At 38.1% G+C, this 72,089-nt stretch overlaps 1 protein-coding gene across 1 annotated transcript; it reads left to right on the top strand.

The window, feature by feature from the left end:
* Positions 1–15,680: 15,680 nt before the first annotated feature.
* Positions 15,681–71,047, top strand: RFTN2 (raftlin family member 2). Its single transcript, XM_063080342.1, has 9 exons — positions 15,681–15,819; positions 34,052–34,235; positions 35,427–35,541; positions 39,422–39,701; positions 42,277–42,480; positions 49,552–49,673; positions 51,103–51,206; positions 62,460–62,538; positions 70,775–71,047. Exons 1-9 carry the CDS (start codon positions 15,681–15,683, stop codon positions 71,045–71,047), a joined length of 1,500 nt encoding a protein of 499 aa, XP_062936412.1.
* The last annotated feature ends 1,042 nt before the right edge of the window (positions 71,048–72,089 follow it).

Raw genomic sequence — 72,089 nt, 5'->3', positions numbered from 1 at the left:
CGGAGTAGCTGAGGTGGAAAAGGTGGCCACTGGGCCTCAGGCAGCCGGGAAACTTGTGGACCTTCCTCTCGCCATCTCTTAAGGGAGGACTGCTGCTGCTGACTGGTCGTGGGGGGTGACCGCCACTTTGCCCCCGGCAGGAGAGGCTGCCTCATTTACAGGCAACAGCTTTGAAGTGTGGAGCAGGAAAAGAACTGTTTCTTAGCTGCAAAAGCGAGTCTCGAAACAGGGAACACGGTGCCAGGGCTGCTGTGGATGCAGCCAGGATCCCGGAGGCCGGGGCCGCGCTGAAGGCGGCCAGCTGCCCTATTCAGGATTCGAGGTTTCAGGCCGGCATTAAAGAAGAATCCTGGGAGCGCCCGAGCCGCGGCGTGACTGAACAGCCCGAGGCGGCAGGGGCCGAGAACTGGGAAAGGTGGCAAACCAGAGACAGAGAGCGAGCACCCGACCTGGCACAGCACTGTGAGTGATCCCTGGCACAGCTCTGTTCGGGAGGTGGATGCCCACAGGGCTCCCGCCTGCACCACCAGGCCACTCACCGCCCGGTGCTGCCTCCATTTTCCCAGGTGCGGGCAGCTCCGCCCTGCTCGGCCATCACTGAGCCCTCCCACTTGCTTGGCCTGGCGCCGGGCTTTCCGGAGCCTGCGGACCGGCCTCCACTCCAACTCCCTCCGCAGTTCTCTGGCGGGGCTGGTGGCGGGGGGTATCCCGGGCCAGTGTCGGAAGGGCAAGGAAGTATGGGCGGGCCGACTGTCACTCCACCATACCCTGGACTCCGGCCCCAGGTAAACTCCCTGTTACTGGGAGGCAGATACCATCTCTGCGGCCACCAGTTTGGAAAAAAGCCTAATGAATTTCTGGTTGGGAATAGTGTGGTAGGAGAGTTCCCAGGTCCGCTTGAACCGGCCGGAGACCAGGCTGCAGGTGGGCACTAGACTCGGTTTATACTGGGGGGATACAAAGGTGAACAAGACCCGAGAAAGATCTACATAGTGCTACAAAGGCACCCAGAGAGACCGGTCGTCTGTGCCCAGCAGAAACCTGGTAGACTTCCTGGGCGAGGCGGTGCCGAGCAGGGTCTTGAAGGCCCAGCTGATAGACGAGGGGTGCAGAAGACACGCCCCAGCCCAGCACAGTGCGCACAGAGGGGGGAGACGTGCGGCCAGGGAGGCGGAGACTCGACAGAAACCACACACCCGGTGGGGTCGCCACTGCACGATCTAACAGCCTGGGCCAGAGCACACGGAACAGGGAGAAGTCCTGCACGGGAAGTGAAAGCTCAACAGAGATCACACACCCTGTGGTACGTGATCCACCAGCCCAGCAGAGTCCAAGCTGACCAGAAAGGTGGCTCCCCGGAGAAGCCCAAGACCCGAGGCAACCACACACACAAGGCACTAGAGGCCAACTGAGCAGTCACGGAAGGAGCCATACGAAATTGGCAACCACAGCAACATCCTAGTTAGTCATTAGTCTCAAACTGGTGAACTGTGAAACCCCCTGCCACAATGAATAAACACCAAAAAAAAGATACCAGAAATACAAAAAATCAAGAAAGTACACCACCAAAAGTTAATAAATCTCAAACTCTAATTCCTATAGAACAAGAAGCCCTTGAAATGACTGACAAGGAATTTCGAGTAATAATTCTAAGGAAACTGAATGAGATACAAGAAAACTCAGCTAGACATCATGATGAAATGAGAAAAAGTATATAGGATCTGAAAGAGGAAATGTACAAGGAAATCAATGTCCTGAAAAAAAATGTAGCAGAACTTGCTGAACTGAAGAAGTTATTCAGCGAAATAAAAAACACAACGGAGAGTTTAACCAGCAGGCTTGTCGAAGTTGAAGAGAGAACCTCTGAACTTGAAGATGGGCTGTTTGAAATAACACAAGCAGACAAAAAGAAAGAAAAAAGAATCAAGGACATGGAAGAAAATCTGAGAGAGATATCAGACAACCTCAAGCGCTCAAATATCCGAGTCATGGGTATTCCAGAAGGGGAGGAAAATGGAGATTCCATTGAAAACATATTCAACAAAATAGTGGCAGAAAACTTCCCAGGTATAGGAAAAATCACAGATCTTCAGATCCAGGAAGCTCAACGATCTCCAAATGTATTCAACCCAAAAAGACCTTCTCCAAGACATGTCATAGTCAAATTGGCAAAACTCAGAGATAAAGAGAGAATCTTAAAAGCTGCAAGAGAGAAGCGTCAAATCACCTATAAGGGAGCCCCAATCAGGTTAACATCAGACTTTTCATCACAAACCCTAAAAGCTAGAAAGGAATGGGATGATATTTTCAAAATACTAAAAGACAAAGATTGCCAGCCAAGAATACTCTACCCTGCAAGGCTATCCTTCCGAAATGAGGGGCAAATAGTATATTTCTCAGACAAACAAAAACTGCAGGAGTTCACTACCACAAGACCACCCTTACAAGAAATCCTCAAGGGAGTACTGGGTTTGGTTCCTGAAAAATAACTACCACTGCCATGAAAACCCAAGAAAAATCTAATCCTGCTAGTATAATAAAAATGGCATTCATGAAGAGAAAACAAGCTAACAAAAACACTATCTACAACCTAAGGAACGAACAAACACAGAAAACAAACAGTAAATCAGAAAGCAAGGAACAAAAGACACCTAAGACAACCAAACAACCAATAAAATGCTAGGAATAAATCAACACCTTTCAATAACAACTCTTAATGTAAAAGGCTTAAATTCCCCAATTAAAAGACACAGACTGGCTGACTGGATCAAAAAGCAGGACCCAACTATATGCTGCCTACAAGAGACCCACCTCACCCATAAAGATTCACACAGACTAAGAGTGAAAGGATGGAAAAAGATTTACCATGCAAACAGAAAAGAAAAACGAGCTGGAGTAGCTATTCTTATATCTGACAAAATAGACTTTAAACTAAAAACCATAAAAAGAGACAATGAGGGACACTACTTAATGATAAAAGGACTGATCCATCAAGAAGACATAACAATCATAAATATGTATGCACCCAATATTGGAGCAGCCAGATTTATAAAACAAACTCTATTAGACCTAAAGAAGGAAATAGACACTAATACCATAATAGCAGGGAACCTGAACACCCCACTGTCAATATTAGACAGATCATCTAGGCAAAGAATCAGTAGAGAAACACAGATCTAAACAAGACTCTAGACCAATTGGAATTGGCAGATATCTACAGAACATTCCACCCAACAACCTCAGAATATTCATTCTTCTCAGCAGCACATGGATCATTCTCCAGGATAGATCACATATTAGGTCACAAATCAAGTCTCAATAAATTCAAAAAAATTGGAATTATCCCATGTATCTTCTCAGACCACAATGGATTAAAACTAGAAATTAATAACAAACAAAACTCTGGAAACTATACAAACACATGGAAATTAAACAGCATTCTACTTAATGACATATGGGTCCAAGAAGAAATCAAGCAGGAAATCAAAAAATTTATTGAAACTAATGAAAACAATGATACATCATACCAAAACCTGTGGGATACTGCAAAAGCAGTATTGAGGGGAAAATTTATTGCATTAAACGCTCACTTCAGAAGAATAGAAAGATGGCAAGTGAACAACCTAACACTTCACCTTAAAGAACTAGAAAAACAAGAACAATCCAAACCTAAAGTTAGCAGACGGAAAGAAATCATTAAGATCAGAGCAGAACTGAATGAAATTGAAAACCAAAAAACAATTCAAAAGATCAACGAATCAAAAAGTTGGTTTTTTGAAAAGATAAATAAAATTGACAAACCATTAGTATGGCTAACAAAAAAAAGAAGAGAGAAGACTCAAATAACAAAAATTAGAAATGAAAAAGGCGATATTACAACTGATTCATCTGAAATACAAGGAATCATTCGAGACTACTATAAACAACTATACGCCAACAAATTTGAAAATCTGGAGGAAATGGATAAATTTCTGGACACACACAAACTCCCAAAACTGAACCATGAAGACGTAGAAAATTTGAACAGACCAATAACAATAAAGGAGATTGAAGCTGTTATCAGAAGGCTCCCAACAAAGAAAAGCCCAGGACCAGATGGATTCACAGCAGAATTTTACCAAACATTCAAAGAGGAATTGACACCGATTCATTACAAACTATTCCAAAAGATTGAAACGGACGCAAATCTCCCAAACTCATTCTATGAAGCAAACATCATCCTGATACCAAAACCAGGTAAAGATATAACCAAAAAAGAAAACTACAGGCCAATATCCTTGATGAATATAGATGCAAAAATCCTCACTAAATTACTAGCAAACAGAATACAGCAACACATACGTAAAATTATTCATCACGATCAAGTGGGATTCATCCCAAGGATGCAAGGTTGGTTCAACATACGCAAATCAATAAATGTGATACACCATATTAATAAAGTCAAACACAAGGACCATATGATCATCTCTATAGATGCTGAAAAAGCATTTGATAAAGTTCAGCACTCATTCATGACAAAGACCCTCTATAAGTTAGGTATAGAGGGAAAGTATCTCAACATAATTAAAGCCATATATGCCAAACCCACAGCCAATATCATCCTGAATGGGGAAAAGCTGAAAGCTTTTCCTTTAAGAACAGGAACTAGACAAGGATGCCCACTCTCACCACTCTTATTCAACATAGTGTTGGAAGTACTAGCCAGAGCAATCAGAGAAGAGAAGGAAATAAAGGGCATCCAGATTGGAAAAGATGAAGTCAAACTGTCCCTGTTTGCAGATGACATGATCCTATATATCGAACAGCCTAAAACCTCTACAAAAAAACTGCTGGAATTGATAAATGATTTCAGCACAGTAGCAGGATACAAAATCAACACACAAAAATCAGTAGCATTTCTTTTCTCCAATAGTGAACATGCAGAAAGAGAAGTCAAGAAAGCCTGCCCATTTACAATAGCCACCCAAAAAATAAAATACTTAGGAATTGAGTTAACCAAGGAGGTGAAAAATCTCTATAATGAGAACTACAAACCACTGCTGAGAGAAATTAGAGAGGATACAAGAAGATGGAAAGATATCCCATGCTCTTGGATTGGAAGAATCAACATAGTGAAAATGTCCATACTACCCAAAGTGATATACAAATTCAATGCAATCCCCATCAAAATTCCAAAGACATTTTTCTCAGAAATGGAAAAAACTATTCAGACATTTATATGGAACAATAAAAGACCACGAATAGCCAAAGCAATGCTCAGCAAAAAAAATAAAGCTGGAGGCATAACACTACCTGACTTTAAGCTATACTACAAAGCTATAATAACCAAAACAGTATGGTACTGGCATAAAAACAGACACACTGACCAATGGAATAGAATAGAGAATCCAGAAATCAACCCACACACTTACTGCCATCTGATCTTTGACAAAGGCACCAAGCCTATTCACTGGGGAAGGGACTGCCTCTTCAGCAAGTGGTGCTGGGATAACTGGATATCGATATGCAGGAGAATGAAACTAGATCCATACCTCTCACCGTATACTAAAATCAACTCAAAATGGATTAAGGATTTAAATATACACCCTGAGACAATAAAACTTCTTAAAGAAAACATAGGGGAAACACTTCAGGAAATAGGACTGGGCACAGACTTCATGAATACGACCCCAAAAGCACGGGCAACCAAAGGAAAAATAAACAAATGGGATTATATCAAACTAAAAAGCTTCTGCACAGCAAAAGAAACAATTAAAAGAGTTAAAAGACAACCAACAGAGTGGGAGAAAATATTTGCAAAATATACATCTGACAAAGGATTAATATCCAGAATATATAAGGAACTCAAACAACTTTACAAGAAGAAAACAAGCAACCCAATTAAAAAATGGGCAAAAGAGCTAAGTAGGCATTTCTCTAAGGAAGATATCCAAATGGCCAACAGACATATGAAAAAATGCTCAACATCACTCAGCATCCGGGAAATGCAAATCAAAACCACATTGAGATACCATCTAACCCCAGTTAGGATGGCTAAAATCCAAAAGACTATGAACGATAAATGCTGGCGAGGCTGCGGAGAAAAAGGAACTCTCATACATTGTTGGTGGGACTGCAAAATGGTGCAGCCTCTGTGGAAAATGGTATGGAGGTTCCTTAAACAATTGCAGATAGATCTACCATACGACCCAGCCATCCCACTGTTGGGAATATACCCAGAGGAATGGAAATCATCAAGTCGAAGGTATACCTGTTCCCCAATGTTCATCGCAGCACTCTTTACAATAGCCAAGAGTTGGAACCAGCCCAAATGCCCATCATCAGATGAGTGGATACGGAAAATGTGGTACATCTACACAATGGAATACTACTCAGCTATAAAAACGAATGAAATACTGCCATTTGCAACAACATGGATGGACCTCGAGAGAATTATATTAAGTGAAACAAGTCAGGCACAGAAAGAGAAATACCACATGTTCTCACTTATTGGTGGGAGCTAAAAATTAATATATAAATTCACACACACACATACACACATACACACACAAACCGGGGGGGGGGGAAGAAGATATAACAACCACAATTATTTGAAGTTGATACAACAAACAAACAGAAAGGACATGGTTGGGGGGGAGGGGGGGAGGGAGAAGCGAGGGAGGTTTTGGTGATGGGGAACATTAATCAGCTACAATGTATATCGACAAAATAAAATTTAAAAAAAAAAAAAAAAGAGAGGATACAAGAAGATGGAAAGATATCCCATGCTCTTGGATTGGAAGAATCACCATAGTGAAAATGTCCATACTACCCAAAGTGATATACAAATTCAATGCAATCCCCATCAAAATTCCAAAGACATTTTTCTCAGAAATGGAAAAAACTATCCAGACATTTATATGGAACAATAAAAGACCACGCATAGCCAAAGCAATGCTGAGCAAAAAAAATAAAGCTGGAGGCATAACACTACCCGACTTTAAGCTATACTACAAAGCTATAATAACCAAAACAGTATGATACTGGCATAAAAACAGACATACTGACCAATGGAATAGAATAGAGAATCCAGAAATCAACCCACACACTTACTGTCAGCTGATCTTTGACAAAGGCACCAAGCCTATTCAGTGGCGAAGGGACTGCCTCTTCAGCAAATGGTGCTGGGATAACTGGATATCCATATGCAGGAGAATGAAACTAGATCCATACCTCTCGCCGTATACTAAAATCAACTCAAAATGGATTAAGGATTTAAATATACACCCTGAAACAATAAAACTTCTTAAAGAAAACAATGGAGAAACACTTCAGGAAATAGGACTGGGCACAGACTTCATGAATACGACCTCAAAAGCACAGGCAACCAAAGGAAAAATAAACAAATGGGATTATATCAAACTAAAAAGCTTCTGCACAACAAAAGAAACAATTAAAAGAGTTAAAAGACAACCAACAGAGTGGGAGAAAATATTTGCAAAATATATATCTGACCAAGGATTAATATCCAGAATATATAAGGAACTCAAACAACTTTACAAGAAGAAAACAAGCAACCCAATTAAAAAATGGGCAAAAGAGCTAAATAGGCATTTCTCTAAGGAAGATATACAAATGGCCAACAGACATATGAAAAAATGCTCAACATCACTCAGCATCCGGGAAATGCAAATCAAAACCACATTGAGATACCATCTAACCCCAGTTAGGATGGCTAAAATCCAAAAGACTATGAACGATAAATGCTGGCGAGGCTGCGGAGAAAAAGAAACTCTCATACATTGTTGGTGGGACTGCAAAATGGTGCAGCCTCTATGGAAAATGATATGGAGGTTCCTCAAACAATTGCAGATAGATCTACCATACGACCCAGCTATCCCACTGTTGGGTATATACCCAGAGGAATGGAAATCATCAAGTCGAAGCTATACCTGTTTCCCAATGTTTATCGCAGCCCTCTTTACAATAGCCAAGAGTTGGAACCAGCCCAAATGCCCATCATCGGATGAGTGGATACGGAAAATGTGGTACATCTACACAATGGAATACTACTCAGCTATAAAAACGAATGAAATACTGCCATTTGCAACAACATGGATGGACCTTGAGAGAATTATATTAAGTGAAACAAGTCAGGCACAGAAAGAGAAATACCACATGTTCTCACTTATTGGTGGGAGCTAAAAATTAATATATAAATTCACACACACACACACACACACACACACACACACACACACACACACACACACACAAACCGGGGGGGGGAAGAAGATATAACAACCACAATTCTTTGAAGTTGATACGACAAGCAAACAGAAAGGACATTGTTGGTGGGAGGGGGGGAGGGAGAAGGGAGGGAGGTTTTGGTGATGGGGAGCAATAATCAGCCACAATGTATATCGACAAAATAAAATTTAAAAAAAAAAAAAAAAAGACAGCCCATGTTCATGGATTGGAAGAATTAATGTGAAAATGTCCATGCCACCCAAAGCAACCTACAGATTCAATGCAATCCCCATCAAAATACCAATGACATTCTTCACAGAAATAGAAAAAAAAAAATCTAACATTCATATGGAACAATAAAAAAGCCCAAATAGCCACCGAAATCCTGAACAAAAATAAATAAGTAAATAAATAAAGCTGGAGGCATTACATTACCTGACTTCAAACTATACTACAAAGCTATTGTAACCAAAACAGCATGGTACTGGCATTAAAATAGACACATGGACCAATGTAACAGAATAGAGAACCCAGAAATCAATCCACATGCTTACAGCCAATTGATCTTCAACAAAGGCACCGAGCACATGCATTGGGGAAAGGACAGCCTCTTCAACAAATGGTGCTGGAAAAACTGGATATCCATGTGCAGAAGAATGAAACTAGAACTGTACCTCTTGCCATATACCAAGATCAACTCAAACTGGATTAAAGATTTAAATGTAAGTCTTTAGCTGTGAGTTTTTAAACTATAAAACTCCTAGAAGAAAATATAGGGTAAACACTTCAGGATATAGGACTGGGCAAAGACTTTATGAATAAGACCTCAAAAGCACAGACAACAAAAGAAAAAAAATAAACAAATGGGATTATATAAAACTAAAAAGCTTCTTGACAGCAAACAATCCATAGAGTAAAAAGACAACCTACAGAATAGGAGAAAATATTTGCAAATATGCATCTAACAAGGGATTAATATGCAGAGTATACAAGGAACTCAACTTAATAGTAAAAAAAGAAAAAGAAAAATCTGATTAAGAAATGAGCAAAGTTGCTGAACAGATGTTTCTCAAAAGAAGACATACAAATGGCCAACAGGTATATGAAAAAATCCTCAGCATCGCTAACCATCAGGGAAATGCAAATCAAAACCACATTGAGATATCATCTGAACCCAGTTAGACAGGCTCTTATCAAAAAGACAGAGAATAACAAATGCTGGCAAGGATGCCGGGAAAGGGGAGCCCTTATATACCATTGGTGGAGCTGTGTATTAGTACAGCCATATGGAAAACAGCATGGAGGTTTCTCAAACAATTACAGATATGATCCAGCAATCCCACTACTGGGTATATAATCAAAGGAATGGAGATAATCATGTCAAAGGGATACCTGCACTCCCATGTTTATTGCAGCTTTATTTACAATAGTCAAAATGGAACTAGCCTAAATGTCCATCAACATGACTGGATAAGTGAAATGTGGTATATATATATATATATACACACACACATACACAATGAAATATTATTTAGCCATAAAAAAGAATGAAATTCTACCATTCATAGCAGCATGGATGAGCTTGGAGACAATTATGTTAAGTGAGATAAACCAGGCACATAAAGAGAAATACCACATGTCCTCACTCATGGTGGGAGCTAAAAAATAAATAAATAAGAAAGAAAAAAAGAACAATCACAATAATATGTTGAGTTTTCAGAAGGAGAAAAAAGAACTCTGGTTACTAGAAGTGGGGTAAGGGTAGGGGGGTGGTTAGCAAGAGATTGGTTAATGGACACAAAGAATGATTACATTTTGTAATGATGAATATGCTAATTATCCTGATTTTATCATCACACACTATAGACACATATCGATATTCAACTCTGTACCACACAGATATTTATAATCAATTACATTTCAATAAAAAATAAGATGAAATTTTTTTAAAGTGCCAAACTATAGAATAAAACAAAAAGTCAAAATACAAATCTTAGTCTATCTAGCTATTAAGTATGTGATAAATACAGTATTTCAAATCATTACAGAAAGAATGGCTTTTTCAATATGTAGTGCTTTCAATAAGTCATTAACTTCTTAGGAAATTTGACTGCATTATGAAGCTGATAGTACCTTAGGTAGTTAAAATTCAACATTGGTCTGCTAGCTTGTGAATTCTGGAGAGCATTAAATGTGGCTTTTTAATCTTTGTGTTCATGTAGTGCCTTATATATGTAGTAGGCACTGCACAAATAACTGAATTATTGTGGAATTTACTTTGAACAGGGCCACATAAAACAGATTGGATTTAATAGTTATTACATGAAAACTTTTCTTTGTAGGAGGTGAGTTGGATGGTACATAATTATCTCTTAGAAGCTTTAAGATTTTGATGAACTCAGGTGATCCGAACTAGCCTAGTAACTATCAGAATACTATGCTGCCAATTATGGAGAACATTTTCATAAAGTTCTTTAACTCATTGAAGGACTAAGTGAGCACACTCTAGGGCATAGACAAGAATTGATAATACATTCTCATCATATCTAGCCACATACACACCTGCACTTGAGGAAACCCCATTTACAATACAAACCGCAAAGCTGGCCCTGAAGTCTGCCATTAGCAAAAACAAATATAATTCAATACAAAAAAAGTGACCAATGTTAGAAGACATTTATTCCAAAAATGTATCCTAATTACTGCAAGTACTCCATATATGACAAGCCTGGGAAAACACCACTGGTAAAAGATCCTCTATGGAAACAAATGTGGATTCACAGTTGGATATCAGGGTGGAAGAGAACTGACTTAGATTCGTATCTTACCCTTCATATTACAATTTCCAGATGGATCAGAGTCAGACAAGAAGTAGGAGAGGGATGAGTAGGTGGAACACAGAGAATTTTTAGGGCTGTGAAACTACTTTGTATAACACTATATGGCATTTACATTTCATTATACATTTGTCAAAACCCACAGAATGTACACCAACAGTGAACTATGGACTTTGGATGATAATAAAGTGTCAACATAGGTTCATCAATTGTAACAAATATACCTCTCCAGTGAAGGATGTTGATAGTGGGGGAGGCTATGCATGTGTAGAGGGCAAGAGATATATAGGAACTCTCTGTACTTTCTGCTCAATTTTGCTGTGAACTTAATACTGCTCTAAAAAAATAATAAAGTTTATTAATTTTTTTAAAACTAGAATGTTTGCTCCAAAAGGAGAAATATACTATTGAAGAAATGTAAATTATTCCTAAGGACAAAATGGAGAGGCGGAAAAATTTTTGAATGAAAGTGTTTGGATAAAAATGTACAGGCATTGGAGAAGCATGAGGCAAAATATGTGGTAACTTAATCAACAAAATCAATAGCGTTGTTATGCACCAGCAACAAACTAGCAAAAAAAAAAAAAAAAAACAGAAATCAAGAAAGCAAGCCCATTTGCAATAACTACCTAAAAAGTAAAATACCTAGAATTCAGTTTAACCAAGGAGGTGGAAGATCTCTACAATGAGAACTACAAAACACTAATGAAAGAAATTAAAGAGGACACCAAAAGATGGAAAGACAGCCCATGTTCATGGATTGGAAATATATAATGTTAACACTTTAAACAGCTTTATGGCTAACCACATATTTATATAGTTAATATAAATGGATTATTTAGTCATTAGCAAACATTTTCTCTGTTTATTACTTTTTTTTTTTTTTGGTGGCTACTCAGTACAGGGATCAAACCCTGGACCTTGGTGTTATGAACACCATGCTCTAACAACTGAGCTAATCCACCAGCTCCTCTGCTTATTACTTTCTAGCTGATTTCCTTGCATATAACCTATTTGACCATTTATTAAGTCAAATCTAAGTATTTAGGAAATAATCTGAAGTGGGGAGAAAAAGTAATCTTTACAAAAATCTTCACAGTGAAAATTTGAAAATAACCAAAATGTTACTTGTTAAACATTATATTAATACAGTGAAATCCCATATAATTGTTAAAATAGCAGGAATGTGTGCCATATTGATAAATGAAAATGTGTTTTTGAAATATTAAGGATCAAATAAAACTCTTATTTCATTGGGATTTTGGAGAGAGAATGGCCTAAGTGATTGCTTAATTGTAAACTTAAGGAACTGTGGTTCTAGCTGGTTGGTTAGCTCAGTTGGTTAGGCCACAGCCTTGTGATACTAAGGTCATGGGGTCAGATCCTCAAGCCAGACAGCCACCAAAAAAAAAAAGAAAAGGAACTGTAGTTCCTTTTAGTAAAAGTAAAGTGTGTAGCCACAGCTGATGTCTGGAATCCTGTCGACATAGCCAATTGCAAAGCTAGGCAACCACGCTAGTTCTCGAGCTCTTTTACCTGCCAGTAATCCCATAACAACTGGGCCAATTGCCAAGCTAGGGCTGGGTCTGGAGCTCACAGACCCCTCAAGCCCGTTCACAGACTGGGTCACAAACCCTTCACATACCAGCCTGGGTCACCAGACCCCTTCACGCAGGTCTATAAGCTAGGTAACCAGCCAAAAGGTCCTTGGAGCCATAGGTTGGAAAGCATGGCTACACAGGGTGGATGCCCGAGGCGGATGCCCACCCACCTGCTTCACTAAAACTCCTCTCTCTCTCTCTCTCTCGCTCTCTCTCTCTCTGAAGAACACAAGAATAGCAACAACACTAAAAAGATACATTGGCACACATGCAGGCTAACTCCTCACACGCATGCACACATGCACACACACACACACAATTTGCTTACAAAGTATGTGCTAAAACTACACCCACTGGACCCGAGCTGAGGGCCCTGACCAAACTATTCTATTTTCCCAACATCAAGGAAATTCTTTAAGGACCTACCAATGCACAACATTCATTCATTTGTTCAGTTATCAGGTCTCAAATGGTCTGTTGCATTACCCTCCTGACTGGTCTCCCTCCATCCTTGCTCCAATTAAAACCATCTTCCTCAAAGCAGCCACAGTGATCAATTTAAAATGCAAACTGATGTTACTTATCTGCTTCAAACTCCCCATTTGACTATTCTGTTTGATTATTTGACTCTCCTTTGTTACCTACAAAATAAAGTCAAAACATCCTTTGTATGGCATACAAAGCCCATTACAGCTTAGCCCTTGCCTCCCTTACAGCTTAGTCTTTTTCACATTTTGTGTTCTAGTAATTCTTAACTACTTCATGTTCCTTAGAACATGCCAGATGGCTTCACTATGCCATGACTTTGCTCATGCTTTTCTCTCCTTCTGGCATATGCTCCCTGCCTCTCTTTATCCATCTTACACATATTCATCCTTGAAGACAACTCAGATATCATCTTACAAGCTGAATTAGAGGCCTGGGTGTCTATAGCATCCTACACATAGGGTGGGTGTCTATCACATCCTATGTGTACTTCTATCTTTCAAGTTATATTGAAATTATCTGTTTATAAGTTTGTCTTTCCCACTAAACCATAAGTTTCGTTAGAGCGGAAGTCATATTTAATCATTCTGTGGACCCGGCATGTAGTTCAGTGCTTAGAATATAGCAGGCACTTAAAAAATATAATGGGTACTTAAATAATCTTCAAGGCACTGCAATAGGTACGAGTGACCTTCATAGATTCCATTTCTGCCATATAGGAGCTCACAGCCCATCACACAAAAGAGGACATGAAAAATGACAGGCACAAAAGCACTGCGAATAGTCAAATGAGTCACACTGGGTCAGAGTCTGCTGCCTTTTTAGCCAAATTTACCCAGAAATTATCACTGACCGTGCTTATCCTTGAGCAAGAAAGACTATGGCATTTTCCTCTATTAAAAACACTTCTGAGGAGTAAAATATTTCAAAACAAGTAGGCAGAAGGAAGAGACAAAAGGTGATAGTGATCTACAAACCAAATAATCCACCCCCCTTTTGAGAGTTTTCATGTGCACTCTTCGATGTGATTGAAAAATCTTCCCAGGCTTGTGTTCTCTAGACTCTCAAATGTGATCATTACTTTGTAAATAATGGGAGTGGTGGCAGAATCACTTTCTTCCTACTACTACTCCCAACTCTGTTTTATAATGTACGCATATTAAAGAATGTATTTCATGCTGTTAGCCAGGAATGTTAAGATAGGAGATAAGATTATCTCATTCAGCCTTCATAATAAGCTTGTAAGTACTATTATTAACTCCGTTTTATAGGATAGGAAATTGAAACTTGAAGAGGTCAAGTAATTTGTCCAAGATCACATCTCTAGTAGGCCTTAGAAGCAGGATTTGAACCCAAGCAGTCTGATATCAGGGCTCAGTTTTGATACGTGCACCATAACACCTGACCTATAAAAGGTGAAATGCAATAAATAAACACTCATTACAAGTGGTCCATAATAAATTGTTCTTAACCTCAGATAATGGCAATTTATAACACTGAATGAATTGTCACAGTTTTATTGTTTTTTATTTTTTTTTAATTAAGGATACTTTGAGACCTATAAAAGTGTTGTGTTAGTTACCATCATAAGCCATCTAGTAGCAGAGTGTTTTAAACTATTTAAGGATGTTGAAGAAACTAATTATCCACATATCAGTCTCTTTTTTGCAATAAGTAAAGGCTTTTTATGAAAATATTTTAATATCTTTTTTTATACTTGGCATAATCAGCATACGGTTTTTCCAGCAAACAGAAGCTTCATGTGGAAAGAAATCCTCAAGAGTGCTACCTAAAGACTAGGGTGCTTTTTGGTTTTTTACTTTACTTTTCTCCTTTTAGACTCCAGAAAGTTTTCTCATAAAGCTGACTTCCTTTCTGGAAATAATTTTTATTTCCAACTGTGTTGAGAATCCATTCTCTCTCTCACTTTCTCTCTCTCTCTTTCTCTCTCCCCACCACCTCTCTCTCCCCCGCCCCTTTTGCTTTCTTGGTAGTAGCAGGAAAGAAGGAGGGTGGGCACAGGACAGAGGGAAGAGAAAAAACAGAAAAAGAACTGTAATGCTACTGTGTCTGAATATATCTTCTACTTGTAGATAATTACATCCGAGTTGCACATTTGCCTTTTTATTTCCGTTTTTGGACACCTCTTTTATCATTCAGCCAACTGGAATAGACAAAGCACTGTTGGTGCCCTGAGCGACAGAACTCTGGTAGGGGGCTGGCTGTAAATTGACGTGGCATGGAAATTCTCCACTAAGTTGTAGCAGCTTGCATGTTTCTCTAAAACCAAGCCCAGCCTCCCGGAGCTGTAGCTTAATCATGGGTTCAGTGACTTTACAGAAAAATGGATAGAAAAAGTCTTCAGCTCCTTGCTTTGGACCCAAATGTTTTCTTTTTGGGTATCTATAGTTTCGCTGAAAACAAAATCAAAGCAGTTAAGTCTGTAACTATCTTTTCGCAGCTTATACAACAGAATTTGCTGCTCTCCCTCCCCTTTCCTGCAATTTAATTCCTTACAGATTTTGCCATGGGGTGCGGACTTAGAAAACTAGAAGACCCTGATGATAGTAGCCCTGGAAAAATATTTTCTACCCTGAAGAGACCGCAAGTGGAAACAAAGACAGAATTTGCTTACGAATACGTATTGCTGGATTTTACTTTACAAGGTACTTTTTCCTTCTATTTTATTTGTCAAATGTTTCAAATACTAATTTTTTTTAAGTGTTGGCTTGTGAATCTTTAAGCTGTTCTTTATAATCAGGTTGTATAATCAATCTAACAGTAATGCTTTTTTCTTAATTATATTTTGAAAGATTTTTGTTTTGTTTGCTTCGTTTTTGTTTTTGTTTTGTTTTGTTTTTCATAACATTGCTAATATGTACTTTATAAAATTAGAGAAACTGCTTGGAAATACTTCTCTCATTTTTAAATCAAATGCTTATTTATAGTAAGATTTATGAAAAAGGTTTGATTTCCAGGCCAAATAGCTATAGCCTTAATGACAATTTGTGCTTTGAAAAAGATTTGAGAGGCAGAAGAGAGTAGCATGTAGGAAATATTACTTGTATCATATTGTAGAAGATTGTTTGCTAAGACAATTCTGAGGTTTCTGACTGTGTTAAATTCTGTTATTGTGCTAGTTATTTGATATTTTGATCAAACTAAACTTGAAATTTGAAAATATAGTTAAAAGAAAAAAGAAAAGTAACCTCCTGTAAGACACTTCCTTTGCTCGGTGCCCTGTCCCTAATAGAGACTCTCTGTTCCAGAAAGTTGGAAACACAAATAAACAAGCCCAGATGGCAGCTCTGTGGAAAGGAACAGAGGCATCTCGACTTCACAAATACTTTGACTCATTTCTTTTGGAAACTTTAGAATACTGTACAACTGCATAGACAAAATCGCTTTTAAAAAGAACTATATCTTTAATTGTAGGGTACTAAAAACGAAATTTAGAGAATCTTGCTTACAGTTAAAATTTTCAGATATTAGGATTTTAAGTTATTATTATAAAGTTATATTTTTAATTCTAATAAGCCACACATTTTACTCAGTTCATAGAAAGTTTCTACTAACTAAATTATCATATTGGTATTAGCTTAATTTCTTTCCAACTTAAATACAAGTTCTCCATTTTGGTGGGAGGGGGTTGGTTTGCTCTGGAAACAGTGAATCTTTGTGCAAGAAGCAAGAGCAGCCCATTTTTCTTTGTCAAAAATAGAGCTGGCCAGCAAACAAACTCCCCTCCAGGAACATACACAAAATCTGTACATGTACTTTTAACATGTTCACATTTATATTTTTATCTACAGCAAAGGCTACCAAAAGACAAAAGAGTTAGTATTCTTAATTTTCTTTTTAAATGCAAGTTAAAAGTGGATTAACGTAATGGTGATAATCAGAGAAGTAACCAAACAATTGTATGAACTTTTTCTGTACTTTTCCAAAAATTATCATTTGGGAAAATATTTGCAATGTTGTTCTGTGTTTGCTCCTTTGATTTCTCTTGTCAATTATTTTTAGGACTAGTTTCTGTAAATCCATAGGACACAAACACACGCTCCTTAACCTTGAAACCTTGTCTATTCATAAAATTTAGGCCAGAGCCATTTTGATCTGCATGTTAAGATTTGCTGCACAATCCAGCAGCATCATTGGAATTAAAATGAATTAAAAAGTTTTTCTGATTCATTTCCTTCCAACAATGTTAACGTCTCAAACAAATTTGTAGAAATGCAGTCATCCTCAAGTCACAAGGACCTACAGCTTTACTCAAAAGCCGTTTTGGTTTTGTTGTTAACAGAAGTCCTTCTCTCTGTGAAAGAAGTATAATTTCTACCTTCCACTCTAGGAGTTTGGAGTAGGTAATAGAGTATTGCACTAGAAAATGTAAGTATGAGCATAGTGTGCAAATGTTGACACATAAAGCAGGCACGTTATTTTAAAGTTGCACCTGGTTCCCATTTGGTACAGGCGCCTAGTCTCCTGGTGCCCCATTTCTCTCCAATTCTTTCACATGTTTTTGTTTTGGTTTTTTGTTCATGTGTTTGTTTTTATCTTTGCTTTTGCCTTTGCTTCAGAAGCCAGGACTCTCAGCATCAACCGAGCTCCACAAACCACTTCTCAGATCATAATTTCCCTGCCTCTCTTCTGCTGTCTCTGACCTCCACCTGCCACTCCAGTGTACAAAGGAGTGAGTCAAGAATGGATTAAAATATGCCAGCTTTCTATTATTTGGCACTGGTAATTCTGTCCTGGGATTGCTGGAAGGAATATTGAATAGTGGCACTCTGCTTCTGAGAAGCCACCATGCAGTGAGCAACCCTTGAGGAAACAAAATGGCTTAGTGACAGCTGTATATGCACATGATGAGCCTGTCTCGTACATTATTTTCCTCAATTTTTTCCAAATAGAGGCCATGGGACAGAGAGTGCAGTCCCAATGGGCACAGGAGGAGGAGATCCTTTGAAAATTCCCAGTGCCCTGTGTTAATGATGGTTATAATTATCTTCAACAACTTATTTATTTTTAATTCAATTTCATCTTTCTCTCTCTCCCACCTCATAATAATTTTACAAGTACATTTTTTAAATAATGTTACACCAGGTTTCCATGGCAGTGTACTTACTTTAGAAGAATGAAATGTTACTTTTGTCTCAATGCAGAACATTTCAGAGTTATCCCCTTTATTATGAATGAACTCAGCTTGTTGCCTTCTACTCTCTGCCTTCACCTTCAAAGCTCCACCCAGAAAACAAACAACTTAAACAACTTATCTCTCTCTCTCTCTCTCTCTCTCTCTCTCTCTCTCTCTCTCCTTTTCCCACACTTTTTTTTTTCTTTTTCTTTTTGGCCTTTAAGTTATTATTTGCATGTTCACAGGAGAAATAATAGCATAGTCATTAAGCCAACAGGGCTCTGGAGTCACAGTTCCTGGGTCCTGAATCTAGGCTGTTTAACTAACTGTGCCAAATTTGTAAACTTTGCTGTATCTCAGTCTCCTCATCTGCAAAGTGAGGGTTCTAATGGCGCTTACATCATAGAGTTGTTCTAAAGATCAAAGGAGATAATACAAGATGGATGACCTTCTTAGAAAGGTATCTGGTACTTGGTAAGACCTTAATAAAAGTTGTTATCCACCCTGTGAGAACACCCTCTGTATCCACATCTGGAGACAGACTGGGTCTCTTTACTCCTTTATACCCAGTCCCTATAGGTCCTATAGGAAATTTTTTGACCAACCTGTTCAGGTCATTGAAATAATTTCCGCATTTTTCCTCTGGTATATGGTAATTATTGGTTACTTATATGTTCACTTCAGGCTTCATACACATTTTTCTTATCCTGACCAAAAAATTATTTATTTGTTTAACTATAACCCGACAAATGTGTTTTGAGTAGTTCCTGTGTACACTGCTATCCTAAGTATTTTAGGGACTATAGAAGAAATAGAAAACATAACCCCTTATTTCAACAAATTTAATGTCTCATCCATGGCTAAATTTTTCTGGAGCCATATGCCAAGTTTACCAACTACACTCATGGGGTTTCAGTACAAGTTTTGTGATGTGTTTTCTGGATTATTGTATAATTTCACCATATTATGATAACGTAGCAGCTCATTAACAGCTTTTGACTCCTTCTTGTCAGTGCAAATTTGAAATTGTGTAGAGATTTCTTATAGTATATCCACATATGTGTGTTTGAGAGTGTATGATATGTGTATATAAGTATGTTATTATAGAATTTCTTAAAGAAAAATTAACTCTGCAAATGATCCAAAAGGTTTAGTTTACTTCCTTGTACAATCCCAGAAAACAATCTGAATAATAATAGCCTTAAGGATTTTTAGAGTATTTCTAGCTCTATGAGTAAAAAGAGTTTCTGCAATAGTAAAAACCCAACAGAAGGATGGATAAGAGCTTTCTTATTTAAAGTAGAATTATGTAAAACATATTGAATAAAATTGTGCTAGTCTCTAGCTTGTTTCATTATTGTTAGAATAAGAAACTCTATTTGTCTTTCATCATCATTGTTAACATCAATAAACACATATTATGTATGTAGTCTGTAGAAGATGCTGACTAGTACTGGAAATACAAAGAGGAATAAGACAGTTTCTGCCCTCGAGTATTTTATATTCCACCTGGTCAAAATGAACAAGATCATGAACTCCTCAGTGCCAGGAACTATGTCTTATCCATCTTTGTATAGCCTGTGTCTAGCACAGTGTTTGGCACATAAGTGATGGTCAATACATTTTGTTGCAATAATGAATGAATAAATGAAAGGATGAAAAATTACAATACAAGATACACATGGAGGAAATGATGTTCTACAAGAAGTGTGAGAAAAAGGAAAAATCTGTTTTGAGTAAGATCAGTCGGAACTTGGATTAGGACTCTACTGGTCCTTGAAGAAAAAGTAGGGCTTAGATAAACAGAAAAAGATTAAGAGGTTAAGATATGTTCGAGGGCTAGTTAACAGAACAGTGAGGCAAAGGATGTTTCATAGGGGAGAACCAGGAAATAAGTTTGGAAATAAATGGAGTATGGAAGGTTCTGACTTGGCTAAGCGGTTAAGACTCAATTCTTTGGATTATAACTAGTTGTAAAGGCTTTTTGAAAAAGTTGTTGATAGGTACAGACATGTGTTTTAAGGAGATCAATGTAGGATTGCAGTGAGGAGGGATGGAAGCAAAGAGAAAAGCTAATAATGACCAAGGCTAATGATGATAAGGACCCACAGGTGTGGGGCAGCAGTAAGGCTGGAACACAAGGGGTAGATATAACAGATGTTATGAAGGAGGAACTCAGCCCGTGAATGGCTTAATACAGAGAGACAGAAAGAATGAGGAATCTAGGATGACTTCCCGTTTCTGAGCCTAAGTGACTATGGAAATAATGATGCCTCTGACAGAAAGAGGGGCGCCCCAAAGGAAATATGGTGAGTGGTCAAAGAGCAATCCCACTACAGACATGTTGCATTTGAGGTGGCAATGGAACACCCTGATAGAGGCAGTTGTAGATGTATAGCTGGATGTGGTGATTTTGAGGGGGAATTAAAATAGATAAAGTCTTTAAGAGAGGGAATATAGGCAGAGCACAAGTGTCTTGGGCTAAATTGTTGGGCATAGTTGTAATGAGAACAACTCAACAAAAATGGCAGAGACTGAAAACAATCAGGACTATAGTACCAGAGAACACAAGGAAGGGGAAGGTTTCAAAAGCCAGAAGTGGTCAGTAATTTTAGATGCTAGAAAATTTTCAAGATGAATAAAGATGGAGCACTGCAGAGAGAGCAGTAAAAAATCAACGAGAGATTAATAAAGGATCAGCAATAAAGGTTTTAAAAAAAAGAAAAAAAGGAAGAAATGAGGATCCACCTAAATTTTCTACATCTATCTCAGTCTAATAAGTTCTTGGCCATTTCTCCAAGCAGTCAAAGGATTTTCAAAAGTAAAGTGCTATGAAAAAGAAATTAATGAAAATTACTAAATCTACTAAAACATCAATATAATCCCTGTGATGGTGCCTCACCCTATCGTCCTACCAGGTTAAAAAGCTATATAAGGAGTTCCATTGTGTTTGATATGATGAGATATTTTGGTTCAGAAAAATAATAAAACCTCACAAATCTAAACTATTGTGGGAAAGAAAGATTCCATTCTGAACTGGAAAAGGAGGGAATGTCAATAGCATACTGTTGACCCAGTTTAAAGATGTTGATGTTAGAAGACAATATGTGTACATTTCTATCAGCTATCTACATTGTGTTGTTATTTTCCATTTATGCTTCTTATATCTGGGGGGACTATTATTCATTCTTTGAATGAACACCTACTTGGGATCTTCTGTGCTAAGAGAAAGTACACAAGATAAAGCCTAGGCCCTGCCCTCCATGAACTTACATCTAGTGAGCATCCTAGTGAGGGAAACTGATAACTAAACATGCAGTTACAATGTATGCACTATACACTGTGATACAGGCTATGATAACAGTACAAGGATGTAGAAGCAGAAAGAAGAGCACCTCGAAAGAAGATCCTCTGGTAGGATCCAGAAAGGCTCCTTAGAAGCAATGCACTCTCATCTGAGATTTAAAGAATGAATGGGACTTTCACAATGGCTCATATCCATTTTATATAAACTACAACTACAATTCAATAAGGAAAAAACAATCCAATAGAAAAATGGATAAGGAACTTGGGCAGGGGCCTCATAAAATAGGAAATCCATGGGACCAATAGAAACAGAAACTGTGCTCAACTTTGTTAGTAATCAGAAAAAATGCATGTTAAAACCACAGTGAGATACCACTACAAATCATCCAAAATGGATAAAATTTTTAAAAAGTGCCAACACCTTGTGTTGGTAATTGTTATAACCATTTTGAAAAAATATTGTTTGGCATTGTCTACTTACCTGAAGATATACCCAGCAGAAATGTGTGCACATACGCACCATCAGGCACATACAAGAGTGTTCATGGAAGTGTTATTTGTAATAGACAACCAAGAACTCCAAGAACAAGAGAATGGAAAAATAAATCATGGCATACTCACACAATGGAACACTATACTGCGGAAGTCAGCAAACTTTTTCTGCAGAGGGCTACATGGTTAATATGTGGTCTCTGTATGCACAACTACTCACTTCTTCCATCCAAGTACTGAACAGCCATAGCAACATGTAACAAAACAGGCCACAGGCCAGAGTTTGCCAACCCCTACCATACTTCAGTGAAGATGGAGAAACAACTGCAACTACACTCACTACAAAGGATGAATCTCACAAGCATAATGTTGAGTGAAGACACACATGAGAGTACATACTCTATGGTTCTCTCTATATAAAGCTCAAAAAAAATCAGAAAACTGAACTTTGTAACATGTTTAGGGACACATTCTCGGGTAGTAAACTAAAAACAGAGCAAGAAAGTAATTACCATAAAAGTCAAGGTAGTGCAAAGGGGAAGAGGGATTGTGATTAGAAAGGGTAGAATGGGGCCGAGCCCATGGCACACTCAGGAGAGTGCGGCGCTGGGAGCGCAGCGGCGCGCCCGCCTCGGGTTCGGATCCTATATGGGGCTGGCCGGTGCACTCACTGGCTGAGTGCCAGTCACGAAAAAGACAAAAAAAAAGACAAAAAAAAAAAAAAGAAAGGGTAGAATGGGAGGTTCCTGTAGTGCTGGCCATTTTCTAATTTTGAATGGATAGTAGGTACCCAAATGTTGGTAGTTTAAAATATGCTTTATGCTTTTTTCTTTTGTATATTATATTTCTACTGACCACCACCCATCAAAAAAAAGATTTTTTTAAAAAAGGCTGAGTAAGAAGTAAGCAGGGATAAGGCAAACAAGGCTGAAAGACAAGATATTCAAAGACTCAGAAGTGAAAGATTTCTGTGGTCTGGAAACTGCGAACAAAACAGAATGGTTGGAGATTAGCTTATGAAGGGGATAGCAGTGAACTGTAAGGCTGCAGGAGTTTGAAATGCTCCCAATTTGGTGTTTTGTGTATCTCCCTGTAATAATGAACTAAATTCAATAGAGTTTTACTGTATTTAAAAACAGCAGTTATATTACCTCAATTAAATATATTGAGTGACTACGAAGATGGCAGTTTTCATTAAAAATATAAAAGATAACACAATTTGAATGTTATTATATGGTTGTTTATATTTCTAAGTTATTGAAAACATTTTAATAAGTAGATTAAATCAGATACTCCTTTACATTAAATTGCTTAACAATTTATTATAGCCTAAAAACTTTAGCCCAGGTCATGTCTGAGTTTTCACAAATCCTGAATTAATATGATACAAATAATGAAGTTTTACTTTCCTGTAGGCACTACAATATACTTGCTCTGGAGTCATTCTGTCTGGGTTCAATCACAGCCTCACCACTTACCAGCAATTTGGGCAAGTTACCTAATCTCTCTCTTCCTGAGTTTTCTCATCTGAGAATAATGATAATACCTACCTCATAGGGTTTTTGTAAGGATTACCTAAGAATTGTCAGGTAAAGCACTTAATATAGTGCCTGGCACAAAATATGTACTCGGTATATGTTACTTATTTTTTGATACTATCATTGGTAGACCCAATAAGGATATTGACAGTCTACTCCCTTTTGAAAATGTGGTAAAATTACTTGCTAGTGTTTGAACATTGTATTTTTATCTGAGGAAACAATGTTTCATAAATATTTCAAAAATACATACCAATCCTCCGAAGTAAATTGGTGGAAAGAACATATGTATGTCTTGGACTATTTTCATAGAGTTACATCATCAGAGCAAAACTTTTAGCATTGAACAAGTTCTTAGCTTTATATAGGAATGTGACTTTTTCTGTTTTTAAAATTTGATCTTTGTCTATGAAGCTTTTAAGCAAAAGAGCATTAAAAAAATCTGTGGATATTTTATTTTAGACACTACAGGAATAAATAAAAGAATGTCGGGCCGAGCCCGTGGCGCACTTGGTAGAGTGCTGCGCTGGGAGCGCGGCGACGCTCCCACCTCGGGTTCGGATCCTATATAGGACTGACCAGTGCACTCACTGGCTGAGTGCCGGTCACGAAAAAACGACAAAAAAAAAAAAAAAATGTTGCTTAACCTTCAGCATGTTTTAATTTTAATAATAAAGTTCACATTGCATTTGTATAGTTTTCAAAGTAATGCAAAATGCTTTCTTTCATCGGTTCCTCAACAATAGCCTTGGAAGGCGTAATAAAGCTTTTACAAATCATGTAGCATCAATTTAACAATAACCAACCACACCCATTAAAGCTGTAAACACACCATGTGTTCGTTCTCCAGAAGATTTGAGAAAGAACTGCTGGTGGTTGGGGAGCTAAGAAGTAGTGCAAGAGGGTTTGCAGCTGCTGCTAACCGCCTGTGCTGTTCAAATTCTAGCCAAAACAACCACCCTTAATTTCCTGTGTTTAAAAAGCAATACAGCCTCTGATATTACTGCTTCAGTATAAGGACATCAAATCAAAGATTTGGCCTCAAACACTGAGCCTATAATGGAGATGTAGTTATTCGCTCTGGCAAGCACTGATGAAAATTCTTCCCTCTGTATGCACAGCTATCCCCTTCCTCACATCTCTAAGCTGAATCAGGTTTGAATATCTAACAAGTTCATAACAGGCTTCCAGTCTCATCTCAGCACAGTTAAAAACATTAAGAATTGGAGGGATTACATAAAAAGAAGTTCTCAATGAAGTTCCCACATCTGTTGTTCCTCTTCTTGCTCCTGGGTGTACCTTTCTTGAATGGTGATGGCTTGTTTGCAGCAATGTCCCAATAAGGAGGACAACTTGTTAATAGAGTGAACCTCAGCCCCTTGTCACCATCATTCTCCTATTCCTACTAATGAGGAAGACTTGGATCACTTTTTCTGTGTCACAGGAGACCAACCACTGTCTAAGATTGTCCAGGTGGCCTGGCCTGGACCTGGGCAGGCATTGGTCTGCAGAATCCCTGGGGTGACCCAGAACAGAAGTCAAACCGGTGAGATATGGGCCGTATTCAGCTTTCAAACAGAGCTCACTTGGGGTACACAGTGTTAAAATATTTTAATTGTCACCTTTAAAAATTGGGAGATATTACATAAGAATTTTAATTTGGGGATTTTCTTAAAAATTAGAAGATCCAATAACATGGGTCCCACATTCCCACATGGCAGCACTGGGAATGCTGCTACACTCTTTGGATGAGGTTTTGAGTGCTCTCCAGGTATCACAGCTTTCTCCAGCATAGCTCCCTTTTTTTGTTTTATCAGCCTGATACCCATGGGCATTTGATCAGTGTGAGTTAGATGCCCCTATCTGCAGTGTGAGCTAGGTACTCTTGGTCTCAGTATTAGTTAGGGACCGCTAACCTAGAGTTCTGCAGGTTAGGGGCCAAGCCATGTTTTTGGAATAAATCCAAATCCCTACAATAATCTTCCTGGAGATTTTTTTAAAGCCAACAATGACTTATTTCTAAGGACAACTTCATCTGAAACTATCTTCTTAAATGGGCAAATCACTGATGTTTGAGTGTTTACTTTGTGCTGGGCCCTGGGCTCATGTTTTATCAGCACCACACTCTCCCGAGTGAGCCATGGGTAGGCCCTTGGGCTCATGTTTTACAGTTACTATCACAGCAGCTCTGTGAAGTTAATAGTATTATTTAACCCTGTGTCAGAGGGGTAAAGTAACTTGTTCCAGATCACATACCTAGTAAGCAGCACATTCAGGATTTGAACTGAGGTGATATAATGCTCTTAAAGAGAATAGTGTGTTGCTTCTCTTTCCACCTTATTTAACAAAGTAACCAATAGTTGTATAAAACTTACTACGTGCCAGATACTTTCTAGGAACAAATATTTAATCCTCCTAATAACCATATAAGGTAGATTCTCTTATTATTCTCATTTTATAGATGAGAAAACTGAGGTACACAGGAGTGAAGTACCTTACCAGGCTAGTAAGGAGCAGAGTTGGGAAATGGATCTAGGCAGTCTGTTGCTTGAGTCTATGCCCTAAACCACTGCTCCATGAGCACCCTGGAGCTCTGTTGGTTGAATTTGTTACTGTTATGTCCAATTTTTCATTCAGATGGCTTTTTAATAAGTATTTTTGAAGTACTTACCATGATAATTGTCATCTCTATTCTGGGTGCTAAGTATTTATCAAAAGACACAGATCTCCAAAGAAGAAAACAGGCACATTTGAAAGAGTTGAATAATTAATGTAAATCAGTGGTCCCAAAACAAATACAATCTTTACTTGAACTTATGTTAAAATATACTTATTAAATATTGACGTACAATATTTTTTTCTCCTTTATAACTTTTCCGGATTTCTCACCTTGTAATATATCCTAAAACTCTCTTTTGTGTGTGTTTGTGTGTGTGCGTTTCTTCCATTAACATTTCTTTTGCACTGAGACTCAAAACAATACCCTTACCTTATTGAGAGTGCAAGAAGATGTGGATTAGACCAGAAAATCAGAATTTATTCCATCGACAGTAAATTTCTCTGACATCACCAGAGATGAGGTGTTCCTCAGAAACACGTTCTCTACCTCTTTAAGCACCAATTTTATTCTGTTATAGCTATCTTCTTGGTGATTATTTTTAACATGTTACATAACTCTGCCTTTGAAAACCATGTTCTGAAATAATAGAATGGATAGGATGATTTCATTATTATTATCAGTTTGGGCTAATGATGTGTGGTAAGCCCTTTAAGTAGCCTCAGACTGTAATGTTTTTACAGTTCTTTTATCTAGTTTTTTAATTCATTTTTTTCCTTCTGGTGTCATCCGTCCCTTTTGCTAATGGTATCCTTGCTACTTCTAACCCAGGGAGTCTCCAAGCCTTCACCAGATGACTTGGCATTGTACATGAGATGTTCTTAGGTTGTACATACAAACACAGAATTAAATAACATTGGATCTCACAGACAGAAAGGTGTGCCCTTTTCAATTGCTTTTAAGCCTTGCAGTCAGTTTGGAGTTAATATGTATTCAACACCTCTCTAATGACTAATTTTCATTTTCAACAAAGAGAGAGTAGATCTCTTTGAGAGAGTAGCTCAGAGTCTTTAGCAGATAAGAGTATCTAGCTAGAATTTAATAAGTTTTCTTTTCATTGTATTGATTTGTATGACAACTTTCTACTTATGGGAAATGGTTCTTGTTTTAAGGTTATATGAGTGATACAAATTCTTTTTGAAATAAATTGATTTTGCTTACAATGAAAATTAAAAGAAAAATGTAAGGATTAAAATTAAAAGAAAAAGAAAAATGTACAGGTGGTGTTCAGATGTAACCAAAATTGTGAAACTGTTCTCAAATGACTAAAGTTTGGGAAACACCACCCCAATCTGATAAGCACTTGGTTGAGAGGGTTGCTGAAGGTAGGAGGCTCCATGCCTTTCTTATAGAAAAAGTGGATGGGCTTTTTGGGAACTCCTTTTTTGTAAGGTAAGGGGTTACCTGTGTGCTACATTTTTGAGTTTTGAGGTTGCTGGCAGTGTGCTTTCCAGTTAAGTGGAACAAAAATCTCTTTCACTTTTTTTTTTTTTTTTTGACATTTTTTCTTTACCATACAGATTTTTTTTTTTTAAATGAGCATGTCAAAGTTCTATTCTGCCCTGCCACATGCAGTTTGGGTGAATATTCCTCCATGTAACTGACTCTTCCATTGCTTAATCAGTGTCCCACCTGCCAACCTCCTCTGTTGATAGCCCCTCAGATATATCCAGAGTGTCCTGTTCCTCACATATTACTTTGCACATAGTGGAAGGATACCTGTCAGGGTCTCCAGACCTCTCACTATCCTGACCACTTTTGAACGTACACCAACTTGTTATTGTCTGTCTCTAATTTGAGCCCTCGATTGAACACAATTCACTTATTCATTTAACCGATAGTAATTAAACATTTATGTGTTAGGCAATGTTTTAGGTATAGAGATATGGCAGTGAACAAAGCATATATATTCCCTGCCTTTATAGAGCTTTCATTTTTGTGGGGAAAGCAGATATCAAATGAGATAATTAGGTGAATATACCAGTATATTTAATTATTATTAGATGAATGCTAAAGCAGAGAATGTACCAATGATGGTTCGCTCAGCACAGAATTCAGTGAGCCTCCTTCCTATGGAGACAGTTCTGAAAGAATCAGATGGCCAATGATCACATTAGATTAACTGTTAGCTTATAATTAGTTTGTGGCTAGCTAAAGTTCCCTGGGTTTCCCCTCGCCCCTAACTGAACATATATTAAATCAGATTTCTCTCACTCTCTGTTTTGAACTTGAGGAAAGAACTTAGAATTTATCCCTATTAGATTTTTTCTTTTTTTTTTTATCTTTGGGAACTCTGTGCCATCAAACCAACAGCTCTTCAAATCCTCATTCTCTTAGCCAATGTATATACAACCACTTCTTTGCTATATAATTTACCATATTTCATTGACTCTAAGGCACCATTGGTTGAAAACACACCCTTACTTTATGTACCACTAAGAAAAAAATGCATCAGTTAAACCATGACTATTTTCTTATCACTTTGTAATTTTATTTTTCACTTATGGAAAAATCTATTTTAGGCATTTTTAAATATAAATTTTTTCTTATCTCTGTCTCTCTCACATACATAAAATTAAGCAAAAGAAAGATATTCTGAAAACTTCTTTACATGGAGGACCTGAGTCTTCTGAATCACTTTCAGACTCAGAGCCCTCATATCCCATTTTTACACTTAATAGTCTCCTGTTGATTGTCAAAAGTATTGGTAATGTCTCATTTCTTAAAAGAAAGCTGGGCTTTTTCTTCCAAGTAGCTGATCCATTCTGCCAACTTTGAGACTGGGATTTTTTTGATATTGCCAATGGAAAGTTTTCAGGCAACAACCAGGACTCATATTCTTTCGGCAAGTGATCCTTGAATAGTTTGTTGACTGAAACCTCAAGTATACCGGGTTGTCCAGTCATACCACATGGAAAAACAACCAACGTCACACACATAATGATAACTACATCATAGTTACCACCTGGCCTACAGTGTTGTTAAAATGCAGGGAGGATTTCCAAGCCAAGGCATCCTTATTCTTATATTTAATTTTACAATTTATAAAGACAAACTTTCACAAAAATGAAATGCTCACCTCCACTCATTATTTTTTTAAGTTATCAGCCACAATCCATGTACTTTTGTGTTTCACTTTTGTCAAGTAAATAGTGTTTTTTAAATAAGCTTTAAAATCTCTGTCAACTTCACCGATTTTTAAGTGTCCAGTTTGCAACCTACCTTGCTAGATAATCAAGTAAAACTTCTGGCAAAGTATCAAAGTTCTTTACTTTTCTTGCATCATTTTTGAGGAAGAAGGCAAATACCTTTCTAAACCAACAAGACAGTTGCTGTTGTATTTTTTTAAAATTTTTGACCTAAACGTAAGGTGTAAAACTACAAAACTCCTAGAAGAAAACATAGAGGAAACACTTCATGACATCAGATTTGGCAGTGATTTATTGGATATGACACCAAAAGCACAGGCAACAAAAGCAAAAATAGATAAATAGAACTATATCAAACTTTAAAATTTCTGTGCATCAAAGGGCACAATCAATGGAGTGGAAAGTCAACCTATGGAATGGGAGAAAACAATCACAAATAATATATCTGGTAAGGGGTTGGTATCCAGAATATATAAAGAAATCCTACAACTCAACAACAAAGAAACAAATAATCTGATATTAAAATGTGCAAAGGGCTTGAATAGATACTTCTCCAAAGGTGATATACAAATGGCCAAAAAGTATATGAAAAGATGCTCATTATTACTAATCATTAGGGAAATGCAAATCAAAATCACAATGAGATATTGCCTCACACCCCTTAGGACAGCTACTATCAAAAAACCAGAAAACAAGGGCTGGCCCATGGCTCACTCGGGAGAGTGCGTTGCTGATAACACTAAGGCCACGGGTTCTGATCCCTATATAGGAATGGCCAGTTAGCTCACTGGGTGAGCGTGGTGCTGACAACACCAAGTCAAGGGTTAAGATCCCCTTACCGGTCATCTTTAAAAAAAAAACAAAAACAAAATAGTAAGTGTTAGCAAGGATGTGGGAAAATTGGAACACTTGTATATTGATAGGAATGTAAAATGATGCAGCCACTATAGAAAATGGTATGGAGGGCTCTCAAAAAATTAAAAATAGAATTACCATATGATTCAGCAGCCCCACTTCTGGGTACTTATCTAAAAGAATCAAGAAACAAAAGCAGAATCTGAAAGAGATATTTGCACACCTGTGTTCATAGAAGCAAAAAGGTAGAAGCAACCCGTTGAAATATGACTGGGTAAACAAAATGTTGCATATACATACAGTGAAATATTCTTCAGTCTTAAAAAGGAAAGAAATCCTGTCACATGCTACAACATGAATGAAACTTGAGGACATTATGCAGAGTGAAATAAGCCAGTCACAAAAAGACAAATACTGTATGATTCCTCTCATATGAGATATCTAAAGTAGTCACATTCATAGAAACAGGAAGTAGAATGGCGGTTGCCAGGAGCTGAGAGGAGGGAGAAATGGGGAATTGTTTAATGGGTATAGAGTTTTAGTTTTGCAAGCTGAAAATGTTCTGGAGATCTGTTTTACAATAATGTGCATATATTTAACACTGCTAAACTGTACAGTAAAAAAATGTTTATGATGGTCAATTTTGTATTTTTACCACAATTTATATATTTTTTAATATATGTATAATATATTTTAATATACGTACTATATATTAATATATATAATTAAAAGTCTGACATATCTTTTTTTACTGTGGTAAAATATACATTACATAAAATTTACCATTTAACCATTTTAAGTGTGCAGTTCAGTGGAATTAAGTTCATTCACACTGTTGTGGATCCAACACCACTATCAATCACCAATGACATGGAACCACAAATTTAATGATGAAGGCGGTATTATAGAACTAAAGAGTGGAATAATATTACTAACTGCTGAGCATCTAGTGAAAATACAGAATAATTGAAACATTTTCAAATATTCTATTTGTAGTAACAACTTAATTGCCTCTTTGAACTCATTAAGTGCCTTTTATGCGTCGGCTCCTGCACTACTCCACAGAGAACAATTAGAGAATCGAGCTGCCAAAATTTCTCTGAACGCTAACCCAAGGCTTCAGGAGAGTGGACTTTTCCCAACCCTGAGTTCTTGATTTGTGGTTTTCATTCCAAGCAGTGATGCCAAAGTAGACTTAGGTGAGACAACGTATAACTTAACAGTGACTCCAAGTCAGTAAGAGAAGCAAGGCCAACAGTATCCAGAAGTTCTCCCAAGCCCACAAGCTCAAGTGAACGCTTTTGAATAAAAGCCACACTTTTTCTTCATCAAATCATCCTTTGCCTGTGGTATAATCCTCTCCCAAATTTCTCTCCAGATCTCACTCCAAGATGGAGCTAATTAAACTCCATGTAGCTCTACCTCTTATTACTTTTTACTTCATTTGCAAAGATGTGGTTTTTCTCACTATAATATCATGAATACAAGGAACATAAGGTGGGGCATATGCTAGAAACTTCTGAAGTGAATATGACCTTTAACTTTTTCTGTTTGGATGCTCACTATGTTGTGGACTACCCTCATTTTTATGATCAAAAGAATAAAAAACAATTCCACAGTACTGCCTTTTCCCCTGCTTTGTCTCTCTCCTACAAGGTCTGGGTAACCTATACAATTGTTCCTGAATTTACTAACCTTTTATTTTATTACCACTAGCTAACCTTGGTTGCTTTCTCTTTTTTATGCAATAATATTGCCGCTTAATTCCTTTTATGAGCAGTATTTCCAGTTTAACATAATGACCTAAGGAACATGATAAGCATAGAAAGACATGAATAAGGTAGGTTCTTAACTCTTAAGGAATCCTCTGTCTAGCAGCCAAGAGAGACATATAAACAAATAATTATAATACCGTCTGATAAGGGCACTAGTAGAGTACACACAGCAGAGAGGAAGGAATGATTAACTCAGGCTGGGGGAGCAGAGAAGGAAATGAAGGCCTGGTGACATGAAACAGAGTGGCAGATTCAGAAACCCCCAGTAGTTCCAGCATGCCAAAGTAAAATGTGAAGCCTGAATCAAGAGGCAAAGGCCGGACAATGAAGACACTTTTATATCATACTAAATTATTTCCACTTTCTGCAGTAAGCAACATGTTCCATTGAAAGACTACAATTTTCTTTAAAATTTTGTAGGATTAGTGCATAGTTCTAAAAATAAGTTTAGGTTATGTTTTATTCCTTGGTCTTAAGAGTTTGTTCACTTTATAGTTTTTCACTTCCTTTGTTTAGAACTCAGGGTCATAGTCAAAATACTAAAACAAGTAAAACCAAATGAATCATAGAATTGCCACACAAGCAAGCGGGCTGGGCTGTTTACAAGGAAGCCCAGCTGTTTCTTCAAAGTTAAGATCATTCTCTTTGTTTTATTCCTATTCATAATGATGAAGAAAATATATTGCAAGCAGAATATTAGTTTAAATACAAAAGATGAAAATTGGAGGAAATAGACTCATCCTGGTTTATATAACTTTTCTGCTGAGTGCTTTATTTTAGTTTGAGAAGTTGGCATCAATACCCACTGATGGTGGATTTCTGTTCCATCGTGTGGATGTTAATGTAAGGGGAGGAGGGGATTTCCTCTGACCCTTCTTCCTCATCTGCTTCTTAACCTTCTTCCTGTGTTCAGGCAATCAGCAGCAATTCTTTGCTGGGTACCACTGACCACACCAAGAGAAGCCAACAGCCAACTCTGCCCATACCTGCAATTTATTTCACATCTTTTGTTACTCAGGTCTATTTCTAGATATTAATTCTTGATTGTTTACCATAAAATGAGAAACATTGTTACAGAAAATAAAGTTGTTCAATCTTAATTCCCTGAACTTGTTAAGACAAGTGAAGAGATACGATGTTGATAGGTGGAATGGGGGAGATAAAGGGGGGAGGGAGGAATCAGTAAAGGGACACAAAAATCAACTACATTGTATATTGATAAAATAACATTTAAAAAAGAAAATAAAATTATTATTTAAATTAATACTTCTGGAACATTATGAGCATTTTCCCAAATAACACACTCTTTCCTTTTATTATTCTAAAGTCTATACAAATAGTGTAATCCTGTAGTTTCTACAGATTTACCCTCCTTCAATGAATAGTTCAATTGTGTATAAACTTTGCATTAAAATTTCCTCTATATTTAGAATTTTTACTTATTAAAAAGAACTTCTCAATACCTTCACTTTTTCAATTACTTACTTAAGCAAATATATTAAGTTCCATAAGAAATCATACTTTTAGCTTCCCAGAGAAACTTAAAACATGATGCTTTTGAAGACTAATTGGAAATATGGAAGCCCTTGACAATTAACAAATGCCATTTCTCCCATTTTTAATTTTTAGATTTGTATGATGTTTGTTTTTAAGAAATTATGCATTTTATCTTAAAAACTATTGGGTTTTCAACTTCCTCTCTTATGTATGTCTTCAATATTTACCAATGGAAATATAGTTAAATGAAATCCCAAAAAATAAAGCTGCTTTAATTGAAAAAACATGTAAGGCATTGTGTTTCCACTTTAAGACATATTGGTAATATTACATATCTACTAATTTGTAAGGTCACTTTTGCTTTTTTCTGAAATGAGTTTAGAAAATATATAATACATGTTAGTGTAACTTTATTTGAAATTAAGCCACATGAATATTTTTCCTATTCATTAGTATTTCACACATAGATACAAAATAAAGTATAATTAAATCTTATGAATGTGTAAGTTTTTCTTTGCTTTTGATATTTCAGCTTCATCAAACCCAGAAGTTATCAAGATAAATTCAATTCTGGATATAGTCACAAAAGTGGAAGACTATTATCTTAAAGGATATATTGTTGGGGCTATTCATCCTGTTATACAACCTGTAGGGCAGCGGAAACACCTACCTGCAAGTTACCTATATAGAGCGGTGCTGTCACGCTTGAAATTAAGGTAAGCATGGTGCGCAAGAAAACAGTCTTACTAAGAGGCAGTTGACAGAGGCAGTTTGTCAAAAAGAAAAGAAATTTTGAACAAAGTGATGGAGAATGGAGGATAATGGGGCGGCTTGGTTTAAGGCACATTTTCCAGTGGCTGAACCTGGATTGAATCACAGAAATTTACATCTCCTTCCTTAAAACTCCTGATTCATTTTACTCCTTGCAGACAAATGCGACCTAGATGAAGATGTCAGTGAGCAAAGGGAAAGCAAAATAGACTCAAGAAGCACAGGGAAGCTCCTGTAGAACTTCAGCAGATGAAGGAGCAGCATTTGGCTATGAGAACTATCACTGGGCAAAGAGTTGGCCACACTACAAAGTCCACTTTCACTGAGCTTTTTGAACTCTCCTGTATTGTTTTATTAATAGTGGCAGTGGAAACTATCTCTGAATTCTAAAACTTTTACAGCAAAGACATGCTATGCCAAGTTCTCACATATTAGAAAAACGTCATCAGCTTTTCCACCAAAATAAAATTTAAACGTCATCCATTTTATTTTATTTTTTTTAATTTTTAAAGCTCCCAACAATACTGCAACCATTTTTGTCAGCCTATATTGTAAATTTGATAGTTTTCATGGTAAAATATTGTTGCCCCTTCCAATGAAGAATGAAAATAACCAGACCAATGTCTTAAACTAACACATTAAATTTTTTTACACAGCTCTTCAACTATATCAAAACCATTTGTCCTAATTACAAATCTTATCAACCACGTATAAATTATCATTTCTGCTTTTATCATACTTCAGATAGACTTAGCAGTGACCTGACATGGAAAAAAACATCAGAAAAGAAGAAAAGAAAGACAGGGTAATATCTATCTGCATTTAAACAGGATTTTTACTTGTGTTTGAGGTATAACGACGATCTAAATCATTTCTCATAACTTTTATTAAAACGACAGACATGAAGCCTTTCTTCCATTTTAAATTAGAAATTAAATTAATAGAAGTTTAAATTGAGGAAATTTAAGCTAACAGAAGTTATTGTGTTTTTTTCTGGTATTTTCATAAAAGGAGATAGCCATTAGGCTTGACATAACAAAAAACGATTGCTTTGACCTTATTTGTCACGTGAGTATATTAGCTGAAAAGCAGCAATCGGCCTCCAACCATGAATATATATATTCTCTCTGTTACAGCCCGAAGCATTCAGCAGCACCCAATGGACAAAGACGCCCAAAGCTTGTGATTGAGGAATGTCTTCTAACTCATGAGACACAAACAAATGACATAGCAAAAGAACTAATAGAAAAGGTACTAAATGTATACATTTTTTCATGGGATATTGAGAAACATTTGTATTTCTTTATCAATTTCCTTTTTTACTTTATAAAGATAGGGAAATGATTGATGACTTATTCTACCAGAATTTAAAACATATTGAAGCAAGTGTACCAAATTGTACAGAGTTAAAAACAGAAATGCAGGCCAGTGAAACAGAAAGAAGATGCCAGAAGTAAATTAAAGACATATAAGAAGTTTAATAACAAATATGATGAAATAAAGTGGAGGAACAATCATTACTTCATAAATGTTGTTGGAAAAGTGGGCAGTTGTTCCATAGAAAATAGATTCCACACATTTCAGATGAAATAAAGAGGTAATTTTGTTATTATGGGGTTTTTTGGTTTTTTGGGGTTTTGGTTTTTGGTTTTTTTTTGGGGGGGGGGTTGGCAATTGTCTTAAGGGAATCTGAACACTTGACCTTGGTGTTATCAGTACCATGCTGTCCCAAGTGAGCCACTGGCCAGCCCAAAATAATTTTTTTAAGTATAAAAAAATTCAAAAGAAAATGGAAGAGTAAACACATTTAATTATGAATAGATTGAGGGGTTTGAGTATGTTAATACAACTTATGTACTAGGAAAACTAAGCTAAAAATCAGAATCAAGGGGAAATTTCCAACGAATGTGTCCTGTGAAAGCTTCATTTTCAGAATATATAGGAAATTAATACAAATACATGAAAGTGATATCCAGTCTTAAATGTACAAAGTTCATGGACAGCAAATATAAAAGAAAACATGAATAATAAAGAGACAGTTGGCAACAGGTTCAACCTAATTAATAATTTTTAATGTAAATAAAAACTAAGAATTAATACCTCACCAATATTAAACTGGGAAACTAAACTGAAATTATTAAATACAATGTTGGAAAAGCTTTAAGAAAATTTACCATTGATATTTCAACTGGCATTGTAACAAATTAGTACAGAGTTCCTGAATTTGATAATAAGAATTGCAAATCCCATTTTATTTTGTGACCTAGTAATCTCCTCTTTAGGAATCTGTTCCAAGAAAATAATTGAAATGGGAAAAAATCATTTTTATACAAAGATATGCAATCCACTATGAATAAGGGGCCAAATTCCCAATAACTGGAGGCCTTTTAAGGAGAAAATGGTGTATCAATACAACAGAATATTTTATGGGCATTTTACATGAGAACTATATTGACTGTCAAGATAAAAAGTCTATACAACGTAATTTAATTGGAACTTAAATGAAAAGTTGAACACTATATGTATAGATTAAAATCAAGAAAAAAATCGCATGCCATAAATATTCTAAATTGATGGATTTTATTATTTTTTTTTTAATTTTTATTTTGTCGATATACATTGTGGCTGATTATTGCTCCCCATCACCAAAACCTCCCTCCCTCCCCCCTCCTCCCTCCCCCCCAACAATGTCTTTTCTGTTTGCTTGTCGTTTGATGGGATTTTATGATAAAAGATTTTTTTATTTATTTTTCTGGGTTTTTTTCGGCAGCTGGCTGGTGAAGGGGTTTTTTTAGTGCATTTTTTTCAAGTAAGAAACTGTGAAACTCATTCATTTCTATTGTTATTTCCAAGCTGAAAATAATCCATGTGTGTAAGATTATCTCTGGTTTGTGTATAGCCAGTTATAGCTGCTAACAATATTTCTCATTTACATATAAAGGCACCATTCAATGAGGGTTTTTAGGAAAAGTCTTTGAGACTAGATTTTTATGAACAAAATACACATACTGTTTACTATCACTATTCTTAGAAATTTTTTTTTTTTTCTGGGAATAAATTCACTCCAGAAAGTTTCTTTTGAAAACAAAAATGTAGCTACTAAATTAATCTTAATAGCTCACCATCAGAGCCCTTGTTTTGCATTTGACTTCCTGGACACAGTTAAAGATCTGTTTAAACAGGAAAGTACTGTTATTTCAGCAATTAGAGTAATGGGACTATTTCATGAAGAGAAAAGCTTCAGGAAACAGCACATAAAATTTTTGAGCATTGCCTCAGCAATGAACAAGAGCCATAGATGAATGCCAAACATTATTTTTGAACGGCTGCCCTGTGTAAAGAGTTGATTGTTGAACAGCTAGATTTTAAGACAAGTTTTAACATTATACCAGTATTCACTCTATTTTAAAATTAGGTTTGCAAGTGTTAACATTAAAAAAAAAAATCAATCCTCCAACTTAAAAAAATGGAAAAGACATTCATATTATATTTATTACCAGACCTTTCCAGATAAAATTTTCCAGAAACAGAAAAACCTTTCTGCATTTTTTCACTCAGATCAACTAATAAGACTTAAAGAAAGCACTGCCAATAAGTTCACCCATTTCCATCTGCATAATGCCATGTTTCCTTACCCCTCCTTCTCCTTTTCTCCTAGGACACCTGATATAAAGGAAAATTTCTGGTTATTTTTGAGGCTTCATGCCTTGTTATAATCTCAATATGTTAATTTAGAGGAGTAAATGATGTTGCACCAGCCTTAGTTCTTAGTCCTAGCTCCACACACCCATACATCCCCCTTCTCAGAATGCTACTACCTCATCAGCTTAGAGCTAAGTTACAGTTGCCCCTTTCATTGGAAATTGTTCTCTGATTTTGCCCCAATTCTTCCTGGAATTTCATTTCATTTCACTCATTCTGTATTCGTTTCATTCTAACTATAGACGTTGCATTTGTAACCTCCACGGTAACCCTTTCTTCTCCTCCCAGGCAACATTTATAACACTTAATTTAAATGTTTTAAACACTGACTGTATAACAGACGTTGCTATTTCTTCATTTTAACTTAATTAACAAGTACTTATAGAGCACCTATAAGTACAAAATACTGCAATACAAAGATGAATAAGACGCGGTCCCTTCCCTCAAAAGAATTACCAGTTTAACACAGGAGAAAAACATAGACACAAATAGAACAAAGAAGTAAAGCAAAAGCATAGAGGAAAATGCCTTAGGTTTTTGGGTGTATGCGTTTAAATAAAAGCTTAGTCTTACAAACACATCAATTGGAAAAGTTCTGAGTATAAAAATAACCACTCTTAAGGTCTCAAATTATTTCATTGGCATTGACATATGCTTCTTTAACTGATGGGAATGAACCTAATCATGTGTATTTGGCCCAAATAGGAGATGATACCATCGAGATATAAACAGCTCAGAAAGCTTGAGAGTTGTGGTATGAATTGGGCTTATGCTTTATATGTACATATTTGTCAAGAATTAGTCTTTTAGCATTTTTCCTTATCAACATCAAGCAAACAATGCTGTGTGGGGTTTTTTGTTTTTAAATTAATGTCTCAAAAGATGGATAAATAAATAAAATTAATGTCTCTTCTTTATTAATGAAAATATATTTGGTAATGTAATTTTTGGAGATTTCTTGGAATAATTTTTAATTTTGCTTCAAATGGAGAGACCATTGTTATATGGGCTTCAAAAATCATGCTGTAGAATTGTCAGTTCTTCCCAAATGGTAGCCTTTCAGAATAAAATATGATTCCTGTCTTTGTAATTCCTAAGGTGTATTAGTTCTGTTTCAAGAAGTCATGATGAAAGCTGGCTGGTTAGCTCAGTTGGTTAGAGCGTGGTGTTGATAACACCTAGGTCCAGAGTTCAATCCCTGTAGCAGCCAGCAAAAAAAAAAAAAAAAAAATGAAGAAGTCACAATGATAGTTGACATAGTCTTATGAGCAGTGCTGTTTTAGGGGTTAGTTTATGAATGGGTCTTTAGTAACAGGTCAATTACTCCATCTTCTAATGGGTTTCCTCAATAAGCCTAAATGTTAATTGATAAAGTAATCAATGTAAATGGAGTTTACATTTTGTTCCGCCATCTCTGTTTAAACCTCAGATTAATGTTGCTGCTAAAAGAGGAATGAAATTTGTAGGATTCATATCACAGCATTATACACCATCTAAATTCTGCAATGGAACCAACTCTGATGGAGATATAGAATCAACACTACATGTGACATACTGTTCAGATGAAAACTGTAAAAGCTGGAGTGAAGGAACATTGAGTGGACAATCATCTGAAAGTGGAATCGAGGAAGAACTTCATCATGAAAGCGGACAGTGTCAAGTGGAACAAAATTGCAGCCCCAGTTCCTCTAAATCAAGAAAGGGAGAAGGTAATAGACAAGATGAGTAAAAAGAATATAATTCTAGTTTAAATTTAGCAAAATAAGTTTTTGAGGTTTTTTTTTTTAAGGAATATGAGGCAGAGTACATTTCTAAAGATTATAAAGACTAAATGAACTAATATAAATTTGTCATGATTTTTTTTTTAATTATTACAGCCAGAAATAGGCAAGGCAGTTTTTCAGACACTTGTCCCTGGCGAGTCATATAATGCCATCCACATAATGAAACTTTGTGTTGAAGATTGGCTTCCATTTAGTCAGCCCAAACTCCCTTGTAAAATGGAGGCTGTGCATGTGTACCAAAGAAGTGAGTCTATTAAGAAAGCTGCTCTGATTTATGTTTGTCCTTATAAACAGTGTGTGTGAACTGTAGTTTTGGCCTTTCCGATTTCATGGATGGCTTTCACCATTGGAATTAATTGGCTTTCTTTAATCATCAACTAGAATATGAAAATGGCACATGATGATGAAACAATTGATATAACAGTAGTGCCTGCAGCCTAAAATAACTTTAAACAATAGTTTTATTCTTCTTTGCCAACTAGCAAATCTTCACAAGAAATTGAGAGTATTTTATTCATGTATTCCGTACTGTTCAAAGTTTTCTGATACCTTTACACACATGCTTTAAAAAAGCACTGTTAGAGAAAATCAAAGACTATTACTCCTTAGTATTAACAGCATGGACTCTGGAGTCAGATGCCTCGATATCTTTATAAAAAGAGGCTAATTGTAGGACTTTCCTCACGGGGTTGTTGTGAGAAGTAAACAAGAGATGTCTACAAAGTGCTTAGCCTAGTACCTGGCACAGAATAAGCTCTGTATTAGGTTAGCTGCTGTCAGCTGATTCTCTGATTAGTCTTGGTGCTGGAGGAGCACACATTGGTGTCATAGGCTTTCTGGGTTGTAATGAGATATGCTCGACAGCCTGTGCATGGCAGAGATTCATTTGACCACATAAGCACAATCTTCTGAAGAAAGAACCAGGAGCATTTCGCAATTCATCATCTCACCCATCCCCACTCCCACCATCGCCCCCTCCCCTCTTCTGACCAATTCCCTTACTAACAACCACCCTGATTTTCCTGCAATGTAAAATTATAGAATGAAAGAGTGAGCACAAGTTGTTGGAGCTATGGTCAGAGAGCTATTATTCACTCTCTTCCTCTCGCTGCTACACTTAGACTCCATGCTGTTTCTCACCTTGACTTTGATCAAATCAGGTGTCGATTTCCAGTCCTTTAAGTTCTAAATTCAATATAATACTTAATTATTATCTTTAGATTCTGCTTTGTATTTTTAAATTATATACTTCTTAATAACTTTTCTATGGCAGTGATTTGTAATGAGGGGGCGGTAGGGGAGTGCACAAAAAACCTCTTGGAGAGGGCCGGCCCGTGGCTCACTCGGTAGAGTGCGGTGCTGATAACACCAAGGCCACGGGTTCGGATCCTATATAGGGATGGCCGGTTTGCTCACTGGCTGAGCATGGTGCTGACAACACCAAGCCAAGGGTTGAGATCCTCTTACCGGTCATCTTTTAAAAAAAAAAAAAAAAAAAAAAAAACCTCTTGGAGTATCTGGTAAAATCCATGGAATCCAAATACTTTTGTCTGTATACAGGAGATGTTAAACTTCCTAAAACACAATCATGGGTAGGGTTCCACAGACCCCAAGTTAAGAGTTTTCTGATTTCTAGTAAAGTAGAAGATATGACCCAGAATTTCCATGTCTAAGTGTATTCTAGAGTAACTTTCACACGTGTCCATGGAGACATGAAAAATGTTTGTAATAACAAAAATTGGAAATAATGTATATGCCCATCAAAAGGAGAATAATAAACTGGAATACTATGTAGCAGTTAAAATAAATGAAAAAGATCTATATAGTTATTTACATTTTAAAGGCATAATGTTGAACAAAAATATCAATTTATAGATTGATATATATAGGGCCGGCCCGTGGCTCACTCGGGAGAGTGTGGTGCTGAGAACACCAAGGCCACAGGTTCGGATCCCATATAGGGATGGCCAGTTAGCTCACTGGGAGAGCATGGTGCTGACACCACCAAGTCAAGGGTTAAGATCCCCTTACCGGTCATCTTTAAAAAAAAAGAAAAAAGATATATATAGTATGACACTTTAAATAAAGTTTTTAAATTGCAAAACATTATATATCATTTATGAGTATATAAATGTGTATTAAAAGAATAAAAGCTTATATGAGAATGGTAAACACCAAACTCATTATAGTAGTTATTTCTTGAGAAGGTAATACTACATAGTAGCCTCAATGGTATTAATTTCTCATTTCTGTGTAAAAATGTCTGACGTAAATATGGCATAATATTAACATTTGATTAAGCTGAGACGTGAGTACTTTTATTTATTCTCTATACTCATTTGTATGCTTGAAATGTCTCATGATTAATCAAGAAATTTTTATACCAAGAAACATAAGTAGATAAAGAAAACATAATAATAAAATAAAAACAGAGATTTTAATAATTCGTAATAAAATTATAATTTTCCCCTTTTTCTTCCTTCTGAATGCCTGGCCTTAGATAACAAGTTGTATATAGTCTTCAATGTTTTTGATGATGATTCAACCTGCTGGACCTATCAGGAAGGCATCCTGTCAATGAAAGTAACAAGAAAAGGATCTGTCATTAGTACACTTGATGCTGATTGGCTGGAGTTAACTGCATTTTATTATAAGCAAGGCTTGTCTTTAATTGATTCCTTTGTATGCTGGGAAACATCTAAAGGTAAGTTTTATATTAATGATTTATTTATATCTAAAGAATTTTAACCTGTGTCAAAGTTGGTGAAAATGTTTTTGCCTCTCAAGTTCTATGGCTAAAAGGACAGATATTATTTCTAAGGAAATAGATTCCAATCATTACAAACCTATGTAGCTTTCATTTAAAAGTTCACCCATCTTTGAGAGAAAATGGACACCCAGTGTGCGTAGTAGAATTATACATAATGTTTGCTGTTGGGTTTTAACAGACAAATCACTATGTGATTGACTAGTAGAATTTTCTGAATAAGATATATACATGAGGTACTACAACAGCCCCGTCAGGAGGCTTACGATGGCATTTGACAGTTAATATCCACATTTATTCATTACCCCAATTTTGAACACTACCAACTGTGTATATGGTCAGTTTATACCTGATTCTCTCTATGATATATATAGAGAAAAGTGTTCTTTGATTCAGAAAGTGATGTTGACCCTATTCTTATTTCTTCATCTTTCTCTAGCCTTTCTCATTTAGTTACGATAGAGTATATAATCATTCGTGTCTATCACGAAAACAAAAAACAAACAGAAAATTCCCAAAAATAACTTTCTAAGGAAAGCTTTAAAAAGAGAGAGAGAGACTAGTGTTCAAAGAAAAGAAAGATAGTAAGGGGACTGGAAAAATGCATTAGGAGGGTGAAGATTATGAAAGCCAGGACAATTAGAGACCCTAACTCAATGAGGTTAGAAGTAAGAATGAAAAAGCAATTGAGATAAGATCTCAGTACACCTTACTATTGTTAAATCAGCCTAGTAATACCTTAACTAATACAACTAAACACTTTGGATGAATACTTAATATTATGAGGAGTCATTTTCCAATGGGTCCTTTTAACTAGCAACCATATTAAGGATCAAGCCCATTGGAGCCACCAGAATCACAGCACCTTGCATAGTGCTTGGCACATGGCAGGTGCTCAATAAATATTTCTTAGTATTTTTTGGTTATTGGAAACCTTTTCCAATTTGGTCTTTTATAGAAACAGCAAGGTTTAATAGGAAGAGCATAGACTTTAGAATCAGACAAAACAAGATTTAAATCCCGTCTTCTCCTTACTAGCTATGTGATCTTGGGAAGTTAGTTGAGTTCACTGAGCCTCAGTTTCCTATAAGAGGAATAAAAATACTCCTACTTTATTTTTGTGATAATTTAATAAGATATAATATATGTAAAGTGACTCCTACAGTGCCTAGCCTATAGTCGGAGTTCATTTTCTGGTTTTAGTTTTCTTTCCTACCACTTAAGTGCAGTTACAGTACTTTTAGAATGGATCATCTATTTGGAGGTTAGTTTATGCTTCATAACCTCTCTCCCTCCCTCTCTCCCTCCCTCCTTCCCCACCCGCTTCTTTCCCTTTTTCTTCCCTCCAAAGAATCTAAGTTGGAGCCATTTCAAATTTTGGTTTGTGACTAACTGCCAAAGGAAAAATGAAAAATACTCTTTTCACAATCTCTCTCAGGCATCCCTGCCTTGGGCTTTGCCTGATGAAAATAAAATTAGCCACAGCAGTTGCCAACCAGCGATTCTGTGGGACTTTTGTTCTTAAAGTCTCAGAAACTATTTACAAAGCCCGTGGGAGAATTAGAAAGCCCCTCTCAGCAGCTCTTGGGGGGGGAGTGTCTCCCTCTCCACAGCTTTGGAGTGTCTCATTAGACATTTTACATTGCAGACGATGCCAAGCCCCTAAGGAGCCACCTCAGTCTGTGGGGTCTGGCAACTGGGTATGTCACTTGGGACTTTCCTGGGAGTACACAGGGAAGCTATAAAGAGGAAATTGTGGCCAATATCTGTGTCACTGTGAGAATCTAGTCAGAGGAAGCAGAGCTGAAGTGGTCACTTTGTTCTGGGTTGTTTGATGCCTGACATCTAAAGCACAAGGGGGACAATGCATATTTTGTTTTGTCTTGTTTCTATCCTCTTCCAAAATATCATCAGAAGCCAGCACACCATGAGGAATGGAAGTACAAAACCAGTTATTGCTCATAAATTTAAATACATTGGCCTGAAAATCACATTGAATAAATGCCTTCCTCCAGAAACAGAGAGGGAAGAAAAACTTTTTAAAATTTTCCACTTTGGCAGAGTCATGGCGTAAATGGTGTAAGATCTCTGAAACTTCTCTTCAGTGTCCTTTCACCCTCAGAAACCTTTTCTGCTTTGAAAAGCACCCTGGGACACAAACACACACACACACACACACACACCCTTGATGTTCCTATACTCCACTAGCCTACATATGCCCCCACCACCCTCAGAGCATAGTCTTTCCCCACCTTAGTATACCACATCTTAAGGCTACATTATTTTTATGAACTGTTTCCAGACTCCACTTGATATTCATTTCAATCACTTCACCTCTATGAAAATGCTTGTGTTTAGTTAGCAGTGGGACAATGAGGAGTGGGGTGGAGTAATAGCATTGAAATATGTATTAATTTATTTCACATATACATAGATGCCAGGCCCTATGCCAGACCCTGGGTTTGCAATAATAAGCAAAATAGACTTCTTCACTATTCTCAAGGAGCTAGCCATGTGGCATCAGGCAGGCAAGCAGAAAAGGTATCAAAACATACATAACTAATTTCAAAATTGAGAAAACTATTGTTACATTACCCAACAGGATATTGGTGAGAATATCAGAGAAGAACCTCCTTAAAGGGGATGGCCAGAAGGTCCTGTCTGAGAAGATAACAGTCACACTGAGACAAGGAGGCTGCAAAGGAGCAGGCATGTGAGAGACAAAAGTACACCATTCTAGACAGAAGAAACACCTCTCAATAGACAAAGACCCTAGGGCAGGAAAGAGGAGCCAGGGAAAGGTCTGTAGGACTGTAGTAGGATAGACAAGAGAGAATGGCTCTAGCCAGAGCAGGAGAAGTAAGCAGCAGCCAGTCTATTAATACTGCAAACACATACCAGATCCCCATACCAGCCAGTGGCCACAAAAAATAATAATAATCATGCAACAAGAGCTAACATGTGTTTTGTGTATATACCAGCATTGTTCTAAGCACTTTTCATTTATTAACTCATTTAATACTCACAGCAACCCTATGAGATACGTACGACTATTCCCCTTTTAAATGTGAGGAAACTGAGGCACAGAGCTATTAATAATGAGCCCACATTCAAGCAATTAGAAAGTGGTGGGGCCACCTAGGTGGAGTGTGTGCTCTTAAGCATTTTCCAGGATATTTATTTCAATTTATTTATTGAAGATTTAAACAGGGAGTCATGATCTGATTTGCATTTTTTAAAGAATCTCTTTGGCCTCATTTTAGGAAATGGATCATAGAGGGCAAGTGGGGAGGCTGTTAAGATGCTGTTGCAATGGTCCCTAGAGAGATGATGGTGGAGGTGGAGAGAAGTGAATAGGCTGAGATTCATTCTGAGATAGAATGTACATGATAGAGATGCAGAATGAGAGTTACCATACATGCCTGCCCTCCACTTCAAAGATGGTCCTGGGCCCACGTGAACCAAAAATTCTAAAATAGAATGTTACCTTTCCTCCATTTACAGGAATGTTAATGTCACTTCTAACTAAAATGAACACATTAAGATCACATACCCGGACAAATAAATCATTCCCTGGGAATCTTTCAAGCTTGTGTTTTTCAAACCAGGGTTCAAGTACCCTCAGGGTATGTAACCTTGTGCCAGGGTGTACACAAGATGACAAGTTTGCAGGATAAATCTCTTCCTAGAATGTCAATACAACTTTAAGATTGGAGAAGGAGGGTAGAAGAGAACATTACTTTTTTATGAAAGATGAATACAATGCAAAGCCTGCATGGATTTTTAAGATAGAATATTAAACTTTAAAGAAACTTTATGCTGGCCTGACACATGGAGCCAGGGACTGGATGTCCCTCCCACAACCAGGCACACTGCCAGTGCCACAGGGCCTTCCCAGGGACCCAAGGCATGAGGCGGGGACCAGACCCCCCATCCCACAACCAAGCACACTACCAACAACTTGGGACCCACCCAGGGACCCAGGGTATGGAGCTGAGAACCAGACACCCCGCCCACAGCCAGGCACACCTCCAGTGCCTCAGGGCCTGACCAGGGGGCCTGAGGCATGGAGCCAGGGTCCAGACCCCCTTCCCACAGGCAGGCACACCACCAGTACCTCGGGGCCTGATGGGGATCCTGAGGCATAGAGCCAGGGACTAGACCCCCCACACACACACAACCAGGCACTCGGCCAGCACCTAGGAGCATGCCAAAAACATCACCTCCATGTACAGCCACCACAGTAACTATGGCTGCCATGAAAGTGGCAAGACATCACAACCACCATGCAGATGGTCCACCAACCACTGGAGTGCATTGACACAAGGAGAGTCACCAGCAGAGACCAAAGGAAAAAAGCCTATTCTGGAGTGACAGAAGAAGCATCTGCTCTATGATAATATTGGGGGACCTGAACACACCTCTCAACATTGGACAGATCATCTAGGCAACAAACCAACAGAGTAACCATTACTCTTTCAGAAGGAGAGAAGAAATCTAGGGTTATCAGTGGTGGGAAGTGGAAGGGAGAGGGAGATGGGGAGATATTGGACAAGGAGCATAAAGAATAAGTACAATTTATAACAATATATATACTAGTAATATTGATTTGATGAACATATGTCAACATTGAACCCCAAAAATACATGTAATCCATTATGATTCAATAAAAAAATTTTTTAAAGAAGTAAAAATAAAAAAATAAAAGGTTTGAGAAACCAAGCAGGAAAAAAAAAAAAGAAACTTTATGCTTGCCACAAATCACTTCAAACTGTACTGAAGACCATCCTTCAAGAATTCTAGTGTACTTTCCTTTGCTATTGGTAGTTTTCGACTAAAAGAAAATTTGACAAGCAGTGGTCAGACCAGTGCTTTGTAATTTTTTCATATCATGCACACGCAGAAAATGGTACTATTGTAGGGCACACAGGTATAAGTGGATAAAGCTGCTCTGGGCAGGAGGGTACACCCTGTATCTTGGCATACCTGTAACCTGTTAGCATACAGTGAGCCAAGGCACATTGTCTGAGAAGCTCTGGATTATGTAATGTTAAGAGGTGACTCAGCTAGAGGACAGTTATTAAGTAATTGTTCATAATTATCACCTCACCCCATTACCTGGAAGATTTAACACACTGAGAAACCAAATTGTTACTTCCCCATGAGGCCTTCCCTGCCACTCTCCCTAACTACCACTTCTGTTAGGGAGAATGCCTTAGGAGATATAAGAACTCTCTCCTGTGGAAGTGTCAGACTTCAGTTTGGGGCTCTGGGGCCTGGTATGGGATCTAAGAAAGCCAACCAAAGGTGTGGGGAGCTCTGAAGCAAGAAGAAAGGACTTTCATTTTTAACTGAGATATAGCGCACATATAGTAAAGAGCACTGATCTTATGCATACAGTTGAATAGAACACGAATGTTGAAGATATAGAACATTCTCAGCATCCCAGAAGGCTTCCTCGTGACCCTTCCCAGTCAATATCCTCCCACTCAGAGATAAACATTATTCTGACTTCCATCACCACAGATGAGTTTTGCCTGTTTTTAAACTTCACCTAGATTAAATTATACAGAATGTACTCTTTTGCACCTGGCTTCTTTAGTTCAAGATAGTATCTCAGAAATTCATCCATATTGTTTCAAAGCAGTGAATCAGAGCCACAAAGCCTATAGTTTTCACATTATATAAGCCCAAAGTAAATGAGGCAAATTATAATTAACCACATAATTATCACTACCAATATCATTATTACTATCAATAGTACATAATTATTTTTTTAACTCATACCTCCATTCTGAAAAAGGATTTGAGCATACACACTTTTAAAGATGCCCTAAACATACAGTCAGAAATAGATTTGATTCCACTGGTCACATTGGTGTAACAGTATGGATAAGTACATTTAAAGGAAGTGGAACATATACTGTAAGTAGAAAACCAATTTCAACGAATAATTTAAACTTTACCGGGTTCTTGGGAAGGAACCACTCTGAATAACGTAAATTATTCATGGTGTTCTGCCCTAACCATGAGTGATGTCAATGTGATTCAAATGACATGCATGATTGAAAAAGAAAAAAAGGATTTCTAATAATAATAATAATAATTTTCTCTTAAAGTTTATAGTCTGTTAAAAACCAAAACTGAAAATTACATTAAAATCACTTTTGTCATTTTTATATTTCAGCTTAAAAGATCATTTAAAAACTTTGTAGGCCTTTTTTATTTAAAGAACTCAACTGGGGAAAACTTAATGGAACATTGTGCTGCGTAAAAACCAAAATGTTTAACCAGCACATGGCCATGGGAAAAATGTCACCTATTGCAAAATATAAGACAAAAGCACTTCCATAAAATCAGCTTAATTTAGGCCAGCTGGTTATTGTTAACTATTCAAGAAAAAGTCAGAGAGGCCCTCCCTTAAAACTTCCTTCCCAGCAGGAATTCTTTCGACAATGACTTCTGTTTAGGGTCTTCCTGTCACTGGTTTTTTTGTTTTTGTTCTTTTTTAATGCATCATTAAGGTAAAGAATTCTTTCACATTTATATTTTTGGAAGTAATCTTACCTTGCATTAATTTTAATATCACAGCTCTAATTTCAAGGATTAACATTTTTTATGGTATTTCTCTTAATGTAATAACTAATGTACATATAATATATAGATCAGAAATCAAAATTTGATTTCAAGATGAAGATCATTTCCAGATGCTTTTTAGGTTGATTTTCTACTTGCATCTCACCATATCACATTATTTTGTCTTGTTTTTGCTGTTACAGTTTTCATGTGTATGATTTTAATTCAGTGAAATATAAAACTGTCTTGACTTTTGGGGGGGAAAGAAAACTTTCGGTGTGGAGGAGGATATTATTGATTCAGCCCCGCAAAAAAGTTTTTAATTGACATGTTTTGCTTTCACCTTCCTACAACAGTTATTTAAGGATTTAGATGATCTTAAGAGACACTTAGCATTTACAACTCTTTTTAATTGTATCTTTTTCCTCACAGGGGACCATTTGCCTAAATCTTTGGAAGGATTTTTTATCTATGAAGAAGAAGGTTCTGGAATTCCAGGTTCTAGTAGGAAAGGAAATGATGCCATCGTAGTAGAACAATGGACTGTTATTGAGGTGAGCTGCAGTTTTCTGACAATTTGCTTTACTTTTTTATTTTTTTAATTTTAGCTTTACTTTTATATTAAGTTTTACATGTTAAAGGTCTTCAATGCCTGGCACATGCAGTATCCTTAAACACATATTTGTCCAGAGTTTGAAATTTTATCAAAAATGCATGAACAGACTTATTTCAGATTTGTGAAAAGGTAATTTGCTTTACCTTTTGTTAAACTTTTTTATAAGAGAGCAAACTAATTATCTATACATAAATAGGAGTGGGTTCCCAAAAATTTGGCATTCTAACCCTAAACAAAGTCCCCTGGCACTGAGATTCTCTTTACACAATGCCATGACAAGTGGTTGAAAGTTGAAAAAAAGTTCAGTCACTCAACTAGTGCAACAAATGTGACTGACTTTTTTTTTAACCTTATGACTTGACTTTCGAAGGCAAAAATATCCAAGAAGTGTTCTCTCTCTCGCCAGGCCAAATACGTACACACGGCATTGTCCTTCATAATCAGAGATGACATTGCTGCTGGTGTTGTGCACTCTGAATTCAGATGTCACCAAGTGGACTGCCCCTGAGGTGTACAGACTGAATTCAGGTATAGTCTGTCGTGTGTATTAGGCCCTCGCTGACAGACTCTTTCAGGAACACTTGTCTTTCTGGCCCTGCAAAGGCTAGAGAGACAGCCCATTTTCAAAGAAACTAAAAATCCTATTGAGGAGAGAAAAGGATTTGGGAGAAGAGATAAAGCTCCAAGTAAAAATCAATTCCAGATGAGTAAAAAGCGGTGAAAAGACTCCCTGCATCCATGCTCTTCTCACCTTCACTACCCCAAGCCTCACTCCTGCCTCTCGTCCTCATTCCTAATCCCTAGACCAGTGTTTCTGAAACTGTGCTGCCAACTACTTGGATACAAATACCCTAGAGAGCTTTTTTAAAAAAAATGCAGATTCCAGCCCTCCATACATTGAAGTTTGAGAATCATGGCCCTTGACCAAAGGAAGGCCCAGCCTTGAGAGAACCAGAGGGAAAGCTTTCTCCACTCCCAACATTTCTAACTTGGCTCAATGCTTAGAAGATGGCGGTAGAAGAAAATGAGCCCAGGAAAACTGTAGTGCAATGAAATTGTTCATTTTTGTTTTGCTTTTTTTTTTTAAAAAAGACGACCGGTAAGGGGATCTTAACCCTTGACTTGATGTTGTCAGCACCACGCTCAGCCAGTGAGCGAACCGGCCATCCCTATATGGGATTTGAACCCGTGGCCTTAGTGTTCTCAGCACCACACTCTCCCGAGTGAGCCACGGGCCGGCCCTGAAATTGTTCTTAATGGAGAATGAACTCTCCTTATCATTAGCACCCATCACCCTTTACTGTAATTACTTATGTAGTTGAATGTCTTTGACATTAGACTATGAGCTCATTTGCTTATTCATGCAGGGCTGTGAAATCAAAACGGATTATGGCCCTCTGCTGCACACCCTGGCTGAATTTGGATGGCTTCTGACAAGCGTGTTGCCTACACCTATATTAAGACATGACAGGTAATGCCAAAGTATCCTTATACACTCACACTTAATTCTAAAATACAAGTTCATTTTTTAGATAATTCAGTTTAACAAGTGCTTATTTAATGCCTACAAAAAACATTTCACCAAATTTCTAATCTGATTTCATGGACCCTGGAGTTTAGCAAATCCAATCCCTTCATGTTTTAGATGTACAAGCTGTTGGGTCTCTGCACCACATGTGCAAAACTGCCCTCACCCCAGCACTCAGCCAGGTTTAGGACTCAGTAAGGGTCTAGAGTGGGCCAGGGTGGGGGAGCACCTCTGTTGCTGTTCCCTCCCTCCAGTGTGGTTGGTTCATTTTCCCCTGGAGCATGGAACTGTTAACTGTTACCATTAAAATAAGTACCTACATTAGAACCAGAATGCCAACACTTCACAGGTACTAGTTTTTCTTTTCCTTTCTCCTTTTACTAACTTTCCTCAGAAGGAAAAATTGAGTTGTGTTTTGTTTTGTTTTTTCTGAGAGAGACCAATTAAGTCTTTTGCGTAAAATGCTTTGCTATCCCTTCAACTCAGAGATGTTCCTTCTGCCCTCTTTGGCATTCAGAAAATGGTTGGCTGCCATGGCTATCCTGCCTGGGCTGGTGACTACAGAGGACAGCACAGTACCACCTGGGCCAGCCATGGTCTAACATGCTGAGTGAATCTCAGGTGTGACTAAGGGACGCAGCTCCTCCTTCCTAAGTCTCATCCACGCACCTCACCTTCTCTGGGCTTCCCAGTTCAGCAACTTAACCCTGTCAAGTATCCCAACCTCCCCACAAACTTTGAAAACGTTTGATTGACATGGCCTTATAATAAAGCCACACCTTCTTTGGGGGAGGAAAGGGATTAAGGTGGATACAGAATGAAGAGATTTAAGCTTAAAGAACAAAAAAGGAAAGGTTAAAAGTAAGCAAAGCAGTTAATCTGCTTTTCTTCTCAGAGATCTATAGTAACTGTTCTCAAATTGACTGAGGACTCTCAGAAGCATTACTTCCTAAACTGTTTTAATCTGACATACCTGTCAAATCACAGTACAGCAGTAATTTTCAAGAACTGTCTTCAGACCAGGCAGTAGGAATCACCTGGAGCGATGATGAAAATACAGATGCTGGAGGTCCTCCCCGGTTGGACAGAGTCAGAAACTTTGAGGGTGAGACCCATGAATCTGCATTTTCACAAGCTCCTTAAACACACTAACATTTGAGAATCTTTGCCAGAGGTGGTGCAAGGAAAGGAACTCCTCTTCCCTGCCTTCCCGCCCCTTATCCTGGATCCAAGTGCCATTGGTTTATCCCACATCCCACCCTAATCTTGTGTATTTGGCTCCTAATCTCTTTTTGGTCATTCTGGGTACCTATTTTAGGATGTCATTCAGCCCATTACAGTTAGACCTTCCCAAAAAGTATGAGTTCTGAGACTTTCCTCCTCTTTTCCCAATGAAAAATATATTTACCATTCCTTCCTATTTGCTCAGGGCTTCTACTCTCAGGAGTCTAATTATTTCCTAAAGTGATATGAATAACAGGGCACCAGATCAGACAGAAAGCCCATGAGTCATAGAAACAGTCATCAGCATCTCCTGCATCCAGCCAGAGTTGGTTTGGGAGTGAGGACAGGACTGACCCCAAAGGTGGGACTAAAGAGGCCCCAACTATATTGTGAAGGGTGGGGGGTGGAGCCTGGAACCGTGCTTGACTTGACCGCCTTGCCCTCATGCCAAACTGCACAAGTTCACAACCCGTATCCAGTGTCTGGGAGATACACTGGTGTGAGCAGTGACAGTACAGAAACCCCCTCTCATCCATGGTTTCACTTTCCGTGTTTTGTTACCCACGGTCAACTGCTGGCCAAAGATATTAAATGGAAAATTCCAGAAATAAGCAATTCATACATTTTAAATTGTGTGCCCTTCAGAGTAGCATAATAAAATCTCCGTCATCCTGCCCAGACCCACCCAGGACATGAATCATTCTCTTGTCCAGAGCTTCCATGCAGTAGATGCCACCTGCCCATTAGTCACTTAGTAGCTGTCTCAGTTACCAGATCAACTGTCACAGTATGGCAGTGCTTGTGCTCAAGTCACTCTGGTTTTACTTCATAATGGCCCCAAAGCACAAGAGTAGCGATGCTGGCCATTCAGATATGCCAAATAGAAGCCCCAAAGTGCTTCCTTTAAGTGAAAGGTGAAAGTTCTCGACTTATTAAGAAAAAAAAATTGTATGTTGAGTTTGCCAAGATATGCAGTGAGAATGAATCTTCTATCCGTGAAATTGTGAAGAAGGAAAAAGTACTTCATGCTAGTTTTGCCATTGCATCTTAAGCTGTAAAAGTTACAGCCACAGTTTGTAATGAAATGCTTAGTTAAGATGGAAAAGGCATTAAATTTGTGGGTAGACAACATGAACAGAAGAAATGTGTTCTGACTGAGGACAATCAGGTCTGGTACTCTCCAAGGTTTCAGACATCCACTGGTCTTGGAACCCATCCCCCAAGAATAAAGGTGGAGTGAGGGGGACTTACCGTGTATTGTTTCTGGAGCAGAGGGAGGGAGGCACCAGTACCTCACCAACGTTCAAGCTTCTCCTGCGCCCCTTCTGTCTGCCAAGACATCATGGAGTCACAGAAATGGACCTTCCATGTCCTCCTTGTGAAGGCTTATCTTTATGTGTGATTAAAATGGAAAAGGAGCTAGTTGCTTGTTAAACTATTGTTTGTAACAGTAAAAAAATTGGACAAAATGTAAACGTTGGTCATTAAGAAACTGGTTAAATAATTTATGGACTATTCATACAATAAAATAGTATGAAGCTGATAAAAAAAGAATGAGTAGATCCATACATTTGTCATAGAATTCTTTCTGTGATAATTGTTGGGTTGTTTTTAAAAAATCAAGTTTCAGGGCAGTATTAGAGTACAATCTCAATTTTTAAAGTTTATACATTTTTAATATATCTAGTAAAATTCTGAAAGGCTATATACAAATTCTAGTGAGTGATTAGCCCTCAGGATTAGGAGCAGGGGAAGGGGAAAGCAGGGACTTCTATTTTGTCTTTATACCTTTTTAATCATTTGATTTTTTTATAAGATATATCTGTTTATTTCATTTTTTAAAAATTAAATTTAAAAAGTGAAATGTCAATCAATCAATAAAAAGATGTGGGAGGTGTATGTGGTGTCTTGCCCCAAAGGAGCTCATGAACTAGTTAAGCTTACATTTCATGCAGTATATTACCAGGGGCTAGCATTCTGGCTAGCACAGGTCAAACTTAGGTACTGTGTAATATAGTACAGTAACTAATCAAGGGCTGGATGAGGTACTTTTAGTCTATAGTTTCTGTAGGGGTATTAAAAAGAAGAGAGATTACAGACTGTCAAAGTTAGAAGGGATCTTCAAATACTAATGAAAATAAAGGGCAGCATGAACGTTTAGCAGATCCCCATTTAGCAAACTGCTACTTCCCTTGGATATAAGATAGTAGAAAAATGTATCTCAATAATAATTGCCTTTATGCAACAAAGCACACTACAATACACAGTGTCTACTCTTCTTTTGTATGCCAGGGAACATTGTACCTTCCTTTATTTTATTCCGTTCCTTTACATTTTGTAGCTTGGGTCCTTCCAAGTGACTGCAACATAGTCAATATATTAAAGTAAAGGTTCATTGTTGGTATCTGGTAACAAGAATTGTTGGTAAAACCTGTTTATCCTCTGCCTATTTATTCTTGTCCAAATATGCTGTCCCTAGGGCCAGCCCGTGGCTCACTTGGGAGAGAGTGGTGCTGACGACACCATGTCAAGGGTTAAGATCCCCACACCAGTCATCTTTTAAAAAAACAAAACAAAAAAAACTAAATATGCTGTCCCTGTGACAGTCACATGCTGGTCTTAGCTGCTTCAGTACACACAAAGATAGTCATCACTGTCAAATTTTCATCTTTAAATATTAAAGAAAAATATTATATATAGTTGATCTTGGTCAAGGGAGAGGATAGAGCCTTAAATTTTTTTAGTCTCTGAAACTACAAGAATGGTTAAGAGCCCAGGCATTAGAGCTAAACAGATCTTATTTTAATTATAGCTTCACCATTTACTAGCTATATGACTTTAGGCAAGTCACAGAAGCTCTTCAAGTCTATTTTCTCATCTGGAAAATGGTACAATAATAAAAACTTTAGTGGATTTTCATGATAATTAAGTGAGATAATATATGCAAATTACCAATGCAGGGACTGAGCATGTTAGGCTAATAAATTAGATCTATCAATAAATTGGGATCTAACCCTTTAGCAGAGCCAAAATCCCTAATAAGTTGAAACAAATTGTTCAAGCATGATAAATTGGCCTGCCCTAGATCAAGATGTTTCAGAAAATGTAAATACTATAGTTTACTATATACAAAATCAGCACTGAGGATTACAAGACAATAAAAGCAACAGAAATAAATAACAACATTATAAAAATGTATGCGTTACACATGTGCTCACACCCAGAAAAACTAATGCTTGTCATGATCATTCTTTTTGGCCCACATGTCTGAAAACATGACTTAGAACCACTGCCAGAAAAACTTTTTTTCTTAAATGTCTGTCTCATATACAAAAATAATGTCTTAGGCAATTTCAACTTCTTCCTACTCTTCTATCACCTCGATACATACTTGAATTGTCTATACATAAGGTGTTTTCCCCTCATTTCTGTCATTACTCAAGTATATTCTGTTAGATTACATAAAGATATTTTCCCAGGGTATCCCTGGGTTAAGATTGTTGCTTCATTATCCTAGGCAATAAATATCACACCACCAGGGTTTATTACCATGGAAGGGCTGCATTACCATGGAAACATCATGATGTTGTAATCTGATATTACCACATTATTCCAACATTATTGCTGTCAGCCCTGTAAAGGTGCCAGAATCCCTTCATAATCATTATCACTATATAATTATACCAATGGGTCCAATCCTTTTTCTCCTCAAGAAATCAAGGTGAAAACTGACATTAAACTCTTCAGGGCAAATTTGGGAGAGGACCAAATTAGCTGAGCTAGAAGCTAATATTGCTGACCTTAAAAAATCACCAGAATAAAATGGAAGGAGTAGCCAAAGTTCTCTCTGCTTGGCTCCCTTAAAACAGCAGTGCTGTTCCCTTCTCCCCAAATTCTGATTCAATCATAATCTTGGTTGGGGATGGGCTGGGGTGGTGACAGGAATGTGTATTGCAATAAGAATCCCAAGATTGGGCCGGCCCGTGGCTCACTCGGGAGAGTGTGGTGCTGATAACACCAAGGCCACGGGTTCGGATCCCATATAGGGATGGCCGGTTGCTCACTGGGTGAGCGTGGTGCTGACAACACCAAGTCAAGGGTTAAGATCCCCTTACCGGTCATCTTTTAAAAAAAAAAAAAAAAGAATCCCAAGATAATTCTGATGCACTTTCAGAAACACTGAATTATAACCTTACAGTATGAGACAGAGAAAAGGCATTTTAGAACGTAGTATACAAGAAAGGTATGCACCCTCATTTATATCTCAGAAGACAGAATTTAAAGGCAGGGCCTTTTTTGTACAATTGAATCAAGTTATACTATACTGAGAATGTTAAAAATTCTGCTTCCTAAGTGCAGGATGTGAATTTTAAAAAAAGAAAATTGTCTTCTCACTGTGATGTCCTGCCTTCCTCACAACTTTCCATTTTTTTCTGGCCCCTACAGAAAAGGCGGTACAGCCTTGTGGGCAACACAGCTCAAGAAGCACTAGAAGTCTGTAGAGTTATCTGACACATTTACGTGACCCAGAAATTTCCTCTAAGTCCCCACGTGGCTGCCAAAGCAGGAGTTCCATATTTATGTACAGTCAAGGGAGAGCCTAGGGTTTGGTCCATTTTAATGCAGTTCTCTTTCCTTTTCTAATTTAAATTAAATGGAATTGGTATCATGCAATTCCATTTTGAGTTAGGTTCATAGTAGTCTTGTAGTGAGCAGCATTTTGATAAGGCCACATATTTTGTTTGTTTTTTGATGACTTTGACCTTGACCTTGGTATTAGCAGCACCACACTCTCCCAAGTGAGCAACCAGCCAGCCCAGGCTACATTTTTAAAAATATACTTCCAATTATTATCACTCTCCTCATCTGAATTTAAGTTTTTAATATTATGGGGGGAGGGGCGGTTGGGAGGAGCTAAATTGTGGTAGTGACTTTTTTTGTTTTTAACACTCATACACTAATACCTGAGAAACAATCAGGGTCATAAGGCAAAGGAACTTTGTGATGAAGCACATAGCTACAAAGTTACAACATAAAATTTAAGGGCCAGATAAAAGATGAATTATTGAAAGCTTTGGCTTAAAATTTCCCCCAAAATTAAGATTGCTGTCTTGTGATTTCCCGCAAGCTTTTGCTTCTCCCAGCAAGTTAAATAATAAAATATTATGCCTTTTCTTCAAAAAAAAAAAGCAGGGCCAGCCTGTGGCTCACTTGGGAGAGTGTGGTGCTGATAACACCAAGGCCACGGGTTCAGATTCCTGTATAGGGATGGCCAGTTAGCTCACTGGGTGAGCATGGTGCTGACAACACCAAGTCAAGGGTTCAGATCCCCTTGCTAGACATCTTTAAAAAAAAAAAAAAGAAAGAAAAGCAAAAAGCTTTGGGTCTCAGTTGCCTTAATGGGGGAAATAATATCCACTCTGCCCACCTTAAAGGATTATCATAAGAAACAAATGTGCTAATGTACATGGAAAGTACTTAGTACACAGAAAGCACGACACAAGTCAAAGTTATTTCTACTAGTTTATTCCATAAGTTCTTCTGTTCTTGGGAAGTCTTTTTCTTGATAGTCATGTTGTTGCCATTGCAAATCCCTCTCAAATGACACTCAGTGTCTTCTTTTTGTTTTCTTATGAAATGCATAGAAAAAGTCAGAGAAGAGAAAGGAAACATTTCCTGAGCATCTACTGTGCTCCAGGGTCTGTCTCCAGGGTCTAGGCACTTTACACGCACTATCTCATTGATAGTGTTGGAACCATCTCTGCACGCAGGGAACCCAGCCCCTCCAGGGCTGCCCTTGAGGACCTGTCCCTCACAGTGCCCACACCATCACAATGACAACAGCATCACAGATTATCTGCCACCCTCAGAAATGAAGGAACTAGGAGACATTTTCACAACTTCTCTGTAGACCATTCCCTTGGTGGCTTTGCAGCAGCCTATACTCTTCACCATCACAGGTTGTACCAGAACTTTTTCAGAGTTTAAATTACTATATGTAAATCAAGTACTTTTTTCAAAAGCTGCATTCATTTTCTATTATGTCAAAGCATGACTATCCGTTAATAGTCTAAAAGAGAATCTGAAGATTCTTAAATCTCTCTCAGGAAGATAATAAGTTACTCAGTTAACAGCACTTTTTGAATAAAAACTTCTGTAGGGAGTAGGAGATGTGGGCCCTGTCCTCTGAGAGAATCCAGGGTGTTTGAAGCGCCTTCTCAGGTACTATAATGACTCCCCAGTCCCCCACAGGGAAAATATTCTAGCCCAGCTGAGATAAGTAGAATTATCTCCGGAGCCACTGAGGGCCATGCAGGACCCACTTGCCCTATCAAATGGATGCCCCTCTATCAGGCTTCAGATCTCTAGAGTCTCCAAACCAAAGGAGTTTCACATGGTCTCACAGCTGTTCTGAAAATAGCAGGACCTATTTTAAATAAGAATGGCCCTCAGAAATCCAAGTACATAGAAGATTCAGATGTATCCCAAATTGGGAATCTGACTCCGAGGAACTCCCCAAAAGGTCAGCAGATGCTGACCTCCCAAAGTCTCATTTGGGCATCTGAAGGCTGTCTAAGATTGTCAGCCTTTGAGAAACCAAGCCTGCACTTACTGTTTCATCTCCTTAGAATCCCCAAATGACCCTCCTCATAGAGCCACTGGATGGTGTTATTTATTGCCAGTTTTGACTGTGAACAGACGCTTGCTCGTCCTTTAAAAGCTTCTGTCCTTTCAGGAGTGAGTCCCCTTCTCCCCACAGGAGTGATGCTTTTGACTGTGCCACTGTGCCTCTGAAGGGGCTGTGGTTGGTTCACTCTTCCTTTGCCAGGTGTATAACCTCTCTGCGTAATGTGTGAAACACCAAGCTGAACAGTGGTGGAGAGAATCCTATTTCAAACATGCAGGCAGTGATTCTCCACCCAGGATTGGGCACTGTACTTCAGATGATCTGAGAACTTTTGTTCTTGACATATACCCCTAACCCAACTACCCCAACCTCCAACCCACTGAGGCTTTAATAAACCGTCTTCTTCCTCCTTCTCCTTCCCACACTGCCTGGAGATCCTCTGGTAGAGACTACCTTTTCAGGGCTGGCTAGTTAGCTCAGTTGGTTAGAGTACTGCCTTATAACACCAAGGTTAAGGATTTGGATCCTTATGCTGGCCAGCTGCCAGAAAAAATAAGAATACTCTTTCATAATATGGGTTGCTGCCACAATTTGTGTCAGACTGCAGAAGGAGTAACTCCACACTTCAAATTTCTTTATATTTTAGACAAGGTAGGTCAGGAATGAATTAAGAAACTAAAACTGTGTCTTCAGCATGGCTCCAGGTAGCCTGTCTGGCTAAAATTGTTCAAAAGGCTTAAAAGACACATGTCACTTTAGAAGGGTATGGTGAAATGAATTAGACATCAAGGATGTTTCCAGAAAATTATTCCTTTCTGTTTCCACATTTAAGAGGGACCATTTATGGGTTCTACTGTTCAAGGAACAGCAACACTGAATGCCTTCTGATAGTAGGAAGTATCACCAAATAATCCCCAGGGACCATGAATTCCACACTTTGAAGTCTGGCTCTTCTAGCAATGGTTCCCAAATTTACTGCGCATCAGGAACACCTAGGGAGCCTGGTGAAATGGACATTCCATAGATCTGAAGTGGACCCTGTAATCTACAAGCACTTCAGGATTTGGGGTGCACAGTAAAGTTTGAGAAGGCTGCTCTAGGCCAAAGATTACATCCTGGAACATTCAGACCTACCCCATCCTGTAATTGGTTGGAAAGAATACCCACAGACTCACCCATAATCCCTACCCTGACATGTTTCTGCTTTCTATTCAAGAAGAATAATTCTACCCTGATCCCTCCTTCTAATTTTTCGCTAGTTCTAGGCCTGGTTCTTTCATATGATTCTCTACCTGGATCAGACACCATGCACATTACCCAGATATCTCTTCTCTGTTCTTGTTTGCCCTTTCCCTTGAATTTGCTCTGTAGAAAATATTCTTCCTTTCCCCTTAACTCCACACCACATTTCACTAAATAAGCGGAGAAAGTGGAAGGAGATCTCATTTGTTGTGCTCCTTCTAGTGGCAAGTGTGAGAAATGCCCTCACTCGTCCAGTGCCAAAGGATGGACATGGAAACACGAGGTACAGCAAAGCGAGGCTGTAATAATGGCCTTGCAAGCCCGGGTGTCTGTGAATGGGACAGGCACACCCAAAACTCAAACAATTTATTCCCTAATGCACAGATCCCTCCCCCCAGTTCCTCATTGACTGAGTACTATGAGATACACAATCTTCCTGAATGACGCCTAAGATGGCTTACCCCCTTGCAAGGAATTCCTTTGTCTGGGGGCTCAGGACAAGCCCACCTCAAGGAGAGCCTTACCTGCTCAGTGACCCCCAGGAAACAAAAGGGGCTAGTAACTAATTACCATCTCAATAAAACACCCTCAGATAGGTCATTTCTGAAAATGAATCTCTTCTTTTCTTACAGCAGGCACAGAGGGAGGCTCATTGACTTATTTATCCTTCACAAGGTCCCTGATAGGAAACTGAGTGGGAGAATTACAAACTTTGACTAAAGTCATCAGCTATTAGGTGCTATGATAGAGTTAGGATTTGAACCCAAGAACTGTTTGATTCCAAAGCTGCTGCTTTTTCCATTATGGCCTGTGCCTCCGAAGCACATGGCCAGCCTGTTCTGGATGCTTGCTAATTCTTTCCCTGTATCAACTGGGATCTCATGGATGATAAATTGTTCCCAAAAGTTATGATATATTTCATACAAGTCTTCTGTTCAAATAAAACATAAGGTCAAACTAAAATGAGATTAGACTAGAAACAGTCTTTTAAAAATAAAAATAAAAAAGGAGGAGTCTGCTATTACCACTTTGAGAAAGAGTTGATATTTCTCAAAATTCAGTGTTAGCAGAAAATTTGGTATTTTCCAATGGTGGGCAGTTGACATATATCTCTAGGGCCAGAGTTTCAGCATTGCATTTGTTTTCTAGAAAAAGAGCTCAGCATAAAATGCAGCTAATAGTAAGGTTTTGTTGAGGTTTTTTTTGCATAATAAAAGTCGTAACTGAGCAACATTAGCTACAGACAGCCCTTCCCGTAAATCAATGGAGACTCCATGAAAAGCATTTCAGAAGAATACAAACCCCAAATAGTCTTTGGCAAGGGATAATTTGCCATGATGACAGTTAAATAAGGAGAATACTGAGTAGCTAACTACAAAGAGGCATCTGAAAATAAAGCTAACTGTGGTTGAAGTCCTTCAATTGAAAATTTATGTAAAATTTCTGCACGTGACAGTCCAAATTGGTCTCTCCTTTTTATAAGGCAAATTTGACAATCCATACCAAGAAGCTTAAATCATGCTCTTTTTACCTAATAATTTCACTCCTGAGAATTTATCTCATGGAAACAATTCATAAGAGGAAGACTATACATGTTTTTATTACAGCATTATTTATAATTAGCAGGAAATTGGAAACAACCTAATTTTCCAATAATAAAGAAAAGCCTTGGTACATTCTGGTATGGTAATTCTTTGAGATATTATGCAGCCATTAAAAACATGATTGTAATGTACAAACAATGAAAGGAGTGTTCAGTGAAAGGCATAGAAACAAAAATGTAAATATGCACTGATTACAGACATGCAAAAATACACAAGTTGATAAAAACTAGGAGGGAAAACAAAGGCGAAAAGAGTTATGTTAGCATGATGAGATTACAAGGGTTTAAACATTAAAATTGTTTTCTTTTGTAATGACCATGTTTAGTTCTTAGGGTTTTTTTTTTTTTCCCAGCTGAAACTTATATAGAATCATATTTCATAATTATTCTTGGATCAAAAGATTGTTTAATAAAGGATACATGTGGAACATTCTTTCCAAGTGTGAAATATACAGAATTCCTAATTCACAAATACTAATGCTATTATTTTAATTTTCAGTGAAGGGAATTTGGCTACAAAGCAGGTCGTATTTCTTCAGAGGCCAGTTATGTGGAATTCAGCTACTCAAACACCAGAAGTGAGTAAAATTGATGCTTTATGAGCTGAATGTCATGTTGAAGCATTTAATTCTTAAATTCTCATTGTAAGTCCAAGTGGTGAATACAGATGAGGAAGTGTGGATATAAAAATAGTCTCTGAAGCAACATATAAGAAGAGAAATGTCTAGCAAACAGGCAACACAAGACAGTTCTGAAAGGAATTAAAATATGCCAACCCCAAAATATACCACTCTGGCATAAGGATTATTTTGAGCTGATAGCAATTAAGAAACAGCAGACACAGGAGGAATTCTTTGCCTTCCCTCCTTCTGCCAAAAACCAGGGCATAAATTTCACTTAATAAAGGTAATATAAATTCCCATTTGTAAAGGTATTTCTCCTGTACCAGGAAGAGAAGACTCACACTGACTTGAGTCTGCAAAAACAAACCTTTCTAAAATAACCCTGATCTTCCAAAAGTTTCCCCCATATATTTACCTTCCCACAATTTACTTCCCCAGAAGCCAAACTCCTTTTCCTTTGTATACTGTCTTGTCCACAATGCATTGCCCTTTGTTAAAATGCTGTATAATCTCCCAGGTTTTCTACACCAAACTGCCTCTTTGGGTTTTCTCTTCTTTTTTGTGAAGCCCCTGTGTGTGCATACAAAATAAACCTTTTCTCTTGTTAACCTGTCTTTTGTCAATTTGTTTAATTCACAGGCCTCAGCTACCCTGGGAGGATAAAAAAAAAAAAAAAAAAAGTTTTTTCCTCCCCTACAGTTCTAAGTCTTATTTGTGAATGTGTCTGACCTTACAATACATCTGTGCAATCTTGGCTATCTTGACCTTTGACAGTACTTTTCTTTTATACTGTCTCCTCAAGTTCATATTTTTTGGGTCTTTGATAAAGGGCCATGCTGGGCCTTATTCTTACTGGATGCACATCTAGAATAGTGTTATTGAATGAGGCAATATGTGCGTTAATAAAGCATAAATTTCAAAACAAGAAATTTGCAAATGGACAAAAAATTATTTAAAGTGATTCTAATTTTGTATCTATATCAAGAAAACGTTATTTTAAAAAACAGTACAGTTTTCTTAACTGTTACAGAGCACACAGGTCTGGCTGCCTTTCAAAAACAAACTACTCAGAAGTCAAATGCTGGTGAAAATGGAAGTCAGTTTTTATTCAAGAATACCAGTGACCTGAGGAAAGATGTTAGGCTAGCCTATCTCTCTGGCAAACCTGAAGGAAAATGGACAGACTAAAGCCATATGCCTAGTAAATCTGAAGAACAGCCAGACTAAAGCCATCTTCAGGAGTCAGATTTACTGAGGGGTCTTTTAAAGAGGGGGTTGAGGAAATGGAACAGGGAAATGAAAAGCAGGTGGGAGGGGAACATAAGCTTCAAGGGCTTCATGCAAGGTCTCAGGTACAAAGTCTCACCAAGACTTCATCCGGTTTCTGTTCCCATCCTTGCTGTTATCTCATGGTCCTGCTGGAGGGGTGGAGTCAGCATAGCTTTATTGATGTCTTCCTTGGTTTCCCAGGGTCTGCAAGTTCACAGCTTCAGGTTGGCTGAAAAATAACTTTACATTTATGTAAATAATGTCATCTTCCCCCACAACCAAGGTTTGAAATATCAAATAACCATGGGAAAAGAAGGAACTCAGAGAAATGCATGCCAAGAAAAAAACCATGCTCTTTTAATATTTGCCTACAGCGAATGTGCAGTTTTAGGTCCCAACATGGCTTTAGTCCTGCTCACTCCAACAAAACTAGCAACACCAGACTGATAGTGTATATAATGCAGCCATGCTAAGTTGCTTCAGATTAATGAGGCTGGCTGGCTCTATAGATAAGTAGGTAGAGAGGTAGAAAGGTGGATAGGAAGATGGAGAGACTGGAGAACAGAGTGATTGATGGAGTTTGGATGTGTTGTCCCCTCCAAAACTACTATGGAAATTTGATCTCCAATGTGGAAGTGTTGGAAACTGATTGAGTCATGGGGGCAGATCCCTCATGAATGGATTAATGCTTTCCCTGGGGGAGGAGGGATTAATGAGTGAGTTCTCGCTCTATTAGTTCCCGCGAGAGCTCATTGCTTAAAAAGACCCTGGCACCTTCTCTCTCTATCTTGCTTCCTCTCACCATGTGATCTGCTTGTACCCGCTGGCTGCCTGCCACTTTTCCGCCATGAGTAGAAGCAGCCTGAGGCCCATGCCAGATGCAGCTGTCCCAGAATTGTAAGCCAAATAAACCTCTTTCCTTTATAAATTACCCAGTCTCAGGTATTTCTGTCATAGCAACACAAAACAGACTAAAACAAAAAATTGGTACTGAGGAGTGGGATGTTGCTAAACAGAAACCTGAAAATGTGGACGCAGCTTTGGAACTGGGTAATGGGCAAAGGCTGGAGGAGTTTGGAGGAGTTAGAAGAAGAGAAAAAGATGAGGGAAAGTTTGGAATGTCTTAGAGACTTATGTGGTGGTGAGCAGAATGCTGATAGAAATGTGGACAGTAATGCCTTGCAGATGATGAGGTCTCAGATAGAAATGATGGATTTATTGGGAATTGGACAAAAGATAACCCTTGCTACACCATAGCAAGGAACTTAGCTGCACTGTGTCCATGCCCTTGGACTTTGTGGAAGTTGGAACTTAAGAGTTGTAAACCAGAGCATTTGGCCAAAGAAATTTCTAAGCAGCAAAGCATTAAGGAAGCTGCATGGTTGCTTTTAAGAGCCTACTCTGAGTTATGGTGGCAAAATCATGGTGTAAAGCCAGAATTTTAAAGGGAATCAGAGTGTAAAGATTTGGAAACTTTGTAGCCTGGCCATGCAGTAAAGAAGTGGGGAGCCAGAGAACAATGCAAGGGTGAAGCAGATAAACTGGTTGCTAAAGACATTTTCTTGGTGGTGAGGCAGCCAGATGCTAATAGCAGAGAAAATGGGAGGAAAGCCCCACGGGCATTTCAGAAGTCTGGAGGGGTGCCCCACCCATCACAGACTCTGAGGCCTAAAAGGACTGAGTTATCCTGGAGGACAGACCTGGGGCACAGCTGCCCACGGGAACCTGCTCCCTGCATCCCAGCTGCTCCGGCTGGAGTGGCCCCAAGTGTGGTTTGTGCAACAGCCCGGGAAAGTAGAGGCCTGAAACCTCGGTGGTGTCCACGTTGTGTTAAGTCTGCAGGCCAGCAGGACATGAGAGCCTCCAACCAGATTATGTATGGAAAAGCCTGGGGGCCCAGGCAGAGACCTGCTGCAGGGGCGGAGCAATGCTGAGCAGAAAAATGGGGTCAGAGCCCCCACAGAAAGCCCCCACCAGGGAAATGTCTAGTAGAGCCAATGCAGCAGGGCTGCCGCCAGGACCATAGAACCTCGGGGCCACTGGTAACATGCACCACAGGCCTGGAAAACCACAGGCACCAGCATGGCCCACCATGCTGCACCTGGCAGAGCTGTGGGAACAAGGCTGCCTGATGCTTTGGGGGCCCAGGTGAACAGTCATGCCCAGGATGCAGGACTTGGAGTCAAGGGAGATTATTTTGGATCTTTAAGACATAATGTCTGCCCTGCTGGGTTTCAGACTTGTTTGGGGCCTGTTTTCCCTTTCTTTTGGCCTATTCCTCCCTTTTGGAATGGGAATGTGTACCCAATGTCTGTTCCACCGTTGTATCTTGGCAGCAGATAAATTTGGTTTTGACTTTTACAGGTTCACAGCTGGAAGGACTTTTGCTTTTGGTCTCAGATGAGACTGGACTTTTAAGTTGCTGCTGGAGCAAGCTAAGACTTTTGGGACTGTTGGGATAGAATGATTGTATTTTGTATGTGAGAGTGACATGAATTTTGGGGGGCCAGGGGCAGAATGATGGAGTTTGGATGTGTTGTCCCCTCCAAAACTCATGTGAAAATTTGATCTCCAATGTGGCAGTGTTGGAAACTGATTGAGTCATGGGGGTGGATCCCTCATGAATGGATTAATGCTTTCCCTGGGGGAGGGGGGATTAATGAGTGAGTTCTCGCTCTATTAGTTCCCGCGAGAGCTCATTGCTTAAAAAGACCCTGGCACCTTCTCTCTCTATCTCTCTTGCTTCTTTTCCCCATGTGATCTGCTTGTACCCGCCGGCTGCTGCCACTTTTCGCCATGAGTAGAAACAGCCTGAGGTCCATGCCAGATGCAGCTGTCCCAGAATCGTAAGCCAAATAAACCTCTTTCCTTTTTCAGGTATTTCTGTTCTAGCAACACAAAACGGACTAAAACACCACTATATTCATAATAACAGTGTTAAGTGGAAAAGCGAGTTATAAAACTTTTTGTGTGCTATTTCTATTCATTGTGTGTGTGCATGCAGATACACAAATACATTTAGAGAAGAAAACACAGGAAAATGCCAAGATTTTAACAGTGATATTTCTGGGAGATGGGATTATTAAAGTTTTGCTTTTTTCTTTGTTTTTACCAGTTTTCTACATTGAACATGAATTATTTTTATAATTGAAAGAAATTTTTATTTAGGAAACACAAATTTTTTTACCACAATATACTCATATTTTTATAAATGTGGGTAATATAGTGTAAAAGCTATTATTTCATGTGGGATGAGGGTGGGGTGTGAGAGGCAATATCATTGCTGAAGATGTATTTATTAAACTTAACAGTTACCAGGTAGAAAAGAAAATGTAAGTGTGTTTGTTTTGAAAACTTTCCTAGAGGCACAGTTTTAAGTATTTTGTCACCTTCTAACATTTGAAACTTCTTTATTTCATTTTATTTATTTATTTATTTATTTTGGTGACTGGCAGGTACAGGGACCTGAACACTTGACCATGGTGTTACAAGTCTGTGCTCTACCCAACTGTGCTAAGTGGCCAGCCTCTCTAATGTGTGAAATTTACATTTGGTGGCTTTTTATTTATTCGTGTTTATCTAAAAGTAAATTACTATGAATATCTTTTTTTTTTTTCTTTTTTTTTTTTTTTGACAGCTGGCTGGTAAGGGGATCCAAACCCTTGACCTCGGTGTTAGCACCGCACTCTTAACCAAGTGAGCTTACTGGCCAGCCCTGAGTATCTTATTATTCTGAATAGTATCCTATTTTTATTAAGAAAAGCTTCACTGATTATGTGAGAGTGGGCCTCTATTAGCTGGTATACAATAAGGAATTTGTTGCAAAATTTACCTTTGGCCCTAGTGCTGGTGAGCAAGGAAAGATCCTGCAACCAAGTAGTCACAGGCACCCCCTCTTCCCATTTCGATTCAGTCCATGTTGAGAGCTCCAAAGCATCAGAGCAGAAGCATCATTCAGGAGTGAATGTGTTCTTCATGCAAGTGGGAAAGGGGGCCACTAGCCAGGCTTGTGAAAGGACCACAGTCTGGCAGTGCTCGTCAGCCCTGTTTGAAGCCAAAAGACTATATCCTCGATGATCAGGGTCCCAGTATTGGAGAGAAGGTGCCATTCTCAAATCCTTGTACCCCATCCGAGAGTAAATCTGTCAGGTTCTGCTGCTCTTATTAAATTCAGTAAATTTGGGGCCAGCCCATGGCTCACTCGGGAGAGTGCGGTGCTGATAACACCAAGGCCGCGGGTTCAGATCCCATATAGGGATGGCTGGTTAGCTCACTAGGTGAGCATGGTGCTGACAACACCAAGTCAAGGGTTAAGATCTCCTTACCAGTCATTTTTAAAAATAAATAAATAAATAAATTCAATAAATTTGGTGAATGAGAATAAACAGGGAAAGGATTAAAAACCAATATTTGCATTTGATAACTGCAAGTGTGCCGATGGAAAACGTGGCTGTTCCTTAGACCCCCAAAGGTCTGTTTGCTCACCACACAATAGCCAATAATTGAGAGACAAGTATTGATGTAAGGAAAGGCAGCCTTTGATCAGGAAGCCAGCCGCCTGGGGAAATGGTGGACTTTTGTCTCAAAGACCATCTCCACCACTCCCAGGTTTGACAAAGGGTTTTACAGGGGTCTGTGGTGGAAAGTTGATTCACAGTGACCAAGCGGGCATGTGCACACGTGCTCGAGTGTTTCAGATAATCATCAAGAAACTTCCCGGGTGGGAGTTGACCAGCACCTTACTTCATTCTCTGTAAGTTCAGTTCCTGCTATTCTCAAATAAGATAAGGTTAGTAAACTAGTAAAGAATGGCCATCTGGGTTAATAATGTTTCTCTATTTGTATACAGCATGAAAGAAAAAGTCATTGTGTTCTGACAATTAGCTGCAGGCTATATGGTTTGGGTTACTGGAAAGAACAAGTTTTTAAATTCAAAGGTTTAACAAAATAGAGTCACTTCAGTTCAGACTGTTAGAAACCACCACCAAACTATTCCAACTTGGGATCATGAAGGTGGCCCTTTATTGAGGATCCACTGTAGACTTTTTCCCTTAAACTTGCTCAAGAACTCCAGCAACTTGGCTAAGAAAAAGATGAACTGTCCCAGAGATGCCAATACACTTCCTCAAAAAAAATTTTTTTTAATTGACATGTATTAATTGTACATATTTATGTGGTACAGAATTGTTTTTCTTTTTCTTTTTCTTTTTTTGGTGGCTGGCCAGTTTTGGGATTCGATATCTTGACCTTGGTGTTATAACACCACGCTCTGACCAATTGATAACAGGCCAGCCCCAGAGTTATATTTCAATACATGTATACAATGTGCGATGATCAAATAAGGGCAATTAGCATATTCATCATCACAAAAATTTATCATTTCTTTGTGATGCGAGCTTTTGAGCTCCTCTCTTCTAGCCATTTGAAAACATACAATAAATTGTTGTTATAGATGACTAGCAGTACTGTAGGCCACTAGAATTTATTTGCTCTATCTAGCTGTGATTTTCTATTCATTAACCAAGCTTTCCCTGTCCCTTCTCTCACCTCCCCTTCCCAGCCTCCAGTAACTACAATTCTACTCTCTACTTCTATAAGCTCAGCTTTTTTTTTTTAAGCTCCCACATGTAAGTGAAAACATGTGGTATTTGTCTGTCTGTGCCTGACTTATTTCACTTAACACAATACACTCCTTTCTCTGCAACAGATGGGGGCTGCATCTTCCTATACAAACAATGTCTTAAACGGTGTACATTCCACAGTAGCCCACAAAATCCACTTTAATAAAGCTGTTTGTTTGTTTTGTATATTTGCCATGAAAATCAGTAAAAAATACTTTTGTATTCATACACTACAGTTCAACAAACCTACGGGTTACAAATTTTATGAGACCTGCCTAGGCATCTAACTTCTATGATTTTTCCAAAAGTATTTTTATAATTTTAACTCTTACATTTAGGAAAATGTAGTCTTAGTTCCCAACTAACCTATAAATGAATTTTCAGTAAATAAACATTACAAACTGGAAAATTACCTTGTGCTTTTTCAATTTATCTTTAAATCCCTGTTCAGTTTTGCGTGCCTGGGGGTATATGTGTCATGTTAACAGTATTAAATAAGCCCTTGTGATGAAATCTCATCAGGATTCTAAACAGCCACATGTTGAGCTGCTAATTCTCTCCTTGAACTTCCCCTTTATTGACTTAGATAGCTTATTTAGACTTAAACTTCCTTGAGAGACCGTGTCCTCCTTATTCTGAACTGAACCGAGAACATTGTCAGCCCTCAGTATATATTCATTAGCACAAACATCCACAGATTATCAGAAGAGTCTGAAGAATGAGCTAGATCAAATTGCTGAGCATTGACACTGTATCAGGCAGAAGTAGTTTGTAGCAGGACAGGGAAAGGGGTTTGTCTGACCCAGGAAGACATTTCAGGCATTCATTCAAAATAAACTCGATCTGAATGTATCCATGACTCTTCTGTGCAGCCCATACCTACATGAAGCGGGTGTAAGGTGGCCATCAAAGCACTTTTTCTGCTGTTCAGATCCCGATTAACACCAAGAAGAAAAAAGCATTAGTGTTTCTACCTTGCTTTGTTCCCCAACATATAATTTCAACACGTTTCTCTCCTCAGAGCTGTCACTAAGGGCCCAGACATGTACACAGCCCACATGCCAATGAGAATGGTGTGAAGGGAAACTGCAAAGAGCTGCAAAACAGAGAGAGGAAGCTTGTGCTTATCTGTGGGGAGAGGGATGTGGATGGTGGCTCGGAGCTAGCCCTTGAAAAAGAGCAGGATTTAGAAAAGAAACAGGGAAAGGACATTTCAGGAGGCAGAGAACCAGCATGTGCTAGAGCAGAGGACAGGAAAACACCCATCTTTTTAACTTCTGCTCACTGATCTCCTGTTTCAGAGGAAAGCCAGCCAGCAGATAAAAGGTGAAGACAGGAACCAAGTCACCAGCAGGAGCATCGGATTAGACACAGCCACGTTGCAACCTGCAGAGAGCAGACGACTGCTGGAGGTGTGCCTCCCCTCGCCCTCCAAAGAATGCTGGACGAAGGTGGGGATGCCTGCCCAGCGCAGCGGCTTGTCCGGGTTCAGCAGCGGCGACAGTGTCCTCCGTGAACTGGATGATGGACAGTTTGATCAGGAAGATGGAGTGACTCAGGTCACTTGTATGTGAGTCACAAGTGAAGCAACAGAAGGCTCTGTAAATAATGATTAAAATAATTGCCAACTGACTTTATTGTATGACTTTACCAGCACTTATGTAATATTTTTGAACTTTCCCAGACTCAGCCTTTTCTCTAATCTGTGTAAACTTTGGCTCAACCTTCCAGACATGGAAGAATAACCAGCATATTTATAAATTTAGAATCATGTTTACCCTTTTCTCAACTAAAATATCTGTTTAAACAGATGTCCTATTAGGTTATTAGGTGATAATCTACTTCACTTTCTCATGAATGTACAAAGTACACTTTTCTTACAATTCCTGGTAAAAAGACTGAATATCTCAACCAGTATTTTATCTAATTAGAGAGTTCTCAGGAAGTTACAGAATCATTACTTAAGCTGAAAAATAACCAATCTGTCTTTCTCTCTCTCACACACACACACACACACAAAATACATGCATTGCTGATTAGTAAAAATAAATACCTATTTCCTGAATATAACAATCCAAACTTTGTCTTTAACAATGGCATGTATATACAAAGCAAGCCCATATTTGTTAAAATATTTTTTGAAAAAAATTCCTTTTTGTTTGTCTTTTTCTTTTTCTTTGGCAGCTGGCCAGTGCAGGAATTCAAACCCGTGACCTTGGTGTTATAACACCACACTCTAACTCACTGAGCTAATTAGCCAGCCCTGCATGTCTTTGCTTTTAAAGGGTCACCATGTTATCAACCCTGTACAAATTTATTGGGCTTACACATTGTTGCTCCTAACAGCCTAGAAATAGAGCAAAGCAGCATCTCTTAAAATTCAGTATGAAAAGAACCCACAATCTCAATATATAAAAACCTTAATAGACAAAAAGATTTAATTGTCTTTCTTTTAATTTATAAATACTATGAAAAGGAAAAACATCAACTTCAAATGGAAATAGAAGTCATTTACAACTGCCTAGATTTGAATTATGCTTTTATTTTGACTTGCTAAATCCAGAAGAATGTTGAAGCCCAGAGTTTTCAGTCCTGTGGGAGTAGAAGGTTCTCATA

This window comes from Cynocephalus volans, chromosome 1, assembly GCF_027409185.1.
Source record: "Cynocephalus volans isolate mCynVol1 chromosome 1, mCynVol1.pri, whole genome shotgun sequence".
NCBI classification, from domain to species: Eukaryota; Metazoa; Chordata; class Mammalia; order Dermoptera; family Cynocephalidae; genus Cynocephalus; species Cynocephalus volans.
The sequence above is the reverse complement of the archived record's forward strand: the minus strand, read 5'-3'. Positions and strand labels throughout refer to the sequence as shown.

Excerpts from the sequence above, each read along its gene's own strand:
- RFTN2 (XM_063080342.1), top strand. The coding sequence starts at position 15,681 with ATGGGGTGCGGACTTAGAAAACTAGAAGACCCTGATGATAGTAGCCCT. Across the intron at positions 42,481-49,551 it reads ATGCTGGGAAACATCTAAAG|GGGACCATTTGCCTAAATCT; the intron begins GTAAGTTTTATA and ends TTTTCCTCACAG. Across the intron at positions 51,207-62,459 it reads CCTATATTAAGACATGACAG|TGAAGGGAATTTGGCTACAA; the intron begins GTAATGCCAAAG and ends TTTAATTTTCAG.